Source organism: Marmota monax, unplaced genomic scaffold, assembly GCF_021218885.2.
Source record: "Marmota monax isolate L192 unplaced genomic scaffold, Marmota_monax_Labrador192_F-V1.1 WCK01_AAM20220418_F8-fsc00065, whole genome shotgun sequence".
Classification (NCBI taxonomy): domain Eukaryota; kingdom Metazoa; phylum Chordata; class Mammalia; order Rodentia; family Sciuridae; genus Marmota; species Marmota monax.
In genome coordinates, this window is record NW_026694038.1 from 3677884 (window position 1) to 3749972 (window position 72089).

Consider the following 72089-nt stretch of genomic DNA (forward strand, 5'->3'; position numbering starts at 1 on the left):
TTAGGTAGAGAGAGGACATTTGTGGATGTATTGATACTGAACATAAGAAAGAGTATGTCATACTGCCTGTATTTTGGAGTTTAATGACTAAAATAAAAGGAAGAATATGCCAGTTAGATTTAAAAAATAAGAGGTTTGGTTGGGGGATATGTGTGGATAGAAAAAAATAATAATTCTACCTAGGATGCCAAGAAAATATGAATAGTGTTTTGGAAGTTTTTTGAAAGTTCAGAGAAGAGGTGAGTTCCAGAGATATAAAAAATTTGAGATGCACAGATAACATTGAACTTACTCAGCCAGATTGAAAAAAAAAAAAAGTAGGGAGTGAACCTGGGTATAGGCTAAGGAGGAGGAGGAGGGTCAATAGAGAAGCTAAGAAGGCACATCCAAAATGGTCAGGAAAAGCAGGAGAACCTGAAGTAAATAAAGAAAGGGTTTGGGAAATTTAAAAGGACTAGGTAAGAAGTCAAATAAGTAGGTTACAATTGAAAATTATCCATTAGATTTGGCAGAATAGAAACTCTTATTGATAGGGGAAACCTCAATTAGCATTACTTTTCTTAGAATCATAAGTGGTATTGTTAATTGACTGTTAGGGGAAAAGTGAAAAGAAAATGTATTCAAATGATTTCTGATTCAGAAGTCAAATCAAGTTACTTAAATATAAATAAGGTTATAGAAAGTCAATGATTGTTAATTATCATAACTTCCTATAACAGATATATTTGAAACTCTGAGCAAGATGTGTTAGAGGACAACTTTGAAAAAAAGTCATTTCCTATAACAAACCTTAACAATTTTATTCATAATTTTTAGAAATATCGAAATAACCCTTTTAGTATTACCTAAAATTTCCTTGTCTTTTTCAGGAAATACACTAGGACACAGACTTAATACTGTGAAGTTAAAGTACAGAAACTATAAATTCGACTTAATTTTATAGAAATAAATGTATGCCATGATTGGAGAACTTTTTTCCTTATCCATTTAAACCAGGTAGAATGGCTAAATAATGGCATTTTCTTCTCTAAGCATGTGTTAAGATCCTTCAAATTCTATTCCAGGCTCCTTGATAAAATGTTAACTGAAGTTTTTTGCTTTAGCTTCCAAGTATGAGTTAATATCACAGAACTTGTATTCTTTCTACCATAATATGAGTTAATATCACAGAACTCGTATTTTTTCTACCAGAGAAGTTTGCATAGATCTGTGATTGGAAAGCAATCAAAAGAAATAGGGGAAAAGAAGATAGAGTCATTGATTAGATACATGTTTTGAAGAGTTTTGCTTTCAAGAGGAGAAAGAGGAATGTGGGATCAAGGAGTTTTTGATTTTATAATTTTGCATTTTAAGATGGAAACATGACAGCATGTTAATGGAAATGATCATGCAGATGGGGAAAATTGATAAAGGAGACAATGTTAAGTAGAACAAAGTCCTTGAGTAGTGAGATAGCAAAGGTTCTAGTGGGAATGGAGTGGGTTTAACTAGCATAGAAGTTAATCTTCAACTAAACAAGACTTTGCAGAAAGGATAAAGAATTTGAATTTCATGAGCCAGAGATCAGGATGAATGTTAAAAATAGCCCAGAAAATGTGATGTCAGTTTTGGAAAATGAAGTTATGGTTGGCTTTCGGTAATCACAAGCTCAGAGGTTACCAACCACAAGAATGGTTGTCAGAGTAGAAAGAAATGCCATTTGAAAACAGGAAATAGAGACAGAAGATACAGAATGGCATAAAATCTTTGCAATTACTCCTCTGACAGAAGATCAATATCCAGAATATATAAAGAACTCAAAAAACTTACCCCCTCAAAAAACAATTAAGTGGCCCAATCAATAAATGGGCAAATGAAGTATACAGACACTTTTATCCCCCAAGTGGTCAACAAATAGATGAAAAAATGTTCAACATCTTTAGCATTCAAGAAATTCATATCAAAGCTACACTGAGATTTCATTCCAGTTAGAATTCCAGTTACAAATTATTTTTTTAAGAATACAAATAATGAATGCTGGTGAGAATATGGGAAAAAAAGAATACTTATATACTGTTGTAAAATAGTACAGCTGCTATGGAAATCAGAATGGAAATTTCTCAAAAGACTTGGAACCATATGAGTCATTCACATCACTCCTCAGTACTTATCCAAAAGAAGTTACTGTGCTATAGTGATATATACATACCCAAGTATAGCAGCACAATTCACAATAGTCAAGTTATGGAACAAGCCTAGGTGTTTGTCCACAAATAAATGGATAAAAGACTCTCTCTCTCTCTCTCTCTCATACATGCACACACACACACACACACACACAGAGAGAGAGTTTTATTTAGCTATAAATTAAAATGAAGTTATGGCATTTTTGGAAAAAAAATGATTGAACTTGGGAGTATTATATTAAGCCAAACAGGCCAGACTCAGAAAGTCAAGGACCATATGTTTTCTTTCATATTTGGAAGCTAAAGAAAAAAGAAGGAAAAATTATGAGCGTAATCTTATGAAATTAGAAGGGAGACCAGTACAGAAGAAGAAGGGGATCCAAGGAGGGAAAGGAGTAGGAAATTAAATTTACCAAATCATTATGTGTATGTACAAATATGTCATAACAAATCTTACTATTATGTATAATCATAATGCACCAATTAAAAAATAAATAACAAAGTTACATTGCAGACAATAAAAAAGCAAACAAGAAATGGGAAAATAAGGAGAATGAAAGGTCAGGTGTTGAATGGCCAGCCACACAAAGGCTGATATTGCCAGGAATGATAGTCCCAGGAAGAAACAGCATGTTTATAATACAAAAGTCTAATAAAAATAAATAATGAAATAAGTAATGATTATTGGTAGCTGACATAAATAGGAAGGTTGGGAGGTTAGGAAGATGAGATGACATTTCAACTTCCATCTGACAGGAATGTGCTAAGATGGAGGATATGTGAGGTTACCAAGGATTCCTCCTTGTTCTGAGATCAAGGGTTGAATTTAGAAAAACAAAATCCAGAGCGCAATAGAGTCAAACAGTTGTGGTCTTGGTGGGTGGATTGAAGAACCTCTATTCCCTGGTCAGAGATTTGGAGCAGCAGGGGAAGGTGCTCACAAATGGAGTGGCATTCAGGGTACCCTCTGATGTCTGATATTGGATTTTCACAGTTAATAAGCATGACAAGGGAATTCCTTGGGATGAAAGGAAAACTTTAATTATTAAATGAATGAGATGGGGATGTCTTTCTACCCCAATGTTTTTATAAATTGCCAAAGCTCTAAGGTATAGATATGTATACACACACACACACACATTACTTAAAACATCACAAGGATCAATAATCCTGGATGATTCTATGTCTTGGACAAAACAGAAGCACTGCAATACTATGCAAAGAAAAATGGTCAAATATCTCATTTCATGATGTGACATGCCATTTGTTATTTTCATTTTTATCAATTTTTCTTAAACACAGAATAATCCCAATAGGTACTTTTGATAGTCCAACGAAATTCTTATTTCAATTTAGGCCATTTGTTACTGAGAATATTTGTCAATTGTATTTTGTCATGCCTGTTCTGTTTGTACATCTTGGGAAAAATACATTACATGTCCACTCTGAACTCCTGTTCTCATTTCCAGAAAAGAAATATTTTTTGTTCCATTTTGACATACATTTCCTTCATCTTTCATTTTAGGGTATTTTATTATTTTTTAGTAAGTTATTATTCAGAAACAACACATAGTAGTTCTGAATTGAACATAGTTTCATTATTCACCAAATGATATAATTAAGTTTAAAATGTGACTTTTTCTTTCACTTGAGGAATAATACTATTACTCTTGTTGATTTTTAATGTGAGATTTTTATAACAAATTTCTTATCAAGTGTGGGTAACTTTTAAGTATGTGTAATTTTCAGCTTGTAAAGAGAACTTTACTTCAGCGTCATCTACACTGTTTTGCTTAGGATCATCTCATTGGTGACAGGAAGACAATGGAGTCAACTGAGAGTAAAAAGTTTTGAGGCCCATTGGGATATTTTCTTTCCTTTAGAAAACAGAGTTTGCCTCTGCAAACATATGGAGTTTAGTTTTCATATTTTCTCCTAGTTGTGAAATTGTTAAGCATATTATTGATTAAACGCATCTGCTTTATTTTTCTAGACATCCAGGATTATTTGTATTTTTCAACAAATCACCTATTACTCACTTGTAGAAAATGTAATAGATCCTTATTTTTCCCCAAAACATGTTTTATTTATTTATTTTTTAACAAGAAACCATCTGGCCTGAAGCATCTAAAGTGTTCAGAACCCTAGAGAGGGTGGATCAGGATACAGGAATTCAGGAAAACCAGTGTGTGGACATCTATTTCTCTGTAAGCTTATTTTCTGACATGTTGTCTTTAACATTGTATAACATTGTAGAATGGCAGATCTGAGGCTCTGGCTCAGGTCTCAGAACCCAGATGGGGCTTTTGCTCTTCTCCTGTCAGACGTGATTTGTCTCCTAGTTTCCTGTTGCTCTATTTCCTTGCATCATGTTTGGTATTAACCAGTCTTGCTCCCTGGTTCACCCATTTGGATGTAGTCTGTTGCCTTGACGTTTTGGACCCCCAGACTTTCCTGGTTCCCTTATAGCCTGCCTTCTTTGGCAATGACTCAATTGGAACAATGTCAGTTTCACTCTTGGCCCCTTCGCTTGGCAAACTTGAGTTTCTTGCTTTTCATAGATGGTTTTGCTGAAATATGACCCTGGCTGGAATTGCTGACATTGTGTTTGTAATTATCTGAAGAGTTTGCCCTCAGTAGTAAGGTATGCTACTGGCAAACCACAGCAGTCTCACTGCCTTCTGGAGTTGAGAGCATTTCTTTCCAGCCAGACACATCAGGATGTGGTCTATGCCTGCCATTGAGAGGGTGTGAAGGACAACTCAATGTCATTGTGGATGACAATTAATTACCAGTTCATCATTTATATGGTAGATGATGGATAAAACACAATTCTTTTTAAAAAAATCTTTAAAATATGAGAACCATACCAGTTTATAGTTTCTGTATCTCCCTCGGTTTCTTTTCTTCATCTTCACCCTTCAACATGGCTGTCCACACCACTTCAATGGAACTTTTTCCACAAGGCTATTCAGAATGACATTTCAGGAACGATAACAATAGTTTATAATATCAGTTGACTTTTGGGAATATTTGCTAACACTAGCCATTCTCTCCATTTTTAAAAATGTTTTCTTCCCTTGAGCCCTCACAATTTTGGATTTTATTCTTATTTCTCTGGTATACACTTAAAATAATTTTTTCTTCTTCCTATTTCTCTTTGGATTCTGTGTGTGTGTGTGTGTGTGTGTGTGTGTGTGTGTGTGTGGAGGGGGTGTGGGTGCATATTTTACCCCTGGGGTAAAGCCAGGGGCACTCTATCACTAGCTATATATACCACAGCTCTTTTTTTTATTTTTTATTGTTGGTTGTTCAAAACATTACATATTTCTTGATATATCATATTTCACAATTTGATTCAAGTGGGTTATGAACTCCCATTTTTACCCCATATACAGATTGCAGAATCACATCAGTTACACGTCCATTGATTTACATATTGCCATACTAGTGTCTGTTGTGTTCTGCTGCCTTTCCTATCCTCTACTATCCCCCCTGCCCTCCCCTCCCCTCCCCTCCCCTCTTCTCTCTCTACCCCCTCTACTGTCATTCATTTCTCCCCCTTGTATTATTTTTCCCTTTCCCCTCACTTCCTCTTGTATGTACTTTTGTATAACCCTGAGGGTCTCCTTCCATTTCCATGCAATTTCCCTTCTCTCTCCCTTTCCCTCCCACCTCTCATCCCTGTTTAATGTTAATCTTCTTCTCCTGCTCTTCGTCCCTACTCTGTTCTTAGTTACTCTCCTTATATCAAAGAAGACATTTGGCATTTGTTTTTTAGGGATTGGCTAGCTTCACTTAGCATAATCTGCTCTAATGCCATCCATTTCCCTGCAAATTCTATGATTTTGTCATTTTTTAATGCAGAGTAATACTCCATTGTGTATAAATGCCACATTTTTTTTTATCCATTTGTCTATTGAAGGGCATCTAGGTTGGTTCCACAGTCTTGCTATTGTGAATTGTGCTGCTATGAACATCGATGTAGCAGTGTCCCTGTAGCATGCTCTTTTTAGGTCTTTAGGGATTAGACCGAGAAGGGGAATAGCTGGGTCAAATGGTGGCTCTATTCCCAGCTTTCCAAGAAATCTCCATACTGCTTTCCAAATTGGCTGCACCAATTTGCAGTCCCACCAGCAATGTACAAGTGTACCCTTTTCCCCACATCCTCGCCAGCACTTGTTGTTGTTTGACTTCCTAATGGCTGCCAATCTTACTGGAGTGAGATGGTATCTTAGGGTGGTTTTGATTTGCATTTCTCTGACTGCTAGAGATGGTGAACATTTTTTTCATGTACTGTATGTCCTCCTCTGAGAAGTGTCTGTTCAGGTCCTTGGCCCATTTGTTGATTGGGTTGTTTGTTATCTTATTGTCTAATTTTTTGAGTTCTTTGTATACTCTGGATATTAGGGCTCTATCTGAAGTGTGAGGAGTAAAGATTTGTTCCCAGGATGTAGGCTCCCTATTTACCTCTCTTATTGTTTCTCTTGCTGAGAAAAAACTTTTTAGTTTGAGTAAGTCCCATTTGTTGATTCTAGTTATTAACTTTTGTGCTATGGGTGTCCTATTGAGGAATTTGGAGCCCGACCCCACCGTATGTAAATCGTAGCCAACTTTTTCTTCTATCATACGGCATGTCTCTGATTTGATATCAAGCTCCTTGATCCATTTTGAATTAACTTTTGTGCATGGCAAGAGAAAGGGATTCAGTAGCTCTTTTTAATTTCTATTTTGAGTCAGGGTCTCATTAAATTTCTGAGACTGGTCTTGAATTTGCAATTCTCCTGCCTCAGCCTCCTGAGTCATAGGTGTTAAAAACCTGTGACACCACACCTGGCAATCATTTGGATTCTTAGGAGTTCTGGGGAAGGTTCTCTTATATTCAGATTTCACATATGTTCTCTGAACAATCTCAGCCCATCTCTTGTCTTAAATTACCATTCCTTTCTAAATGTGTATATTCTCCCAGATATTTCTCCATATGCCCAGCATAATTCTAAACATCACCACTTACTGTGTAAAAGGCTCTTAGAATGAACTTGACTTCTCTTCTCTAAACTGATTTTCCCTGGTATTTCTTATCTCTGGAATGGCATCATAAACTACTTTCCCAAACCAGGCACCAAGCGGTCCATCATACTTCTTTTCCTACTGCCCCATCCCATAATAAATCATCAGTATTTTGTTTTATTTCCTCAGTGACTGAATTCTCTCTCTCTCTTCCCTTCTGTAACTTTTATTCCCTGGCAAAACCATGCCTTCATCATATTTTGCCTGAGCTGGGTGATGGTTTTCTCTTCTAACCCATCCTGTAGTTACATTGATCTTTCTAAATAAAAATTGAAAGAATTATTATTAAATTGACTAGTAATTGTATCAGTTTTCATTTGCCTAACACTTTTAAAGTGTATTAGAGATTAAAACCATCACCCTTTCCTTGGCAAAGCATTCCTTTATTTAATTATTCATCATTCCTTTCTACTAACAAAGTACTCAAAATGCCTCCTTTCCTAGAATATACTTAAATAATAATGGGTTCTTTTAAATGGTCAATCTTTCCACCAACCAGTGAGGGAAGGTGCTATGTCTCATTATTTCACTCTTATGTTTCTGATTTCTAGCACAATTGCAGACACTTTGAATATATAACAAAACTTCTACTGTTGCTTTTAAATGGAAGAATTAGTGCGTGTTCCTAAATAACCAGGATTTCTTTGGAAGCTCACAAAGGAGAGAGCCCAAGTCTATACTTCTTACTAATAAAGAAAGACCAACATACCTAAATTCCTTTATCCTGCCAAGCCCTATATGTCCTGGCCTCTGGTTTATGAATTTTGATTTTTTTTCTATTAATCTTTCCACTCATTCCCCCATATAGTCTCCTTGATTTTCTTAAATACTCCACACACTGCCTTTATGACAGCCTTTTGTGTTTTGGATTCCACAGGTGTACCCATGACATTTTCCTCAACAATTTTAAAATTTCTAGATAAATCCAAGCTTCTCAATGAGGTGCTCCCTGACCCAGTACTTAAAACAGCAGTTCATCCCCACCAAAATCTCCTGAAAATACATTCAATGTCTCTTATTTATTATCTTCCTGAGCAATTATAACCCTCTGATTTATTATATTTTGATTGTTTGTCTTCTCTATTTTGTCCATTCCCATCCCTTTTAAAATGTAAACACAGTAAGGGTAGTAGCTATGGTCTCCTCCACTTTCTCCACTTTTTTTTTTTTTTTTTTTGGCACTGGGGATTAGACCCAGGGATGCTTTACTGCTGAGCTATATTGTCAACCCCTTTTATTTTTGTGATAAGGTCTTGCTAAATTCTTTAGGGTCTCACTAAATTGCTGAGGCCTCTAATTTGTAATCCTCCCGCCTCAGCCTCCAGAGTCACTCGGATTACAGGCATGTGCCACCATGCGGAATATTTTCTTTTTATTTTTTTGAGACCAGCATCTGAATTGGTAGACTGACTAAAACAAATTTCCTCACCCCCGCCACCACCAAGTGGGTGGACCTCACAAATCAGGGGAATGCAGGAATAGAACAAAAAGGCTGGCACTTTGGTCAGAGGGAAAGAACTTGTTTACCTTATGGCTGAGCTGGGAAGTTAGTCTTTTCTTGTCTCTAAGTTTGAACTGAAATATTGGCACTTATTGAGCCTCAAGCATGCCAGCTCAGACAGAACTACTAGCAGCTCTCCTGGGTCTCCAGTTTGCCAAGTGTAGATCTTGAGACTGCTTAGTCTCTAAAAGCACATGAGCCCATCCCTTACTCTATGTATACACACACATGTATGTATATAGTTGATTTTATTTTCCTAGAGAACCCTGACTGATACAAGAAGTATAAATAATATGTAACAAGTTGGTAAAACTTTGATTAAATCATTACATGGCAGTTTGAGTCCATATATAGATGTATACTTTGAGACTTTTAATAATATGTCAGAAATTATTATTTGCAGCTGTGTGCTGGTTTCTGCTATTTATTTTCAATTTCCACTGGATAATATTTTGTGTATATTTTGTATTTTCCATAGATCTCATTGGGGTTCAAGATATCATGTTATTCATTGTGGGTTTTACAAAAATCATGTTAGAATACATTTTTAGTGAGTATCAGTATCCGAAACTGACATATGGTATTGCTGCCCTTCTCTTGAAAATCTGACTTGTTGATAGATAATTTCCTCTGATTACATAACATTTTATGTACATAGTTAACATAAATCACATTTTGCAGATATTGTATTTATATTTTCCAGTAATAGAATGTTATCAAATTACTTCTAGTAAAATGGATTACTCATAAATTTGGCTATTTTTACACAAATTAACATTATTATAATGTTGTCAGCAGAGGCTGATCATCTCTTCTCTTCTTTGTAGTATACATATGGAATTCATATTTTCACTAGAGACCTGCTGTATATCCACAAATTGTCATGATGGCACCCTAGAAGGTCATCGTATTTCATTAGCACAAATCCTCTTCTTTAGTCTGCTCCAGAAAAGACAATCAACAGAGCAGTGAGTTTCTAGATCTTACAGAAGCCTGACTTATTTGAATAATAGCTTGTCTGAATTAGTGTTTACCCCAAATGACATAAAGAATTGGCAGCAAAGGACATCCTATCCTCACTAACATATATTGTCCCTGAGGAATGATAAATAATAAGTTTCAAAGACTGAATGCTCCAAGGCATTTCAGCTGGGCTCCTGTGTTACTTAATATTCATTTGCACTTTGTGGCTCTACATTCCTTTGACTGCTGCAGCCACTGCCATTGTCGTGCCACATCTGCTTAGCTGATATTGCCATCAACATTCCACAGGAGTCAGGGCAGCCTCATGATGGACTTGTCTCAGGCCCCACACAGCAGGTGTGTTCCACTTGACTGCTACCATAACATTCATCAAGGGATGAATGATTAACGATTGTACTCCCAATGGCTGTAAATATGTCTTTTAAATAAATCTGTCTCTTAGCTATGGCCCTGACACCTTATGGGCTTATAGCAGTTTAATTAATATTCATTATAAGAACCTTGAATCTCCAAAGGCTTATATGAACTGTACTGCTTGAGTATGATATATTACCATATCCTCACTTAAAACTGAAACATGTACCATGTGCAAATCCTCTCACTAGTCAAAATCAAATACTTAGAACCATGCCCACATATGTTAACATTTGTAATGCAGAAGGTAACTTTGTAGGATTTCTGGTTACTTGGCAGAAACTACAGAGAGATTTGATTATTTCTGCTCTCTTTTGGTTCTTTACATTAGAGAAAAATTATGAAATTCAAATCTCAGCTCTGTACTCTCTTTCTCTAGGTGTGGTCCATGATCCAGCTGCATTAAAACCACACAAGGTATGCCATAAAATTTAGATTTCTGTAACTTACTTAATATCTATTGAATTCCAATGGCTGGGTTATAAGAATCATTTGCACTTTTGCTAGGTTATTTTAAAGATTACTGCTGTTTAAGAAACCCTAATTTAGAATGCTTGCTAGAGACCAATTTTTTCCACCAAATAAATAAGTGCACAATTGTTAACTTTTAATTTTTGCAATAATATAGGTTCAAGAAAAAGCTCTCCAAATGAATAGCTCTGTATTTCATTAAGAATCATACAAACACCATCTTGAAGATTGAAGAGAGCCTTGCACCAATGAAAGAAAACTATCTCAAGGTCTGTACAATGTGGCAAATATTATTCTTGATGGTTTTGCATGGTCTTCCATAAAGGTTCATTGGCTACAACTGGTCTTTTCCCCTTGTTTATTGTTTCAGAAGTTAAAAGTTTCTCCTGCTCAAATTCAGATGTGCACACCCTTTGAAAATAAAGAGTCCATAATTCATATTTACATATGCTTATATGTTTATACATGTACATACATAAGAAAATAGAGAAGTATACTTATATGGATTGATACCTTTATATTTATGTGTTCACTTCCATGAAAACATAGCCTTACTCACATAGGCATAGGCATACATGTGCAAACAGAAACAGGAACATAAATGAAAACATGTACAAAGCAGAAACACTTGTACATGCCCTTGTATAAATACACAGTTATATACATATATACTTGTGACATCCTTACTTTGCACTGAAAACTCTTAAAATTATTAACAAATAATATTTGGTTAGTCATATTTTTCTTTCAAGAGGAATTTGTGATCTTTCTCTCAAGTCTAGAAGGCATTATAACACACACAAAAAAATGTCTGTTTATAGCTTCCTAATTCTGTTTGACTAAGACATCTAATGACTTTTTAGACTACATATTCTTTAGACAAAATGATAACTGACATTCTAACAAATGTATAGATACTAAGAGACAGAAAAGAAGTAGCTAAATAGAATGATAGTCAGTGAATTGAAGGAATGAACCAAAAGGTAAATCAGGATAATGAATATAAAAATGTACAGGCCAAAAACCAAGAGCAACACATTTACAATGGGTAAAGGCTCACAGAGAATTCTTTTAAGTGGAAACTTGGATGATGTGGAATTGAACAATTGCACATAACCTTGATTTTTCTTGGAATTAGTTTTCTTTACTTTGGATAATGATTTCTGAAACCTGTCATTTTTACAAATAAATACTCCAAAAGAAAGTATGTTGAAATCTCTTCCTTCGAACATGTTTATTTATACATTAAAACAAGAAGTCTTTACAAGTATATTATATTGTGTGTATTTATTTTTCTTTCCCTGACTTTTTCCAACCTAGGGTAGAGGTAAAAAAAGAAATGGCTTCCTTTTTCATCTACTCTTCCTTTAGTTTCACGAGTTCCAGAAAGTATTTGAGAATATTCCTGTGAAAATGTTTGAATTCCTAAGTACTGAATTTTGAAATTAAAAATTTAGATCTATTATTCTTCTTTGATATCACAACATGAATTTGGCCAAGAGAGGAAAGGGCGATCATATGTTTTTAAATTTCTGTCATTATATTGGAAAATGATGTTCATTTTTGAAAATTAAAAGAAAACTCTTTCCTTATATACAGGTAACTTATTACTATATCAGTCAGTGAATTAAAAGAAATTCTATGGTCATGGATATTTATTAGAAATTTTAAAAGACTTAATAAAAATATATGAAGCTAATGACATCAAAGATACTTTCAAATTTACCTTTTTGAGGTAATTTTGACATTTTGATAGCCTGAATTAGCAAAATTAAGGTAGCCTGAAAGAAACTGATTCTTGCCAGCTCTGGTGATGCATTTAAAGTGAGGAGAGCACTCCCGTAGGTGCAAATTACTATATGATATCATCCTTTCTACTTATTCATCTTTGATATGTAGATATGCTAAGACCCATTACATAGATAATTTAAGAATTAAAATTTCATAGTCTACTTGTCAAGCTTGGTAGATACTTTGTTCCCCACATCAGATACCAAATGTGTGTGTGTGTGTATGTGTGTGTGTGTATCTACCTGTATATATATCTATATTGTTTGCTATGTGACTTGAAAATATGGCTATTATTTTGAAGTAAAATCTCTTTCCCAAATTAACAAAAACTCATCACTCATTTATTTTTTTTGCCAATTAGTTGTTTTGTCTTTTCTTAGCACCTTAAAGGGGGCATATATTAATCTAAAAAATTTTCAATTTTCAATTCTTCTATTTGTTCCCAACTTTATTTTACCCTACAGTTTCAAAATTAGTTTATTTTAAAAATCTGTCTTTCAGCATTTCACTTATTTATTATATTCAGAATTGCTATGCATTTAAGTTTGAGTAATGATTGTATGTTCTTGGTTCTAGAGCAATGTGGCCCAGTATGCTTTCTGATATTTTTGTAGTTTGTATTTATATAAAACAATTTACATAAATACAGAAAACAAATTTGCACAATTCAGGTATCATATTATTTCAGGAGCTAAAATAGGTATCTCTTTGTTTTTGCAAAATGTGTCTTATATCTTTCCTTGTTTTGTCATCTTAAAGGTCTGGTTTAAGTGATACTTTCTAAAGAACTTAATCATTTACAGAATCGTGCATGAGATTTCCAGAATTGTGGGTGCTGACAATCAATGACAGTTGTTGTGAATAACTCAACTTACAGATATGCAAGAAATATTACAGTGACATCATTGTATGGTGAAATATCTAATTGAAAATCACAAGACAGTATTGACATAATGTTCAATAAAAATAAATTGCATATGACCTACATAACAAATGAAGTCAGAGTAAAGGAAATTTGCTATGATTTTCCATAAAAGCTAATCCAAAAATCAATGTTATCACTGCTACTTAGGCAGATAGAAATATATTCTTTGCAATGAGGCATTAAAAACGCCTGCAAAATAGAATGAAATGATAATTTTGTCTAAGGTTGTTTATAGTACCTACCCTGTCAAATCAGAGGTGAAATATTTCTAATTCTACTGGTCTGAATAATGTTCTTGAGCTTCAGGTAAGTTTATTTTGTTTTTGTTGTAATGACTGAGTTGTAACTAATTTTGACTTGTAACTAATATAAGGTAAAGACAAACATCACTTAAAATTATAGCACAACTCTAATTATAATGTTATTACTTTTATGGGCATTATAATGCTGGGAAAATGACCTTTGCATGGTAAGGTGCTTTTGAATTATTTAATTTGATTATTTAAAAATGCCTTTTCCTAACTGGACATGGTGGTGCACCTGTGTAATTCCAGTGACTTGGAAGCTTAGATAGGAGGATCACAAGTTCTAGCAAAAAAGAAAAAAAGAAAGAAATAAGGACTTTTCCTTAGCACTCTGCCTAAAATAGGCATTTAGAGTAAAAATTTCAAGATTCCTAATCTTTTTCCAAAATTTGTTTTTTTTTTTTTGTTTGGTTCTTTTTTCTTTGTTTGTTTGTTTGTTTGGTCAAATCTCTTTATTTCAAAAAGAAGGAAAGTACAACCACAGTGGAGTGGAATTTGACTAGCCCCAACCACAATGCTAATGCAAGGTGAGTCATGCCCACCTGGTCAGGGTTCTGTGCATTGAAGGGAGTGGAGGGGAGCAGTGGGGCAGGGTAACCATGATCCTGTGCTCTCTGCTGCAGCCAGACAGTTTGGGTTTGACTCCTGTCACTTGAGTTGCTAGTGGGCTTCAAGTGAGTTTTTTTTTTTATTGTTAGTTGTTCAAAACATTACAGAGCTCTTGACATATCATATTTCATACATTTGATTCAAATGGATTATGAACTTCCATTTTTACCCCATATACAGATTGCAAAATCACATCGGTTACACATCCACATTTTTACATACTGTCATACTAGTATCTGTTGTATTCTGCTGCCCTTCCTATCCCCTTCCTATCCCCCCTCCCCTCCCCTTCCCTCACTCTACCCCATCTACTGTAACTCATTTCTCTCTCTTGTTTATATTCCCTTTACCCTCACTTCCTCTTACATGTAATTTTGTATACCAATGAGGGTCTCCTTCCATTTCCCTGCAATTTCCCTTCGCTCTCCCTTTCCCTCTTATCTCTTGTCCCTGTTTAATGGTAATCTTCTTCTCATGCTCTTCCTCCCTGCTCTGTTCTTTTTTTATTATTATTGGTTGTTCAAAACATTACAAAGCTCTTGACATATCATATTTCATACATTAGATTCAAGTTGGTTATGAACTCCCATTTTTACCCCAAATACAGATTGCAGAATCACATCGGTTACACATCCACATTTTTACATAATGCCCTATTAGTAACTGTTGTATTCTGCTACCTTTCCTATTCTCTACTATCCCCCCTCCCCTCCCCTCCCATCTTCTCTCTCTACCCCATCTACTGTAATTCATTTCTCTCCTTGATTATTTTCCCATTCCCCTCACAACCTCTTATATGTAATTTTGTATAACAATGAGGGTCTCCCTCCATTACCATGCAATTTCCCTTTTCTCTCCCTTTCCCTCCCACCTCATGTCTCTGTTTAATGTTAATCTTTTCCTCCTGCTCTTCCTCCCTGCTCTGTTCTTAGTTGCTCTCGTTATATCAAAGAAGACATTTGGCATTTGTTTTTTAGGGATTGGCTAGCTTCACTTAGCATAATCTGTTCTAGTGCCATCCATTTCCCTGCAAATTCCATGATTTTGTCATTTTTTAGTGCTGCGTAATACTCCATGGTGTATGAATGCCACATTTTTTTTATCCATTCATCTATTGAAGGGCATCTGGGTTGGTTCCACAGTCTAGCAATTGTGAATTGTGCTGCTATGAACATCGATGTGGCAGTATCTCTGCAGTACCCTCTTTTTAGATCTTTAGGGAATAGTCCGAGAAGGGCAATAGCTGGGTCAAATGGTGGTTCCATTCCCAACTTTCCCAGGAATCTCCATACTGCTTTCCAAATTGGCCTCACCAATTTGCAGTCCCACCAGCAATGTACAAGAGTACCCTTTTCCCCACATCCTCGCCAGCACTTGTTGTTGTTTGACTTCATAATGGCTGCCAATCTTACTGGAGTGAGATGGTATCTTAGGGTGGTTTTGATTTGCATTTCTCTGACTGCTAGAGATGGTGAGCATTTTTTCATGTACTTGTTGATTGATTGTATGTCCTCCTCTGAGAAGTGTCTGTTCAGGTCCTTGGCCCATTTGTTGATTGGGTTATTTGTTAACTTATTGTCTAATTTTTTGAGTTCTTTGTATACTCTGGATATTAGGGCTGTATCTGAAGTGTGAGGAGTAAAAATTTGTTCCCATGATGTAGGCTCCCTGTTTACCTCTCTTATTGTTTCTCTTGCTGAGAAAAAACTTTTTAGTTTAAGTAAGTCCCATTTGTTGATTCTTGTTATTAACTCTTGTGCTATGGGCATCCTATTAAGGAATTTGGAGCCCAACCCCACAATATGTAGATCGGAGCCAACTTTTTCTTCTATCAGACGGCGCGTCTCTGATTTGATATCAAGCTCCTTGATCCATTTTGAGTTAACTTTTGTGCATGGCGAGAGAAAGGGATTCAGTTTCATTTTGTTGCATATGGATTTCAAGTTTTCCCAACACCATTTGTTGAAGATGCTATCCTTCCTCCATTGCATGCTTTTAGCCCCTTTACCAAATATAAGATAGTTGTAACTTTGTGGATCAGTCTCTGTGTCCTCTATTCTGTACCATTGGTCCACCTACCTGTTTTGGTAACAGTACCATGCTGTTTTTGTTACTATTGCTCTGTAATATAGTTTGAAATCCGGTATCGCTATACCGCCTGATTCACACTTCCTGCTTAGAATTGCTTTTGCTATTATGGGTCATTTATTTTTCCATATGAATTTCATGATTGCTTTATCTATTTCTATAAGAAATGCCGTTGGGACTTTGATTGGCATTGCATTAAACCTATAGAGAACTTTTGGTAATATCGCCATTTTGATGATGTTAGTTCTGCCTATCCATGAACAGGGTATATTTTTCCATCTTCTAAGATCTTCTTCTACTTCTCTCTTTAGGGTTCTGTAGTTTTCATTGTATAAATCTTTCACCTTTTTTGTTAGGTTGATTCCCAAGTATTTTATTTTTTTTGAGGATATTGTGAATGGAGTGTTTTTCCTCATTTCCATTTCAGAAGTTTTGTCGCTGATATACAGAAATGCCTTTGATTTATGCGTGTTGATTTTATATCCTGCCACTTTGCTGAATTCATTTATTAGTTATAGTAGTTTTTTTATAGACCCTTTTTGGTCTTCTAGGTATAGAATCATGTCTTCTGCAAATAGTGATAATTTAAGTCCTTCTTTTCCTATTTTTATGCCTTTAATTACTTTCGCCTGTCTAATTGCTCTGGCCAGTGTTTTGAGAACTATATTGAATAGAAGGGGTGATATAGGGCATCCCTGTCTTGTTCCAGATTTTAGAGGGAATGCCTTCAATTTTTCTCCATTCAGAATGATGCTAGCCTGAGGCTTAGCATAGATAGCTTTTACAGTGTTGAGGTAAGTTCCTGTTATCCCTAGTTTTTCTAATGTTTTGAACATAAAGGGATGCTGTACTTTGTCGAATGCTTTTTCTATGTCTATCGAGATGATCATATGGTCCTTATCTTTAAGTCGATTGATGTGGTGAATAACATTTATTGAATTCCGTATATTGAACCATCCTTGCATCCCAGGGATGAATCCTATTTGATCATGGTGCACAATTTTTTTGATGTATTTTTGTATCCGATTCGCCAGAATTTTATTGAGGATTTTTGCATCTAGGTTCATTAGAGATATTGGTCTATAGTTTTCTTTCTTTGAGGTGTCTTTGTCTGGTTTCAGAATCAGGGTGATGTTGGCCTCATAGAATGAATTTGGAAGAGCTCCCTCTTTTTCTATTTCCTGAAATAACTTGAAAAGTATTGGTATTAATTCGTCTTTAAAGGTTTTGTAAAACTCCTGTGTATACCCAACCGGTTCTGGGCTTTTCTTGGTTAGTAGTCTTTTGATTGCTTCTTCTATTTCATCCATTGATATTGGTCTGTTCAAATTGTGTGTATCCTCCGGACTCAGTCTGGGCAAATCATATGACTTAAGAAATTTATCCATGTCTTCACTATCTTCTATTTTATTGGAATATAGGTTTTCAAAATAATTTCTAATTGTCTTCTGTATTTCTGTAGCATCTGTTTTGATATTGCCTTTTTCATTCCGTATGTTAGTAATTTGAGTTCTCTCTCTTCTTCTCTTCGTTAGCATGGCTAAGGGTCTGTCGATCTTATTTATTTTTTCAAAGAACCAACTTTTAGTTTTGTTAATTTTTTAAATAGTTTCTTTTGTTTCATTTCATTGATTTCCGCTCTGATTTTAATTATTTCTTGCCTTCTGCTACATTTCCTGTTGTTTTGCTCTTCCTTTTCTAGGGCTTTGAGATGAAGTGTGAGCTCATTTATTTGTTGTTGTTTTTTTTTTTCTTTTTTTGAGGAATGACCTCCAGGAGATGAATTTCCCTCTTAAAACTGCTTTCATTGTGTCCCATAGATTCCAATATGTTGTGTCTGTATTTTCATTTATCTCTAAGAATTTTTTGATTTCCTCCTTTATGTCTTCTGTAACCTATTTATCATTCAGTAACATATTGTTCATTTTCCATGTGATTTAGGATTTTTCCTTCCTTCTTTTATCATTGATTTCCAGTTTCATTCCATTATGATCAGATAAAATGCATGGTATTATCTCCACCCCTCTATATTTACTGAGGGTTGCCCTATGGCATAATATATGGTCTATTTTTGAGAAGGATCCATGTCCTGTGAGAAAAAAGTATATCCACTTGATGATGGTTGATATATTCTATATATGTCAGATGAGTCTAGGTTATTGATTGTGATATTGAGTTCTATAATTTCTTTATTCAACTTTTGTTTGGAGGATCTGTCCAATGGTGAGAGAGGTGTGTTGAAGTCACCCATAATTATTGTGTCATGGTCTATTTGATTCTTGAACTTGAGGAGAATTTGTTTTATGAATGTCGGAGCACCATTATGTGGTGCATAAATATTGATAATTGTTATGTCTTGTTGGTGAATGGTTCCTTTTAAGAGTATATAATGTCCTTCCTTATCCCTTTTGATTAACTTAGTCTTGAAGTCGATTTTATTCGATATGAGGATGGCCACCCCTGCTTGCTTACGAGGACCGTGTGCATGATATATTTTTTCCCAACCTTTCACCTTCAGCCTGTGTATGTCTTTTCCAATCAGATGTGTCTCCTGGAGGCACCATATTGTTGGATTTGTTTTTTTAATCCATGTTACCAGCCTATGTCGCTTTATTGGAGAGTTTAAGCCATTAACGTTTAGAGTTACTATTGATATATGGTTTGTACTTCCAGCCATGTTTGATTATTTATCTTCTTTTTTTTTTTAATTTAGTTTGTTTCTCCATGATTAGCTTTCCCCCCCACCCTCTGTCTTTACTGAGGTACTTCCCACTGATGGTTTTGGTTATTGTTTTTCATTTCTTCCTTATGTAGTGTTTTGCTCAAGATGCTTTGCAATGCTGGTTTTCTGGCTGCAAATTCTTTTAACTTTTGTTTATCATGAAAGATTTTTATTTCGTTGTTGTACCTGAAGCTTAATTTTGCTGGGTACAGAATTCTTGGCTGGCATCCATTGTCTTTCAGTGTTTGAAATACATTGTTCCAGGATCTTCTCACTTTCAGCGTATGTGATGAAAAATCCATTGTTAACCTTATTGGTGTACCCCTGAATGTAATCTGCCTCCTTTCTCTTGTAGCTTTTAATATTTTCTCTTTGTTCTGTATATTGGATATCTTCATAACAATGTGTCTTGGAGTTGGTCTACTGTGATTTTGTATGCTCAGTGTCCTGTATGCATCTACAATTTGTATATCCATTTCCTTTTTTATTTCTGGAAAGTTTTCTGTAATTATTTCATTCAGCAGGTTACTCATTCCCTTGGTTTCAATCTCTATACCTTCCTCTATTCCAATGACCCTTAAGTTTGGTTTTTTTATGTTATCCCATATCTCTTGGATGTTTTTCTCGTGATTTTTTACCAGCCTTTCTGAGTTGGCTAGACTCTTTTCAAGATGATATATTTTGTCTTCATTATCTGACGTTCTGGCTTCTACTTGCTCCACTCTGTTAGTGATACTCTCATTTGAGTTTTTAATTTGGTTTATAGTTTCCTTCATTTCTAGAATTATTGTTTGATTTTTTTTATAATCTCTATCTCCTGATAAAGATGCTTAACTTATTCTTTCATCTGTTTATGTAATTCAATTTCAATGTGTTCTTTCACTGTTTGAATTTGCTGTCTCATATCCTCTTTAAGGTTCCATTCCATCTGTCTAAGGTATTCCTTGAGTTCTTTATATGACCATTTTTCTGATGACTGTAGGTCCTCCTGAATATTTAGGCTGTCCTGCATTGTTTGTACTCCTTTTCTTCCTTGCTTTTTCATGCTGCTCATGTTACTTCTTGTTCTGTTTGACTGCTGAGTTACTGTTTACTCCTATAAATTTATTTGATGCTTGGGAGGAAAGGTATTAGAAGGGAAGGGAAGAAGTCACTAAAGAGAGTGAGAGTAAGCAGGAAGAATTCAAGGAAGGGGGAATAAGAAAATTGAAAAGAAATGAAAAGACAAAAGAATAAAAATAGAAAAAAACTTTAAAAAAATAATAAAAAAAATAAAAATTTAAATTTAAAAAAAATTAAAAAAAAGAAATTTTAAAAACAACAACAAAAAAATGAAAATGAAAAAAATACCCAAATTTAAAATAATAATAATAATAAATGCAGTCTTAGAGTTTGATTAACTTCTCTTCCAGGAGGTGGAGCTGTGCCCACCAGGCCAAGCTTCTCCTCTCGATACGCGGGAACCAATCACTGTGCAGCAGCTCCTCCTCCCAGACTGGGCAGGTCTCCAGTCCTGAGTGCCTAGTGCCTTCTCTTGTGTCTAGTCACTTCCCCACTTTTCCTCAAGCCAGGCCCTGCTCACCGGTGACGCTCACCACAATGCTGGCTACAAGCCAGGTCTGTTGCTCCCGGGAGCTCTGTTTTCATGAACGACTGGGCACACTCTCCCTGTTTGCCATTCCCTTAGACCCTAAGTTTGTAGAGCTTGGGGCTGAGAACTCTCAGCGAAATTTGCTTGCCCTCCGGTAGCCACGCCCCCGGTAGCTGGTGCAAGAGACCTCAGTTGTCAGCACTGGTGGGTGCGGTAGCCGGGAGTTCCATGCTGCGGGTCCCGCACCACTCCTGATTCCCTCGATCTGGCTATCTCGCTCACGGGAGAGCTGGGAGGGGCCCTTAAGGTTTCCCCGCTGTGTGGAGAGGGAAGGCTAGGGGGTTACACACCTGTCGCCGCTGGTTTCAATGAAGTTATCTCCTCCGCCGCATTCTGGTGACGTCAGTTCTCTGCCATGGTGGTATCCCATGCAAATGGCGACAGTTCGTTTCCCTTTGCCGGGTGACCCATGCAACGGGTGGGTCCTGACTGGCTCTTCCAAACCCCATTTCAATCCTGTGGCCACTGCCTATGAAGGCTCGGTTGGCATTTACCTCCATAGGTGCAGAAGGGCCTACCAGTTGTTTCAGCGGGATCGTTTAGTGCTGAGTCACAGCACTTTGTCTGCGAGAAGCAGGCGAACGGGAGCTTGAATTCAGCTGATCCAGGCTAGGTGTGTGTTCTGAGAGGCCCAGACTGTTCGCCCCAGATCCACGTCAGCTCAGCATTGCCTAGTGATCCTGAGCAAACAGCATTTAGATGGTTTACGACTCCCTATGCCCACGCAGCTGAAGAGGTCAGAGACTTGATCGCTCCGCGCCCGCCGCCATGTTGGATCTCCTTGTTTTGTTTTTTGTTTGTTTGTTTGAATTCCTGTGTCTTTATTTTTGAATGGGTTTTGATATTATCTTTTCAAGTTTACTGATTTTTTAAATTCAAAGTCAAATCTGATATTAATACTAGACACTGAACTTTTCATTTTGGATATTTTATTCTTCATTTCAATAAATTACATTTGGATATTTTATATATACTTCCATTTATCCTCTTATTATGTTCATGTTTTCCTTAAAGTATCTGAGCCTGTTTATAAGGGTTTTATAGTCCTTTATAGATTTTATTTTGTAGACAAATACTTCCATTCCTGTCACTGTTGAGAATGTTTGTATTTGTGGAAATCTCTTCAGGTTATAAGGCTCATTTCCCTTATTCTTTATATTCTACACATTCTTCATATGTTTAATTCTTTTATTTGATGCTTATAAATAGTATATTTTTAAGTTTTGATATATACGTAAAATTTTGGTATGTAAGTTATTTTTCAATTACTTTATTTCAAAGCCTTTTTTAACCTTTAAAATTTTAAGAAAGATATAAATCAATATAGGATAGACCTTCTATTAAGGGGAATCTTTCTGAAATCTCTACACAATTTTCCACATGTTGATGAGTCTCCACTCTGTATGACTAACTCTTAAATAGTTCCCAGATTTATTTGTGATTCTTGAAAATTAATTGACTGACAATTTCTTGTTAATTGTTCTCTCCTTAAAAATGTTCTTTGCCTGTCATTAGAGGTTTTATTCTTTATTTTTATAGAATAGAATTCCAACAAAACATAGGAACCTCCAAGATAAATGCAGTGATTACTATGTAGCTCACTCACCTCATGTCTCTACCCTATAAATTCCATTCATCTCAGCCTCCTAAAAATCTAATCCTCATGCAGCAGCACAATATAACCACTGATTTCTGTTTGAGTTCTCCCTCCTTGAGTTGCATTCCAGAAATTGTTTCTAAGCATAAAGCTATTGTGATTGTTTTCCTAATTCCAGGAATAATAGTCCTGTGCTTCCTATTGTTTGACATCTGAAAAATCTTATTTCAGATAATTTGTTGAGTTTTCTAGTTTTTCATGGCAAAAAGATAAGTGTAGGCTCTGCCATTCTTGTATGTTCTTATCATTGGAAAGTTAGCAGAGGAAGAGTGATGTAAGTGATGGCCCTAATACTCCCCCTCCAGAGTGGCCTCTAAACACTTTCACCAAATAACTCCAGCACTGCCTACACTGATGACATCCAGCTGCCTCCCTGTGAACTTTCTTTCCCTGCTTTTCTGATTTCAACCATCTTCTAATATTTGATTTCTTCCTGCTAAAGAAGACCTGACAGCCACTTGCTCTATATTTTTCATACCTGCTGTGGCAAATATGTAAAATATGAAATAAGAAATATATATGCAATTGAGTTTTTATAGAATGCCATTACACTGACAATATCCAAGTTTATGTCTGTGTACTGAGAATAAGCACAGAAGACTAAACTGAAGACAAACAAACAAACAAACAAAAAAAAAAACAATTAACATCATGTCATGGAAATGTACCTGGCATGCAAATGCTCAGTATTTACTTTTAGAATGGAGGACGGAGTTAAAGCAGGTGTTGCAGGTGTTGAGCTACTGCCTCTCTGTTACAAACCATAATAATTTTCTTGGACTTTGAAATGATCTGATATTTTTTATGTTAGAATTTCCTTCTCAAGTCTAGTTACAGAATGAGTTAGGACTATAAATTTTTGTATATTAAGATAGAAGTATTTATCATTAAAGCCTTCCATATTTGTATAGCACAGTGTAGCTCTTAGACTAGACAGACTCTAAAGCTTGATTGCTGGGAAACAGAAGGGAAAGTAGGAAAATGATGAAAAGAAGTGAGGAGAGAGAGGTACATTACAAGTTCAGGTTAGGCACGTAAAACAAGTTGCATTGCCTCACCTTCCTCTCTTTAAAACTTTTTCATTTTCCAAGTTTTGTTGAACACAGAGATTTTTAAACTTTAATGCCTTGGAAAGCAATAATCTCCGTAGTCTCAAAACCAACCTTTTAACCTCTGATTGACACATGAATGAATAGTGCACTCACACTCTCGACTCATAAGGGTTAAAGTCAATCTATGCCCTTCATCTCGGGACTTTCCCAGTTATAAGTTCTTGATTCTTAAAATGATAAGCATGCTCAGCAAAGCATGATTAATTTCTGTTTTTAGATATTTCTATATTTCATCTTCCTAGATTTATTTAACACATACCAATTTCTTGTCCAAAAATATTATTTTGCCTGTACTTAATCAGACATCAAAAAGTAGTAACTTTTACAGACAGGTTAAATGGAATATGAGGTTACTCTGTATTGATTTGCCAGTGGATAGACAATGTTCATATATTATTACATGCTCATCAATTATGATTATGAAACAGATCACTGTATAAACATTTATTAAGAGGACCTTGGATTCAAACCTATGCAGCTACATTCCTTAATGCATTCCTTAATCACTTAACAGGATGATTAATTGTCTTTGCTATAATAACATTATTGTTCAGACATGAAATAGACACGTGGGTGTATTCATATGTACATGTGTGTGTGTGTCTTTGTGTATACACATACACAACAGTAACATAAGTCTAATTGTTACACTAAAAAAGAATTTTCAGTTAAAGAGCCTTCTGTTTTTGGTGCTATAAATTTTCTAGACTGCATGCTTACATTACTTAGCTGTCTTGAAGCACATTTATATTTATATATACTATATATATATATATATATATATATTATAATTACCTTGAATACATCATATAATATATATGTATATGTATAAGGCATATGTTAGTCAGCTTTTCATTGCTGTGACTAAAATACTCAATAAGAACAATTTAAAGGAGGACAAGTTTATTTTGGTCTTATGGTTTTAGAGGTTCAGTCTGCAGTGGCTGCTCCATTGTTCTGGGACCAAGATGAGACAGATCATCATGTTTGAAAGGGCATGATAGAGGAAAGTTGCTCCATTTATGGCAGGCAGGAAACAGAGAGAGGGGAGTGAGTGATCATTGGGAAGATGAATCCTTCCAGGGCAGCCCCGAGTGACTGATCTCTTCCAGCTATGCCCCATCTGCCTAGTTACCATTCAGTCCATTCAAACTAAGATGGACTAATTAGGTTACAACTCTCATAATCTAATCAGTTTACCACTGTATATTCCCACATTAACACAGCAGTTTTTAGAGGACACCTCATATCTAAACTATGACAAAGTATATGTCTAAGAAACACACACACACACAAGTTAATTTATAGTTGTACCTAGTAGTAGAAAATTAAACTTTATCAAATAAAGACTCTTTGAACTTTTTATACTAAAATTAGAGTTATTTTCTGTTACTACTCCCACTTCTACTTTGGCATAATTTCTAAATTTCAGGGACTATAACCACTCTAATGTGAAAAAAGTAGTAAGTATGCAGTTGTATATCTATCCATAGCTCTCCTCTGCTGAGATGAGCATAAAAGCATCCAACATGTTTGGTGCACTTACATAGCTTTATACTAAATACTTCTTCTATCTGAACTCATCCAGCCTTCATAACAGCCTTGAGGAGTAAGTACTATTAATTCTATCCATGTTTAGTAGATAGGAAAACTGATGAACACAGTGATTAAAAATGGAATATATTAATTCAGCAATTAAGAGAGAGAGTTGTTAAATTAACTTAATAATGGACCATCCAAACTTGAGCTGTGAATCTCTGTTCTGCAGACTCTCACTCCTGTTTACTACTTTGGTGCAGTCAGTTGTTACAGTCTGAATATAAAATGTTCCTCAAAAAAAGCTCATCTTTCAATATAGGAATATTAAGAGTTGAAATGATTAGACTGTGAGAATCATCACCTAATCCATGGATTAACCCACTTATAGATTAATAAAAAATTTGGATTATGGGTGGTGACTAGTCAAGTTGGAACATGGATGGAAGACGTAGGTCACTCTGGGTGTATACCCTTGGGAGTTAGATATATTATCCCTGGGTTTCTCTTGCTGTCTATCTCCCCACCCCCTTTCTTCCTCTCACTGTCCCTCTACCTCTCCCTCTTCCTCTCTCTCTCAACTTCCTAAGCTATCATGAAGTGAGCAGTTTTCCTCTACCATGAACTTCTATTATATTCTATCTCACTTTGGGCCCAGGGCAATGGCATCAGCCCACCATGGACTGAACCTTTGAAACCATGAACCCAAAATAAATTTGTCATCCTCCAAGTTGTCCTTAGAGAGGTATTTTGGTCAAAGCAATGAAAAGCTTGATAACACATCAGCCCTCCACCCCAGCTCAAGTGAGATCTCATGTTATATCTGGAAGGTAATGTGACACTTTCCACAATGACTTTCTTATTCTTGCCCCTTCAGACTGCTGTCTTTCCAGGTCACAGCTGTGCCACCAGGACAATTCAAGTAAAATAAAATGATATGTCTGCTCTCATGTCTAGGATCTATGGGGTTTACTCCTGTAAACCAGCTCAACAACCATTTAAACTTTACTTCTGCATTTGCAGAGCCACAATTTAAGTTACTTCCTAAGAATTTATGGGATTGGTAACATGAGGCTGAAAGCTTTGTCACCCCACCCAGGAATGTAGGTGGAATCACTTCTAATCCTATCATTTATAATACAATAGGACACAACCCCATGGCTTTCTCTTTTTGCCATCTTAGGTCAGTAACTCTCTTTCCATGTTCTTTATTAAGATATCTCAAGTAAGAAAAAACTCATTCTAACAAATTTGTGTTTCTCAGTGTCAGTTATTTAGGTAAAGATTTAAAAGCTTGAAAGTTCCCTTATTATGCAACTTTAAAAGCCTTTTCTCTTAAAACTTTGTGTCTCTCTTTAATTCAAAGTTATATTTCGATTTATAGTGTGCAAATATTTTTATTTCCTATATGTATTTCGTCTTTACACTCTTTATTGTTTCCTTTGCTATGCAGAAGATATAATCCATTTGTCTGCTTTTGCTTTTGTTGCCTATGCTTTCAGGTTCTTTTCTCAAAATTTCATGAAGCACTGGTGTAAGAAAGGAACCTAACAGTATGGGTTCTTTTCTCATCCACAAGTAGGAAAAAGAGCCCAAAACTATGTTCCCTTCTGAAAAAAAGCATTCAACAAGTGGTTAATATCTGGAGTATTTATATACCCAAACTACACAATATAAAAAAAATTCATAAAAGATAATTGAAAGATCTGAATAAACACTTCTCAAAAGAAGACATACAAATGATCAAACAGGTATATTAAAAAACTTCTCAACATTGTTAATCATCAGGGAAATGAAAATCAAGCTACAATGAGATACCTCACCCTAATTAGAAGGATTATTATAAAAAAGACAAAAGATAACAATTTCCATCATGGATATGAAGAAGCAGGAACACTTGCAGTCTGATGATATGAATATAAATTAATAGATCCATTATGGAAAGCAGTATGAAAATTTTTCAAAATTAAAACTAGAGTTATCATATGATCCATCCGTCCCACTGTTGTGATATTCCTAAAGTAAAATTAAATCAATGTGTTGAACAGTCCCTTCATTATCATGTTCATTTTAGCACTAGTTACATAGCCAACATATGGAATCAACCCAAGTGTTGATTAAAGAAATTGTGGTACATATTCACAATGGAATATGTTCAACCATAAACCAAAAAAAGTCCTGATATTTGTAACAATATGGGTGAACGTGGAGGACATTATATTAAGTAGAACAAATCAGGCACAGGAAGACAAATAACACATCTTCTCACTCATATGTGGATCTAGAGAAACTGAGCTCATGGAAGTAAACAATAGAAGACTAGTTACCAGAAGCTGGAAAGATTGAAGAGGAGGGAACAGGAGGGAGATATTGGTCAATGGGTACAACATCATAATTAGGTAAGAGGAATAAATCTAGTGTCCTGTTGCACAGTAGGGAGACTAGGGTTAACAATGTTGTGGTGAATATTTCAAAGTAACTAGAAAAAAAAAGAAATTGAATATTCTTTCTTTATCAATAAAATGATAAATATATGAGGTGATAGATTTGATAAATACCCCAATTTGATTATTACAGAATGCATGCATATATTTAAACATCAAAATATACCCCATCAAAAATGTACAATTCTTATGTGCATGTTGAAAACAAAACCTTAGGGGCTAGGAACAGACCTGGTCTAGCATGTGTAAAGACCTGGGTTTTGTCCCCAGTACCACATACAGTAAACAAACAAATAAACACATAAAAATTTGGAAAGGAATATATTTTAAAATACAGAATGTGAGTCTTGATTTCTTTCTTTCTTTTTTCTTCCTAATCTGTATCTTCCTTTTTTTGAAAAAAGCAGGGAACCCAAAATATTCTCCATAAAATGGTAAAAAAGGATTCTATTGGCAAAAAAAAAAAAAAAAATTAAAATGTTGTTTCATAGTTTGAAATATTTCATGTGGCTTCAGAGCTCTAATGTTAAAAACTTGAGAATTCTATCTATTGGTATTACCAGATACATTACTAAGCCACTTAGTAGTTTCTTCCTTTCAAAAGTGTTTGGGATATTAAGATAAATTCTAAGGAACTTAAAAAAGTCATAATCTACCATCTGCCTTTTAGGAAGTGGGAGGAAAAGCAAACATATTTGAGAGAAGCCAGAAGCCTGTGGTTCTAGTCCCAATTCTGCCAATGGTTAAGTAAGCTACGAGTGACTAGGCACTCACTTCTTCACCTGTGTATTACCCAACTAACATACATAGATACATATTATTTGTTTAATGATCACAATGTTAGTGCAGTCAGGAAGTTTAGATAGCTTGCCTAAGATCTGATAGGAAATACATGAAAAACTGTAGCTGAAGAAGGATATATATTATTATAATATAATGTTTCCTTATATCTAAAAATACTATGTAGACTGAAACACTGTATAATTCTAAGTGGGAGTCAGAAGAGGCTTAAAGAGTTTGCTAGAAGGCATTAAATGTCATATTTTTTTTACTATGATCTGTTGCAAAATATTATGTTTGCAAAATAAAACTGAATGCCTGCTAGCCAATATCCTTTGCTAGAGGTTTTCCTTCTTTACATCTTTTATTTTGTATGCAGTACCTGTTCTTACTCTGTCTCCTTTAAATTATCTCACACACAAAGTTACTAACTTCTCCAGAATTTATTAATCACATCCATTTTCCTAGAGGTGATTGTCATGGCCCCCAAAGTACAGAATTATCTTTAGCTTTCCCCTCTCAGACTAGAATTCTCATTAGGTAATGTGTAATGTTTTCTCACCATGCATGCTGTCAGGTTGATTTCCACATTGAAATATGTGAATTAATACCTACACAAGCTAACATAATTTTAGCATTATAAAAATGTCACTTATAAAGGACAGTACTCAATGATAAACAGTACTTTGGGCTGGGTTTGAAATTAAATAATAGCAACTATTCCAGTTTTCTTGAAGAATGTATTAAGTGAACTGTATTCTATTTGCCTTTGCAATGAAATACTGTTCTGATTTTCAAATGTGAGTGAATTCTCTTCAAGAACATTTGAATGATGACTTCTTGGCTAATTGATAGCTAGAGAGGTATTGCACATAATTTAAATTGTCCTTAAACTTGGAACTTAGAGCTTTGGTAGTTTGCATCTGGAAACAGATTCTTCTTTATATAATTTATTGAGGTAAAAAGTTTAGCTGTGACTTGTATCAGAGGGGTATTTAAAGATCTGTGTATCTTTCAGTTTGCGATTAAATTTTTCAGATCCATTTTTATTTATTTATTTAACCAAGATTTTTCTCATTTATCTGTTTTACCATAATCTGTAAAGCAATATGGGGAAAAAATCATGGGTCTGGAGAAATACCAGACATTCACAGTAAAAACCTCTGTACTCCTTATACATAAGTTTTAGAGAAACAATAAGCATAATATAATATCTTAATTTGTAATGAATTTATGTGCATATAGGAAAGAGACTTTCCTATATGATAACTCACCTAATTTCACAAAAGCTGGATTTCCATTGTTCTCATACATAAATCTTTCTTTAGTGCATCTTTTTCAAACTTGATGTACACTGGAATCACCTAAGGAGTGTTTTAAACCAGGAATGTTTTTAACCAGAAATTCTTATATGACAAGGCATAGCCTGGTTCCTGGATCACTAAAAGCTTTCCCCAGCTGACACTAATGTGGCCAAAGCTAATAACCACTTTGTGAATCTTCATGACATGCTTGCTTGCTCATCTTGGATGGGCTGCTGGCCCTACCACATCTGCAGACACTGCCTCACTAGCTTTTTGCTTTAGGCAACAAACTAGACAGTATAGAGAGATAGTGGTTCTGTATTCTGAATCAACTGCTCCTGTATTTGCTGTTTAAGATATGGCCTGTACCCTGCAAGTGTTAATGTCTGCAGTGTTGCTCTGCCCTGGATTTTCCAATAATGGATTCTTCTATTATATATTCCTGATTCTCTACTCAAGCTCTGGTTATTGGTGACTTCCAATATTCTTTGTATGCCTCTTTTTAAAATTGTAGCATAATAATTTGCCTTTTAAATTATATTTTATTTCAAAATTTATCTAAGTGAGAAGAAAGCCAGTACTAGAACTCTTGGTAGGGCAGTAGGAAAGATTTGCTAAATATTATTTTTATCCTCATTTATTATACTGAACACAAATCTGGAGAAGCGATCTCCTAGTCCACTCAAGGAAAGAAACTGATGTCTCATCCTACTTTAGGATCAGATACAGCCAGAAAGGAAGATGTAGTAAGGATGATTTTTTCTCCTTTCCTACTCCTGGAAGATGATCACAAACAAAGGGGGAAAAAAAGAGACTTAGAGGAAAATTGGTTTGCTTTCTCTGGATCTTTGAAACTCTTTACTCGGCAGATTTGTTAACCAAGTGAGGATAATATCTGTTGCAAACTAAAGTGACTGACCTATTTCTGGACTTGGGGGGGAAATTACCTTTTTATTAACTGGGTACATAGCTACTTTGCAAGCTTGACCAGACCAAGAAATAAGATAAATAAATAGGATGTCAACATGTAATGTTGCCCAAATCACTCACAATTCCTGGGAGATATGGACTTGAGTTGAAATTGAACTGCCTTGTGGCCTCCAAAGGAGAGTGTAATGACCTCACAGCAGAGTGTGGAGATGGGCAGTTGTCAAGAACTGAAAGGAAACCACATCAGTGAGAGAGAAATGATACAAAATGAGTAAAATGTGAGGTCATTACCATGGACTTCTGCATTTGAGGCCAACCATTGTTGGAGGAATGGGCCAAGGAACAACACACAGCTTGGACCTGAGGAACCTCAGGAGACAGCCTTTTTCCTGAACTCTACTAGAGAGTAAGTCCTCGCATGCCTCAGGAATTCATTTAGACATCATCTATGACCAAAAGTGTGCCAATTATGATCAGAACTTAGTAATATTATGTATGATAAATTGAAGGAATTGCTGGAATTGCATGAATCTGACTAAAAGGAATAGGTATTTAGTGTATTTAGTTTATTTTTCCAATAATAGCTATGCGTGAACTCTGTAAGATCAGCTTAATAGTTAAAACCAAACAAAAACATGCTTTCTCTGTGCAATCATATTGTAGAAAGAGCCATATTGAAAAGACAGTGTGTCAAATAAGAATAGTCTCCCAAACCTGTCTCAAATGTCCTGGGTTCCATCATATCCTCTTCCTTCTCATCGCAATGGGGAATATATCCTGTGTCATATTCCCTGGATTCTTATCCTGGATGCTGTCCTCACTTCCTGGATCTTACTCTGTACCTTCCATCACCTATATCATCCTATCTTGTGCTAATTTTTTTTTTTTTTGATAGTGCTGGGTATTGAATCCAGGGACTTGTGCATGCTAGATAAGCACTATACCAGCTAAGCTATATCCCCAGCTCCCACCCTATCTTTTTCTACTGGCTCTTTTACAATAGATTTTTAACATGTACAAAACCATTAAACAGAATATATAAGAAAATAAATCATGTTTCTTAACATTCTCAATTTCTAAATTTCCATTTACTACAAAAATCTTTAGTCCATACTCATTTTCTATACTAGATTCTTCTATAGCTGCCTTGAATTGCCTTTTCTTCCGATTTTTCTCTTTCCTTCCTTTTTCACTATTAAACACTGTCAACATTTTTAACCTTAAAAAAAAAAAAAAACAGTGTTCCAGATGATCTGTGTTATTTTGAAGTTTTCAAACTCAAATGTAAAATACTTTTGAGAAGTAGTAAACTTTCTCCTGTAATATCCTTATATGCTTTTAACATTTTCAATCTTAATTTCTTTGAAAAAGGTAGAAAGATTAGACTGGGAAATAAAAGGAGACTATTTTAGTTTAGTCAGGATTCTTAATAGAATTTTAAAATTTTAATACAAATACTCATGGTGAAGCAGATGCTAGTATGGGGCCAAATATGTGAAAAAAAAATAATAATAAGGTCAATACTTCCCCAAGGTCAATTGTTTGAGAATTTGTGCTAAGATTCTTTCAAGTTTTTCTTTCCTCTTTATATTTTACATATTCATTCAGCCTCTCTTTCTTTTTCCTTCCTTCCTTCCTTCCTTCCTTCCTTCCTTCCTTCCTTCCTTCCTCCCTCCCTCCCCCCTCTCTTTCTTTCTTTTTCTGTAGTAGGAATTGAATCTAGGGCCTTGAACATGCTAACTGCGTGATTTCTAAGAATACTCCCAGCCCCTCAATAAGCACTTTTGAATACTAATATATAAAATAAAATGTTCCAGATTCTAATGATGCAAAGATAAGTAAGATATGCAACTTGCTCCAAGGTTAACTATGATAATTTTATTATACCATTTAATATTAGCAAATTTTACTGCAAATAGCATATCCGAGGACCATATTTAAGAGAAGTAAAGACTGAGGTAAGGCTTAAAATTAGGACATTTCATTTATCATCCAACCATAGCAGCTTTGCTATCTCATTGTTCCACATTACCTGGAGTGAGCAAGGACTTATGGTCATCTCATTTAAAGGGGAAGAGGATTGTGAGGAAGTTGGCAGAGGATGGTACTATGATGAATTTATTCCACTCAAAGGAGTGCTACATCCGTCCTCTAATGACTGCCAAAGAATAGGGAGACTGATTTTTATGGATTTATTCATAAATATTGCTGGGAGCCATTAGCCAAGTGGGTATGACAATTTCCTTGCCAGCGTACCTCATGTTGCAGTGACATTGAATGTAGGTGACCTTGCTCAAGGACCAAGGCGGATTAGGGTGTTCCCGGTTTAAGATAATCTGGTTTAGGGCGTTCCCGGTTTAGGTTCCAGGTTTAAGGTTTAAGATTATTCATGCTGGGAATAGGGCGTATCCTGCTGCCTGAGTTCCCTTTGAGTTCTCACGGGATTCAGACAGTATTTTTTGGGAGACAGAAGCCCAGTGGGAGTGGATTTGGGCAGAGAACGTGGATTTCCCCAGAACGTGATTGTAGACGGCTGGTGTGAGTTCGGGAATAAAGAGTTGCTGTTTGAATCTATAAGCTGTGTGGTGGCTCGTGATTGTGTGCCCAGCCAGACTGCGGCATTTGTGCCCAGCCAGACTGCGGCAAAATATGACAGAAGAACTCCTCCAATAGAATCAGTCCCTTTTGGGGGAACTCATGAAATCATGGATCTGATAAGTGCATCTGAGACCTCTACATGCATTCAGTGCATGCTGTTTGTCACCCTGCTACTGTGCTCTGCTTCCAAGATATGGGACTAAGAGCTCTGTTACTCTGCATGTAGACAACATCTCATAATCAGACTTTCTCTCAGGGATAACATCATATATCCAGAAAATCACATTCTGAAGACTGTATGTTGTTTTCCGACCCTCAACCTACACCTTATACACAGGTATAACTCAGCTCCGCTGTGGAAAAATAAGAAGACAAATGATTTCATTTAGAGAATTTTGAGGATACAAAACTTGATGCTTTTGATGAAATAGTAAAACTGAATTATTATGGGGTCATCAAGGAGTTTTATATTCAAAGTTGACTTGTCAAACATTTTGTCCTATCTCAGACTACCGCATACTTTAACAAAGCACACAGAGGATATTAGCTGAAAGTAGTGCACATTATTCCCATTAATATTCCAATGACTACTGTTCAACCATATGATTACTGTGAGCCCTGCTGCTAACCATCAGGGAACTGCTGCAGTCTGGCTGGGCACAATCAGGAGCCACTTGTCAAAAGAAACTAACTTTATTTTTAGAACCACACACGCCAAACAAAACAGCCTCTCAGGAAAAACCCTCAGAGCCTCAACTGCCACCACCGGCTTTCCACAAGCCTCTCTCTCCCACACAAGCTTCTCTCCACCTCCCACAATCCTCCTGCTCTTGAGGCCGATTGGCTGGGTCACGTGGGCGGAGCCAAAAAAGTCCCCCAATGAGCAGCTCCGTGGTCTGAAAGGGCAGGGAAACAGCCCAATGAGCATCACCGCAGAGGAGCCAATCAGCTAGATGTTGCTGGGGCCGAGGAGCCAATCAGCTAGATGTTGCTGGGGCCGCTGTGAGCCAATCATCAGCCGGCAGCTGGAAGTTTGCTGGCAGCTGGAAGTTTGCTGGGGCCCCTTCGGCTGTGGCTCTCAACAGGGAACTTGGGAAATAAGTTTGGCTATGTGACAAATAACAGAAGAAAATACTAGAGGAAGCTATTTGAATGATTTCAAATTAAGAGTAAAAACAAGAGTCTTGAACCAAGATGAATGAGAAAAAAACAGTACAAACAAATAAATAGAAATTATTTAAAAAGGAGAAAGTTACTTGGTAGAACTTAGCAATTGACTCAATAAGATATGCAGAAGGAAAGGAGTCTATGGAGATATGGAAGTGGCAAACTAGCTAACTATTAAATTTATAATCCTGTTAATAACATGGATTCCAAGCAAAATTTTAATAATATTTGGTGGTGGGGAACTAAATATCTATCTAACATGTATTTGTATATGTAAATGAAATAAATGTGTATTTTGTTTTACATGGAAAATTGTTATAGGAAATAATCTGAGGTCAAGGTTATTGAAAAAACACAGATGCATTAAGTAATGCACATCTGAGAAAGTTTACAATGTTTCTAACATTATTTCTTTTAAAACCTTTAACTGGAAGCATAGGTTATACTGTAACCTCTTGCAGTAGAGTTAGGTAAATAGCAAGTAAATAATAATTGAATCTTGAAAGCTTGAATTGTAAAGTTTATATACCTAAGTAACCATATCTTTTATGAGAACACACCTTAGCTTTAATTCCAAAAATATTTTGGCAAAGCTACTTTTAACAATATTATCTCTGGCAAACTACACTTAATTTTATCCTTACAGACTTTGCTTTTGGCAACATACACCTCAGCTAACCACCTAACTATGAGAAATTTAACCTCTGATGCTGTTCACTCTATCTAAATTTCATAACTTTGTCCTCAGAGAATTGATTTTGAAACACCATGGAAATTCTTCATTGAACCAATAAATAGTGATAGAAGTGGAAAGAAACCTGCCCAGTTATTCAGCTTCACCTCCTCACACACACATACGTACACTTATATTTGTCTGTATATCTAAAGAAAGTAATAATAACAATATAAGATTTGAGGGGAAATAAATTCAGTTTCCAATAAAAATATAGATTGATAAATTAATTATGAGTTTGTTGTTTTCCTATGTGAGACTAAATATTTTATGTTAGCTTTCTGACTACTATAAAGTGAAACTGAAAGAATACATAAATATAAAGAATCTGCTTATATTAGTTGCGAAAAGCAAGCCAGAAAGATTGTCCTAAAAATTCATTTTTCAGCTCTGGTTGTGCAGCTCTCTCCACAAGGTTGATTGTCACCACATGGCTATTTAGCCTGCGTATCTTGGATGAGGGATTTCTTGAGAGAACTCCAAAGTCATTTTCAAATCTTGGACTATGTTCCAAAACACAACAGAAACCATTACTAATCACTCAAAAATGAATGCAAATTTCTAGAGAAGCTGTATCTTGGTTCTTTCCTCTTTCTAGTCCCCCACACTATTGTTTTTAATCATTAATTAATTTATTTATTTTTGTATTGGGGATTGAACCTAAGGGTACTGTGCCACAGTTATATCCAGCCTATTTATTTATTTATTTATTTATGTGTTTATTTTTGAGACAGGGTATCATTAAATTGCTGAGGCTGACCTCAATTTTTTCATCCTCCTGCCTCAGCCTCCCCAATCACTAGGATTACAGGTATGCACCACAGAACCCAACCTATTTCTTTTAGAATGAAAATTTTAATTAAAAAAAAAGTTCACTTGCAGGTTACAAAAGATATGAGAAATTAATACTTGTAATTTTGCTAAATTTTGAAACAACCTAATAGAACTTAAAAAAAATCTTAATGCTATTGAGGGTAGTATCAAGGTAAATTACTGGAATACACAGTACTGCTCACAATTTCTACTATAAGAAGCTATTTAGGAAATATCCCATCGCCTATTTCCAATTTCAACAGAAAAAAAAATTTATTTTATTTTACTGAGATGATGTAAGTTATAAAATAAAAAGTATTCCATGTCACAATCTATAAACTTGTTGACATCTGTCAAAGTATTTTGCTTTTATTCTGGTAAAAACAGATAAATTCTCTTTGCTTCTATCTAAAACTGAACCTGACCCTGGCTCACATCTTTTTCATCTAATTTATTTGCATCTTAAATTTTTCTTCTCTGGTCTATATTTACCATCAGCCTATAATCATCCAGAAATCTCTACTATCTTAATATAATCAAGTCCCCCAGGTCTCATGTCTTTCTTCCATTGGGCCTTTGTCAAAACTGCATTACATCACAAGACTTAGGAGGACTTGTCTGTACTCCTTATCTCCAGCTTCTCTTCTCCAATTTCCTCTCAGTCTAATCTTGAAGTTTTATTTTAAATAATTTACTAAAACTGGGCTTGACAAGATTATCAATGACTGTCTTCTTGCTGCATTGGATTGCTGGTTCTCACTTACTAATCTGCACCACCATATGATGCTGGATCAAGTAAGTACTGTCCTCTCTAGTGGAATGATTTCCTTTTGTTGATATCTATGATTCCATACAATGCATACTAGATTTCATCCAAGATCAATGTATACTTTTTTCTGTTTCCTTTTCAACCCTCTTTCCCACATTGAAATACTCAATCAATAACCTAACAACACTGCTAAATGTAGTTTCTAAATCAAGCAGGTCCAGACATGAATGTCCAGCTTCATATTCAGGTAGGTTGAAAGGATTGAAGAACTGGAAGAAGGAAGAGTGAGAGAGGAGAGACAAAATTACAAAATAGCTTCATGTAATTAGAAAAAAAAAATAATAAAAATTTCTGACTGCTTTTGAACAGCCTGTTCAATTTTCATTATGGAGGTGTTTATATTGGAGGGATGTGACACCTTCATCCTCCCCTTCACCAAATCATGTGTGAGGCTATGCACAATCAGACAATAAGTGAGAGAGGCTATCTTTGTGAACATTAAGAAAATGATCCTAGTCCCACATCTGGGTCCACATGAGGCCAAAGAGAGACTACACATGAGGAAAAGCAAAATGATCTATAACTTAAGTTAATTAAGCAGAAGCAGGAAAATAGAGCCAGAAGGAACCATAATGGTGTCCAGTTCTCTTGGGATTTTTCAGAAATGTGAGAAAGAAATGTGTATAATGTGATCTAAACCTTTGGGGATACTGATGATAACTAATTTCCAAATTACACGTGTGCATTTGCATTTCAAGGCTATTGTCAATAAGACAGAAGCATGACATGAAAACCTGATGTGAAATAATATATTTAAATATTTACTTTAATTCATTTCTATCCAATACCTGTGCAAATAAATGGATTCTAAAGCTAAAACTCAACAGGGAGAAAGAGACATAATTGCAATTTTTCTCATTTATCCTTTACCTGGTACATAATGAATTATCACAGGAATAAGTGCCAAAAATAGTCCTCTAAATCAAAAAACTTGGCCTCAATAACACTTTGAACCCAGATGGATTTACATAAATTAAGGTACTTTAGCTGAGAATATGAAAGGTATAAGAGAAATTTTTCATGTGAAAAGATTTTAAAAGTAAGGGAAACTAGGAATTAATCAATTTAATCTACCTTAATTTTTTTACCTGAATAATTTCATGAATTTTTCATAAAGCAAATGAATGACAAGTTAATAAAGTAGCCTGCATTTTTCTTTCCTGAAATTATTTATAAAATCACATTAATATTCGATGTATCAAAGAAGCAGAGGCATAAAATAAGAAAACTAAATTCCCTGTATTGTTGTTTCTGCCATGCAAAAGAGAGTGATCAGATTTTGTTTCCAAGTTGATAGACTACTTGGAGTTGGTTGTGATGTTTACCAACAACTTGAATTTATAAAGCCAGTGCTCCAGAGACTATTTACAGATGTATTCATTTAGATTTTGGATTACAGTCAATAAATGCGCAGAGGTACCTCGGTTTTAATGTTGAAATTTAAACCTTTCTATCTCATTTGGGTTTCTCCTGTACAAATTGAATTTCATGTTATAAAATAGCAAAGCAAAACATGTAGTAGAACATTTGTTATGATTTAAACCTGGAATGTCTCTAAAATTGTCAGTATTGAAGACTTGGTCTCCAGTGCAGCAATATCCAAAGATGAGGCTTTTGGGAAGCGATTGAATCATGACAGTCTAACCTTACCAGTGGGTTAATAAATTGAATGTACTCTTTGGAGGAAGTAAAACTGTAAGCAAGTATGGCATGGTTTAAGGAAGTATGTCACTTGAAGTGTGCCTTTGGAGACTATATATTGTCCATGGGCCTTCTCCCAAGCCCCTTCCTGGCTACTGTGAGCTGAGCGGCTTTCTTCCTCCACATCCTTCTGCCATGATGTTCTGCCTCACTTCAGGCCCACAGCAACTGAGTCAGCAGGTCATGGACTAAAACTTCTGAAACTGAGTCAAAATAAACCTTTCCTCCTCTAAGTAGTCCTTATCAGATATTTTGGTTACAGTAATGAAAACCTAACACAATATCTAATTATTATTTAATATAAGCTAAACAATTTAGAGCAAATCATAAAGAAATTTATACTCACTAAAGTTATATTCTGTTCTTACTTCTTTTCAGCTATTCCTAATCTCTATAACTTACTTTTGAGATGCTCTCAGACATGCATAACTGCCTCTCTCTAAACCACTCTTGAAGCCAAGAGAAACTTCTTATATTTCAGCTCAAATTAGCATCCAGTTTCTGGACTTCTTTTCCCATATACTTCAAGTTCTGTTGCTGTTGAATCGCCTGCCTGTGTATTCTTTACTGCAATAGTGTTAATCTCTACAACAGATTCCAGTTGCCTTATTCTTTGAATTGCTGGTTAAAATTTCTGGAAATTCAAGGATCTACAATTCACACAAGTAGAAGATATTCTCCCTAGCATTCTTTATGTTCTATAATAGCCTCCTCATAAATGTCATTTAGAAGTTGTATTATGTTATTATCAAAATTATCATTAGCAAATTGATCATAGAATTGAACAAAATAGAAATGTATAGAGGCAAAAAAAAAATGTTTGAACAACTCATAAAAAATAATCTCATTGGATTCCTGAGGCTAACAGAGCAAATAACCACAAACTTGTTGGCTTAAAGCAGTAGAAATTTGTATCTTTCAGAGCTCTGGAGTCTAGAAATAAGAAATTCAGCAAGGCCATGATCCTTCCAGAGGCTTTAATGGTAAAGAACAAATTCTAACCTTTGTGCTATTTCTTCCAAACTAACCTTTCTACTATTATTGCTATACATTTTATTCTTTCATATGATAAAAACCTATGGGACAATTTATTATTTTTACTTAGTCTATTTTATTTAAATATATCTAAATATTAAGAAAAAGGTCAATTGTATTTATCTTGGTAATACCCAGCATTCTTCTTCATATGTATGAATCCAGAGTTTCATCTGATATTTTTCTTCTGCCTAGAAAAGTTCCTTTAATATTACTTTTGACTTAAGTCTTCTGTGGTTAATTATTTTACCTTTTGATACTTATTTTCTCATACTTTTGGCCTCATTTTTGAAATGGGTTCAGAATTCTAAATTGGTAATATTTCTCTCTCAGCACATTGAATTTATTGTTCCACTGTTTCCTGTCTTTTATTGTTTTCATCATTTATCTGATGTAATCTTTATTTATATTCCTTGGGATATAATATATTTGTTTTCCTCCTGCAGCTTTTAATATTTTTTTCTTTATCACTGATGGTAAGCAGCTTCATTATAGTGTGATTTGGTATAGATTTCCTCATGTTTATTGTAGTTTCAATTCATTGAGGATATGGGATGTATAAGTTTAAGGTGCTTCTTTTTAAAAGAGAGAGAGAAAGAATTTTTTAATATTTATTTTTCAGTTTTCGGTGGACACAACATCTTTGTTTGTATGTGGTGCTGAGGATCCATCCGGGGCCACACACATGCCAGGAGAGCGCACTACCACTTGAGCCACATCCCCAGCCCCTTATAGTGCTTTTTAAGATTGGAAAAGTTTCTATAATTATTTCTGCATTTTTCTTTGCCCTGCCCTCTTTCTTTTTTTCTTTGGTGATGTTAATTATATATACATTAGGGTCATGAAGTTATTCTCAGTTCACCAGTGTACTATTTTTTGTTTGTTTACTTGTTCATTTTATTTTAAATTCACTTTTTTCTTTGTGTTTCAGTTTGGATAGTTTCTACTTTTATGCTTTCAAATTAACTTGTCTTTCCCTATGTCTGCCTCATATATTCCACTATTCCATTAATCAGGACCAGAGGAGTGATTTTTTTTTTTTTAATTTCAGACATTGTAATTTTACATCTGGAAATTTGATTTAGGTCTTTCTTAGCTCTTTCAAGGATGTAATTTAACAGTTTTAATATTTCCTCTAGACTCTCAAATGTGTGGAATACAATTACACTGTCATTATCCTTGTATTTTTGTTCTATCATCTATTTCATTTAGTGGGTCAGTTTCAAACAACTGATTTTTCTCCTCATTATGGATTGTATTTCCATGTTTCATTGAATGCCTGATAATTTATTGGATGCTAAGCATTTAAAATGTTTTTTTTTTCCTGATTGGGTGTTAATTCTTTGTATCCTTACATGTACTGTTGAGTGTTATTCTATACTATAGTTATATTACTGTTGAGTGTTATTCTATACTATAGTTATATTACATGGGGTTTTGTTTTTAATTTCTCTTTTCATCAGGAATGCAACAGTAATGTAACAAACAGCTTGTTCCTGTTCCTGAACAAAACTTTTCTAGATATTTACCCTGTACTCCATGAATTATAAGGTTTTGTATTCTGACTGGTTGGAACATGAATATTCCCAACTCTGTGACATCCTTAGTGATGACTTCCTCTAATTTATTCAAGTAGTTCTTTATTTAGCTTCATTACACATATACACTGATCACTATAATTTTTAAATAATATTTTTTCTAGCATTTAGTTGTTTCAATCTAATGGTAATTTTTGGCACGTGTTACTACATCTTGACCAGAAGAATAAGTCTTTAAATTAAAATTTTATAAGCAATTAAGATCCAAGTGTGATTATTTTGATGCAAAGCCTAACACATAACTTTAGCACAAAGAATGATATATTTAAAGGTCATAAAGTACAAATTGGAGAACTGGATCATTCCCACTGTAACATGACACTACTCTGTCAAGGAGGAAAACCTTGAAAATAACACTGAGTAACTGAACTGGAATATGTCACAAATATAGCAACTTCCATGTATGCCTTTAAGAAGATTCTTTAGAATTGATGCACTCTCAAAATATATGAGGAGAATTATAATTCTTTCAGTGACTAAAAAAATTCATACTTTTAAAATTTTATAAAAGAAAATGAAGATCCCAATAAAGTGGGTTTATTTCTCTTAACTACAGTGTCAAATCCAGTGCTTTTCTCAAAATCACATTAAGCCACCAGTTCAAAATCCAACCAAAACATCTGATCTTCTGCATTGAAGTTCTTCTCATTAACTTAAGCTGTCAGCATCAGTCTGATTTCTGATAGAAGGGCTTGTCTATAGATATGTGCTTTCAGGGTGGCATTATTTACGTTACCAAAAGCGGAAGTTCTAAAATCCAGTTTGTATTTGGTAGAAATGCAAAATTCGGTGTTGTCCCTATCAGTTGTCCAAACAAGATTTATTGGAGTTTAAATTTTCTCATTAAATTTCTTTTAGGCAAAACTTGCAAATTAAAGTCCATCATTCATATGAGATTGCAGGTACAAGTCTGCAGCTTTGTGATACAGGGTGAAATTATTCTCTTATCATTTGGATTTGCCTTGGTCAGGATTCACCTGATAGCCATCAAATCAAAGCTCAAAGACCATCAGTGCCTGCCATAAATAGTTGGTCTAGAAACATCTCTCTCAGTATTACTGCCAAGATTGGCAAACTAGGAAGACTTCAATGTTCTGTTTCGTACAGATGTCATTTTAAGATCACATGCAAACCTTCAGCCAATTATTTTTCCAAAGTAATTTCTGATCACGTGTCCAGATAATTTACTTATGTCCTCCTGATCAGTTCTTCATGGGCATAAATTACAATTGTGTTATTTTTATCATTACCATCAATTATTTCCATCCATTGAGCCCTGGAATATGTAACAGGGGAGATAGGACAATATCCATTTTATAATGCAGCCCTCTGCTTTTATAGTCACTAAACATCAGACAGAGCTCAATAGCAAACAAGAAGCTAATTTTCAAATGGCAAGTTGTTCTCTGGGACAGAAGACCTGTTCTCCCTCTAGAACACTAGAGGTCCATACTGATATTTCCTATACTGTTTTGCCAGAGACCCTTTATAGATTTCTTGCCTACCTATTCTTATTAATCAAGGACACCTTTGGTTTTGTTAGACCTTCTTAGTGGGAGGTATGTGTACACTGCTGAACCACTGCAAATCCCTGTCTTACTCAGAATGTCATTCAAAATAGGTAGCCCTCAGAGTCATGAAATAATTAGTCCAGAGAATCATTCTTAATTACGGAATATACTTCTCAAAAATGTAAAAAAATATACAAAAAGGCACTGATCCTCTTTATTAGTACTAGCAGATTCAAAATTTACCTTGGCATATTCAAATCATTTGATCCTTAAAAAATTAATTGATGTGGCAGGCCCCTGGATCATTGTAGGGTTCATCTCCCACACTCAGTTATTACCCTATTAAATTCTCTGAGTACTTGGAATTTCTTATCTAATGAGTTAAATTACCTACTTCTATCCATATAGTTGATAAACCCGATATTCTGCAAAACATAAAAAATAAAGTTCTCCAGATAATATGGTGACAGAAAGGACAATTGACACAGCTTGCAGACAAAAGGTGTACTGTTGCTCTTTCTCCTATAAAATCAAAGTAATTCTGATCATTTATAGTGATTTATTAGCTCAAACATCATGTACAAAGTGCAAGGTGATGTGTTGATATATGACTCAAGAGAAATTACATTGGACATATCAACTGCAATTGCAGCTAACTTTATTAAGCTTAATTTGTTGTCATGCTTCATATCCATCTCACTTTTGGTGGAGTAAAACAGGTAAATCTGTGATCAATGTGATGAGAATAACCACACCTGCAATTGTACCAAGGACATTTACTTCTCTGTAATATATTCAGGGTGACACCAACCTCTAATTCCTTATGGGGAATAGTTTTCTTCTGATTTACTGTCTTGATTGGGTGTGGGGAGGATGGATATTTTAAGGTCTTTCAGTTGAATATTTTTCCATCCTAATTATGCTTATTCCATAGGTTAGAGATGCAACATGAAGATTTTTCTTGTTGCTCAATATAACCCTCTCAACTAAATGTTTCTTGGTTGGAAAAGAATTACTACAAGATAGATGTATCATTCCATTTAAACCACTATGAAATGAACTTGGGACAAACTCCATTTATCATCTGGATGATATAATACCCCACTGTAACTGGGGTGGCATGGTGATATGTCAGGTCTACAGGTAGTGCCAGTTCAAGCAATCAAAAGATTGGAGTTTCTGTGTTTCCAAGATACATTTACTCTGGTTCCTTTAGGGAAAGCTTTAGGATAATGTGGTATATGTGTGCAGTAAGATCTTTGGAGTCTTTCTTTAAATAAACTCTTGCTCCTTTTAGAATAATAGATAGTGAGTTTGTCACTTGGCTCAAATCTAGACATCTGGCAATAGATTATGATTTTCTATTGTGTCAGTAGAATCTTTTTATATTTTTTTTGGTTACATAAGTCTAAATTTTCTTTTTTTGCTTACAAAGACAAACAATACCCTAGTTGGCAGTCTGTATCTTTCACTATTGACAATAACATGATGTATTGGCCATTGGTACAGATCCTTACAAATTGAGGCCAAGACTGCCATTGTTTTCTTTTCATTATGGTAATTAGATTTATTTTGTCTCTGAGGGCTATATGTCACCAACTGGTTTGGGGTTTTCTTTTTTTATTATTATTATGGGAATGTTTAGGCTCTATTGATAATACAATACTTAATTTCAAGATGGCTCCTCTTACTGTCAGTTCTGCTCTTTGTGTAACAGCTAACACTGATTTCTTCAAAGATGCTGATGCTCCCTCACTAGTGTACTTCTAATTGCGGTGTCTGGGTCACCTAAAGAACATAGTCAATTCCAGGTCTCACACAGTAAATCCATTCTAACATGCCCAAATTTTGAATCCTCTAACAAAGACTGTGCCAAAGGCAGTCCCAGCATCATTTACACCAGTCCTTCATTATTATTCAAATTTCAATGGAGACTTGTGGTTCTCAAGCCTTAGCACACACCAGAATCCCCTAGTAGGCATCTTAAGTAACAGGTTCCTGAAGCCCATGTACCAAATTTCTGTTCCATAAGTCCAGGAAAAGGCACCAATAATCTTGCTTCTAACTTGCTCCTAGATGGTGCTAAAGCTGTGGGTACAGAGACCACACTTTGAAAGTCATGGTTGTCATGCTGTTTCTTCCACCTGTCTCTCATTCCAGCCCAATACATCTGAGAGTCTTAGGAAATATGAAGCTCAAGCATACCAAGGATTGTCACCACCACATTTACCAAGCAAATTTTTCTTACTGACATCTGGCTGGTGAGTGATTCAATTCCAGAATCTCAAGCAGAAGGGCTGCTTTCTAGGTTCTGTTTAGCAAACTGACCTGGTTTGGGTTCTCTCCAAAAGATACAATTGAGACAAGAACTTGGGAATATATAATTTACAAAGCAATCTCAGAAGATAGAGGTGAGGCCATGAGGAAAGTAAGATAGGAAAGGGTTAACTGAGGATAAAGACTGTTACCAAGTTGGTTACTACTGTAAGCACTGAGAGACTCTGTCCCTCTGGTGCTCCTCTGAGGTGTCATGTGGAACATATTTCAGAGAGGATAGAAATTGGGCACCTAGGTTCCATGCTCATTCCCTGTTTTTTGAATGTTCCTTAAGGGACCTTAAATCTTGCACTTCAGGACTGTGCAAGCCTATGGCTGAGTGATTATTTTGCAGAAACAGAGTAGCTAGATATGGAACACTGTCATATATGTATGTAACTGTCCATTATGTAGGCCAACAATATATTATACAGTGCCTCACAAGTGCCTGCTACAGCATATGATTTAGATACATGGAAGTGAAGAGCAGAGAAAATAGCTAAAAGACTTGAAAATACTTTGATTTGAATAATAGATAAAAATACTTGTATTTGAAGAATAGTACTTAGGGAGTTTGGCATTGGCATGAAAGTGTGAGCATTATTGGACAGTATTGTTGTATTTTAAACTCTCAAGAACAATTTGACTTTCAGAATTATGCATATGCATTGTTTTAATTAAAAGTTAAATTCCTTGCTGTTGACAAATGCATGAACTATGGATGAAAATATTAGTTTTGGCACTACTTAACTAAAAACTTAAGTTATTGAATCTACTTGTTAATTTACCCTTTAATATACTTTGATTTTGTCCTATTTTTCTCCTATTGTTCATCTATGACATAATAATCTAGAAAAGACAGATTCTCTTTTCATTGCTTTTTAACAGATGGCTCTGGGTTGATTTGCCAATGGTCCACCCAGGAATTCTGAGTCACTGGAGAAGGGTGGAGATTTTCTGAGCTAAGGGAAATCTTTCCTCCGAGGTCATTTTCTCTTTCACATCTTCTGAGGCAGCTCCTGCAGCTAAAATCAAGTCTAAAATCAGATAATAAGAATCCCAAATCTGACTTCATCCTGAGCCATAATTCAGGGTCTAAGACCTTCAGCCTCAGCCAGTTTCACTGAGTTACTAACAGAGTAGGAGTTAAACAATGTTTTTCTGTTTTGCCCTTAAAGATTTTATGAGAGCTGTTGAAATCTCTTAATGAAGTTTCTATTTTTTTCTTCTCAAAAGAAAAATAAATATTTGTTCTTTCAGATTCCTAATTGATGGCAAAAACTCAAGTACTGAATGCGCAAATAACTAAGCATATTATTATATTGCTCTAATTTTCCATACATCCTTTCCTGTATGCATCTGAGACTATTTATATATTTCATGTAAGAAGATACTTCATCCCTCTCAACTCTGTGATGCATTTTTAGTGGAGGTTATAGCATCTGATATTTTCATCTGAATGATAATGTTCATTAATGGTCACAGTTTAATAACAGGAACCCCAAGTTCTTATACTCATTTGTTATAGAATTCCAAATCTGCATTTTTTAAAGTTCATTTTTGGTAAGAGGTGGGTGCTCCACATGTGTTTACCATCATGGCCTTTATTGTGTAAATTTCAAGCCAAGAGTGAGCTTGGAGAAATTTTTTTTTTTTTTTTTTTTTTTTTGAGTTGGGAATCCTTGTACTCATGATCTCATGCTGCAGCCTCCCAAGTAGCTAGAATTACAGGTGCACGCCCCCATGCCCAGCTAAAATGTCAATTCTTGCTGTTGGAAAATGAAGCCAACATGCTGGCAATTTAATAATGGATAGTATCTAAAGGAAAAAGGGGCATTATTTTATTTAGGGAATAGAAATTAAATAAGTGACTGCTTTCATGAGAATAAAGATAGCAATTTTCATAACATATTCAAAAGACTTGAAATTTTAAAAATGATGGTTTTAAGAAAGCATGTCAAATGTATAACTATGATAAAGACTGGGTCCAATCAACAATTCACAAGAGCACTAGCATATTTGTGCAACCATAAACAGTTTACAGTGGACATTCAAGAACATTATTTTGGCTAATCTTTAAAAGACTTGTAGTATACTGGTGATAATTTCTGTGATTTGTCAGGTAAATAACCAGATTCAGAGGTATAAGGTAGTTAATAAAGTCAAGCAATTGCTAAATTGAAGGGAAAAATAATGCTAAGTTTGCTGACTACATTTTTTTGTTTATGTGTTTGTTAATTATTATCTCTTATCAAACTGATTCCCAACAATTTAATATTATGCTGCTGTGTTTTGTGATTTGAAAAAAAATACGTAGAAAAGACAATCAAAATATTGTAATTACTAAAAATGTCTAAGTTTTTCAATAATGCTTAGCATTAAAAAAACCTAGTTATTATGACATCTGCAAAATAAAATCAACTTCTTTAAAATAATGCAACATAAAAAGATATTTAGAAATGCTAGACAAACATCATACTGGCTCTGTTCATTATTTTTAGTGTCAATATCACATTTCCTTCTTAAAGTTTATGGTGCTATTTGTAAATATTTTAATGATTTTAAAGTTTAAATTTATCTTACTTGATTTTGCCAAAGTACTAAGATTATTCGGTAAATGAGATATAATCTATGTGACTTGTATGTATTGGGGGGTACATGTGTTTTTACTTTTGGAAGATCATTGTGGCTGTCAATGGTAAACTAGTCAAAAGGCTCTTAGTGATTTAAAGCAATCATAAAGTAGATAGGAAGGGAAGTATGTGGGAGGTAATTACTAGAAAGGTAAGAATTTGTTTTATATGTACCATTAAGACAACAGCATAGATAGATGCAAATGGGAAGCAAGGTATGGATCAGGCAAGGCTCTTATTGTAACAAATAGAACTGATAACATCAACTTAAGAGAAAAAGAATAGCACCGGATAATTATAAAGTAGTCTACAAAACTGATGGAAACTTTGACAATCAATTTTATCAAACAGGCCAGCAAAGAGAGAGGCAAGATAAGAGGGAATACAGCAAAGACCTGACCCACTAAGAGACACTATCAGTAGCAATAGAAGTGACATTTCAGTGAAGAGTACTGCCTGACATGGCTGGGTACAAAAGGCCAGTATCATGCTGACCTATCTGTGCTCAAGGTTTTTTGGATATTTCTGAATTTTGGTATGAAATGCTTAGGATCCAAAGTCTCCAGAAAGATCTGATTGTCCCAACAAGGCACATATCTTAGATTCTTGCCTTGGATGGAAAGAGATTGCATCCATCTTTTTAGCTTCCTTCTTTGAATAAAGAATATTATTCTTACCAAGACATACACTGGTGACATTCTCTCCAGAAGAAAACAAACATTCAGATGACTAATATAAACAAGACAAATGCTTTGGAAGAGTAACCATATTAAGAGTTATGTCATAGCTGAAACTTCATCAATCTCTATCAAAATAAGAAGTGATTTTCCCTATTCCTGTTTGAAGATTTGTACTTTTTTTTTTATTTGTACCACTGACAAACTATCTTTATTTATCCAAATGCTAATTAAGAAAATATAAAACTTTCCAAAATTCAGTTTTTAATTAAAAAAGTAAATTGTTTACTAAGCCCTATAGAAAAAATAAAATTATAGCTTACATTTATATTGCATGAAAAAATTAAAAACAATATTATCAGTATTTTTACGTATTTAAATATTATAGTTGTATATGGAAGAAAAGAAACAATGATGATAATTATTTAATCCTATATATATATATATATATATATATAATGACTTTTATATTTCAACATTTTTAATACATATATAGTATATTTAATTTTCAAGGTGAGTTTATCCTCATTATATTTTTACCCTTGAAAGGAACTAGAAAGAAAACTGAGGTTCAAGGACATCCACAGAATGTTAACATCAGAGCTGATTTCACAGCATTATTTAAGCATACTTTGCTGGATACCCTGGGGGAAGAACCTCTGCTTTACCCAAGCTATACCTTCATCTCCTAAGGCTACAGAGTGTCCTTGCCACAGTCATCTCAGAGAAGTTTGAAATGGATCACCAGAAGCAGCACCACCATGGCCCTATTCCAATTGCTCCTGGAACTTAGATCCCTCATTCTACATTAGCCATTGCCCCAGCTTCAGAGGAAATAAAGTTCTATCCTGCCTGGGAAGTGACTCCATCCTTCAGTCTCTTCTTATCTCCTTCTGTTTGCCTGGAAGTATATAGGTTTATTAAAAACAATGTAGCAACCATGGTGGTTTTTAAGAAAACAAATTTCCTAATTTGAATGATCAAAGGATGTCATTAAAAGTAAATATCATAAAGTTAGGGGGCCTTGAAAACCTCTTATAGGTTATCACGAGTTTAGAGAAGACTCACTGTCTAGGAATTGCTTTCCTCACTGTCCTAATGTCATTCATTAGGGGTTGGCACTGTGGGTTGGCTGACCCCATCTTCCCAGCCCAGCTCCACCCTGCCTCTTAATTCTGGTGCAGCCAGGAAGAGCCACGTGATAAGTTCACCAATTGACAGAGTGGAATAGGGAGCTGTGTAAAAATGGTTATTTTTCTAGGGGAGAAAACCGTTGATATATAAGGAACACAGACTTCAGATCTTCCTTTGAAGTTTGAAACAAACTAACCTATCAGACTAATTCTTATTTAGGTGAACCTGATAGCATAATCTTTGCCATCAGCAAACAATCTTTAGAGGTGAGGAGTGACTTGTCAATTTGAATGGAGACAGAGTACATGCCAACATCCTAGTAAATCACATAAACACCCTGTACAGATGTATTTAACCCGTCAGGAACCTAGGGCTGCTGTAAAGATCAAGAGAGCTGTTGAATTCGAAAGTTCTCTGCGCACTGTAACCCTCCACATGGAAGGCTTAACGTTGTTAGTTGTTATCATCTTTTCTTTCACTGACCTCTAACCTTTCACACTTCAGCACTTGAATCAGCTTTCACTACTACGTTTCTCTGAGTAAATATTGACAACTGTTGATTTCTCACTTGTCCTAAGAGTACTCAGTAACTATCTGCCAACCTGTATCTAGACCAGATCTTGACAAAATTAAGTGGGCAGGGGTTTGCCAGGGGGAGTTGCTATTCACCGGGAGGCCTGTCTTATTACCTGGTAAATCATTAACTGAAAAATTAAAAACAGTTGTCTTATGTGAGTTTAAGCTGTAAACCTTGTAGAGGGATTGCTTAGGACACAATGTGGTGTTTGAGTGGTAAGCAGTAGCTCCTTAAAACTCCACACCTAAGCAAGCCTCTCCTGTCAGTTCCCACAGCCAGGCCTGCCTGTGGGCAATATTGCTAAGGCTTGCTTTTGATCCCAGTCATTGAAAATTTCCATTCAAGGACAAGGTTTCCCACTGTTTACATTTCCCCTAAGGAGGAAGCAGTCTTTAGGCTTCTGAGATTTAAATTTACCATTAAAATGAGGTTTTGATTTTTTCCCACCCTCGCTGCCAATTACTTCATAGTGGTAGGTTTGGCACATTTGCCAGCCCCACCAGGCATACAAATAGGTTCTCCATGGAGATGAAATTCTTCATTATTGCCATTCCAAAAATGTATGCTTTGAAAAGAATGTGCTGTGTTCTGTAAATACCTCTCCTACTGATACAAGTTTATATCTTTGCTACTGGAGTTTGAACACTTTTCTTTTTTTGTCAATGCAGACACACATAATGTGACCTCCCGCAGTATAAGTGTCTACATCTGACACGCCTGCTTGCAGACACAGCTGAAATGACCTTTTTTTCTCCCTCTTTTAATGACACATCAACAGCTGGTCTCCTAAAGGGATGGGCGAGCCCAGTCATATTTTAAGCCAAATAACTTTTTAAAAAATTTGTCAAGCATTTTGCCAAATCTTCAAACTTCTATTTTTTTAAACCCTTGCATATTTGGAGAAAAAATTTAATCCACATGTTTCTGAATAACTTGCCTTTAACTCAACAAAATACTTTATGAGAATAAGCTAGTATCCAAAACAGCATATATATTTTGTTCACATTAGTTTATTTGTAAAAAAAAAATCATATTTATCTTATGAAAATTGGTAGGAGTCTCAAATTGCACTTAATTTAAGGAAGTTCTAAGGTGAAAATAATACATTATTCTGAATGAAATAGGCTTTTTGTTCTCAGAGGAAGGACGTGATAACTATGATACATAGATATAGAATCTAAACATTCTTGTCCTTATTTTGTGAAAGTGGCATTTCTATTATTTAATGTGCAGTACTGCTGTAGTAGTGACAAAGTTTCAGAGATTCATGATTCCGTTCACATTCTAGTTCACAGAACTTGCAGCTGGTATTATATACTGCCCAACCTGAGTCCCCAACTCTACACCCAGGAGAAACAACTCCTGTTTCAGGTTAATGCAAAATAGTATTGAATTTTATCTTAGATAAAATTATCTATAACAAATAGGAATACAATTAAACAAATCAAAACATTGATAATGGAGTACTAAAAATATTGTTAAACATTTGAGAATATTTCAATAGAAAAGGGGATAAAAAACCCCTCAGTGTCAAAGACAGCATAGTAACTTTTTTGATTCTTCACTCCTTTGGGAAGAATGTAGAGGAAAAGAATAACAGAAAGATTACTGATCTCCTGTAGAAACTCTTCTGTTTCAGAAAAATAAGGATTTTTTTTTTTTTTTTTTTTTTTTTTTTTTTTTTTTTTTACCTTATTGTTCCAATGTGTGGTGAGAGAGAGAGAAGTCAAGAGATTCACAGAAAATCCTGTTAGGGATAGATTGACCTTTGGCCAGGGAACTGCCTTCCATTGTTCTCTAGGAAAGGGAGAAGTAGAATTTTGAGAGTCTCCTCTAGTTGCATCATAGAGCTTTCTTTTTCTTGGTGTTTGTTTTCTTTGGCTGGTAGTGCACAGCTTCTTGTGGAAAATAAATCTCTGGGTAGTGTTTGTCTTTCTTGTATGTGTGTGAGACTACTCTTTGGCTCAAAAGCAAGTTCAAACCAAATCAAGAGTTCCACTGTGTCATGAACCCAGCAGCCTTTACCTTGCACACAAAGAACACGGTCCATCCATTCAACTGGCCCTTCCAGCATTACCCAGTGATGCATGAAGAAAGCCATCAAAGAGGAATGCATCACTTCATTTGACATGGATCCTTGCCCAGAAACCTAGTAAACTTGGTCCAAAAATTCATTCAGGAGTGTTTGATAAAAGACACGGATATTAGTGAACATGAAGGGAAGGTAGGAAAGTTGCACTTGCCCGGAACTGCCTTAATCGACTTTCTCTCAGCTTATGCCTTCCCTGTAAATCACATTATGTTGCTTAAGGGATTAAAAGAAAAATTAGCAAACACTAAAACTAACACATGACATATAGGCTAACAATAAACGCAGGAAATATATGAGATTTTCTTCTAGATTCACAAAACATCCTCACATAGAAAAGAAGGCCTCAAGATGGCAAAGAAACAATGAAAATATTTTGCATTAAAAAATGCATTTGAAATATAAATTCAAAATACAAATGCCTTTTAAATTAAGAATATAAAGAAGAGAACTTTTTGAATACCACACATCCACATATGGAATTCTGTGTGTGATTATATACATGGGTATGAAAATGGGAAATGAGAAAAAAGCCAAACTATTTTAAATGATTTAGCCAAAGATGTTTAAAAACTAAGATAAAGTTAATAATGTAATAAAAGTTTCATGGAATAGTTTTATTTCATTTGGTAAATATTATTTTTATATTGAAATTTCATTTCTGTCTATTTATTTATTTGGGAATACTAGAGATTGAACCCCAGGCACTCTACCACTGAGTTATCCACAGCCTTTTTTATTTTTTATTTTGAGACAGGGTTTTGCTAAATTGCTGAGACTGGCTTTGAACTTGCAATCCTCCTGCCATAGATAGCTTCCAGAATTGCTGGGATTACAGAAATGTACCACTTTGCCCAGCTTGGAAATTAATTTAATAATATTTGTAAGGATGGGATAGGAAGCACCTTTTTGTTCTTCATAATTATACCAAATGCAGGAGAAGTCCAGTAAGCAAAATAATCTAGGCAAAATATAAATGTCTATAAATGGATCATAGAGATTTGTATTTCTTATAAGAATATATATGATATACAGAGTTAATAAGTTTTGTTCTCTGGTTTTCTACTTTGACATTATTCACATGGGAAAATTTCTTCCCAATTCATAGAAAACAAGATTGTGATATGTAAAATAGCTTCTTTTTTGAATTGGTAGTGTAAAATGGTTAAGAAATATCCCACAGTCAGATGTGAGAAAAGAGGAATTTGACAAGATTTTAAAGAAAGTGCTCTTGATCCTCTCAAGAGGGTCTCAAGGATCTGCTTCCCATGTGTGTAATGTTTATGTGATGTTTGCTGCTCCACTTGGTTTGAGCATGGTGCTATTGTAATGGAATTGGGAAGAAGTAGAATACCTAAATTATGACTGGTCTTTTAATAATCTTCATCTTTCTCAAATAAATGTTAGCAATGACCTCTTTAAGAGTAAACATTCCCATCTCAAATAATTGTCACTTGCTGAGTTTTTAATTTATGTCAAGGGGATTAGAGCCACAGCTCAGGTGTTAAAATGAGTACCCTTTAAAAATCTCATTTTATGTTTAAATACCATTATGATGGCTTTGTGTTGTGGAGCCTCAATGAAACAGATCACACACTGGCTGAGTTCTAACTGAAGTTTAGATAAAGCTCTACATGCAAGCACATTAAATGTAGTAGCTTAATCTCGTGTCAAAGGAAAAAAAATGCAATTTAAAGATCTTAATTGTCTTTATTTTCAATTCAAAAATTAGGCAACACTTTATTCCATAAATTAGAATAAGTGTTCCAATGAGCTAAATACAGGAGATCAGTTTCAAAGACAGAAAAGGACCAAAGAAAGTAGGGGAAAAAAAAAATCAAGAAGGGGATTGATCACTTCAAATTTACATTCCTTATAAGGTACATACAGACAGAACAATGGAAAAATAACTGGTTAACATCAGTTTCTTTAGTTTATCTTTCTTGTGTAAGGATTAAGGCAGAGGGAACTTCACTATCATGCTTATTGAGTCTGGCCTGTTCAGACAATTCAGCAGCTATCTTTCTACTCCTGATTTCTCAGAAGGTTAAATATGCAGCTTAGTTGCAAATCGGTGACGTGGAACTTTAGCATGAGTGACTCCATTTTATCTTTTGGCTTAACCTGTTAGGGCCAAGTGCAGTAGCTTAGTCCAAAATAATGACTTTCTTTAATTTTCTTTAATTTTTATTTACCACTTGTCTATTTTGAAAGTTCTGACATCATGGAGAGAGATGGTTCTGGAGATGTTTAGAGGACCTCACTTTCAATTAGGTGCTCTCTCAGCACCCAGTCTGTGTGGCAGCAGAGACATACATGGAAACAGGGAGACTTAGATAGCTGGGATGGAAGTCCTTTATTGATGTTCCTCTTGTGCCACAAATAAGCAGTGTCTCCACCATTTGGAAGGAACACAGCAGTGACTAATGCTGCTCATGAGCAAATGAATGAATGACAAAAACAGCTTTAGCACACTAAGCTTCATTTCTGAATAATTTGTTTCTCTTTGCATCTGTTTATTTACATTTCTTTCTGTATAATTTGTCTCCATCTATTTCTTCATTTTCCTTGCCTCTTAATCACTGTTTGCTCTCTATGATACGAAAGTGGAAAATATTTTAAAACTATTTATCATACAGTTTAATGATTTTTTCCACTCTAAAAAAATCAATTGAGTTTCATACATTTGAACTGAGTTATGTGAGAAAGTGAAAGTAATTTTTGGGGGACAGAGCCTGAGAGAAAAGCATCCCCAAACCCACACCATAAGGTTAAAATAAAGTCCTGTTGATAATTAATACCTCTTTGTCTTTGATAATGAATACCTCTTTTTATTTTTAAGTGAGGGCTCTAGGGATGTAGATCAGTAACTGAGTGCTTGCCTAGCATGTGTGAGGCCCTAGGTTCAATCCCCAGGACTGGAAAATATATATACATATATATTTAAGTGAAAATGTATATTTATTTTAAGGAAGAGGTTTTCCATTTTTCATAGTGTGATTCAGAATGAAAAATGCACACTCTTTTATTATTTTCTACCACATCTGTGTTCCAAGATCATTTTCAAAATGAAATATTTTAATTAAAATGGAGAACCAAAGGTTTTACAGGCAAAAGGGACCTCATAGGAACATCTGTGTTAGTTCTCACCCTTCAAGAAGGTAAACTTTAAGCTTTTTTACCCATAATACCACCAATTATAAATGTTGCTCAATCTGTTTTCTATCACTATCACGTCTTCAAAAGCACATGTCCAGGTGACGATAGGCCTATCTCAGTAAAACTGATGAACAGATTTCTCTCTCCTTAGTTATTTATCCTTTCAGTAATCATTGACATGATTCACTCCTTTGTCTGGTCCTGAAACCATATTTTCTTCTAATTTCCTTGACACCAAGCTTTCTTGGTCTCCCCTTGGCTTTTTGGTGATTTATCTCTTTCTCATGCTGTGATTGGGTGCACTGCACAATTCAGCCTGTGTCTTTCAGTCCTGGGCCATCTGAAAACAAAACCAAGAAAAACCCTCTTTAGGTGATGTCATTCATACTCAGGTCTTCAAAAGTGTAATATCCAACACAGGTTGTGCTCTTAGCTCAGATGCACTGTATGAGCTGGATTCAATCTACCCTCTTGTCTGCTGAATCCCTTTGCAGGTCTCACAGGTCCTCTTTATCCACCCAGGATTCTCCCCAACTCCATTTTCCACACTTCTGTACCTGGCATTACTGTTAAAACTGAACAATTCTTAAAATGAAATACCTCACCACAAAAAATTGCAAGTATGTGAGATGTAACTATCCTGTGTACCTTGATTCACCCATTCTACAATGTATGCATTTATTCAAACATCACATGTGCACCACAAATGCATAAAATTTTTACTTGTTAATTTAAAAAATAAAATTTAATACCTAAAATCATCACAAATTCAGTACTTCTCCTTACCTTTTGCATCCCATCTAGCCTAACATATTGTTTATAATTATTTAAAAATGTGTTTCAAATATGTGTAGTCAGTTAGTCTTTATTATCACTTCCCAAACTCAGGACCCAGTTATCTCTTCTCCACAGCCCAGTTGTGCCAGAGCAGTGGGGTGGGTTGCAGATAGGCCAAAAGAAAAATGCCCAGAGACAGCATGGGAAACAAAAGCTTATATGAGATCCAAGAAGATCCAAGAAGAGCTTAGAGGCAACAAGTTGCATCCCTCCCAGTGCTTTGCCAAGCAGTGCTTCCTCCCCCTCACAGTGTTTTGTGCAGTGGTGGCCAACTGAATGAGTGACACATATACTCTCCACTATAGCCTCAGTTCCTCACACATCCCCACTGGAGGTGGGGGTTCCCATGTTAAGCTGAAAAAGTAGTGACATTTGTTGGCTTCTCCTCCCCTAATCCCCAAACACAACTAATATGTGCAAGATAGTAGCTTTCTGAAGATAACACTAACTTGCTCTAGTTGCCATTATGTGTGAGAGAAAGCCAGTGTCCTTCAAGATAGCATGTATCTGGACTTTCTGCCTGAGGATTGCTTTCATTTTTTCCCTTAAGTCTGCTAGATTTGGGGGAAAGGAAGAATCAGAGACATGGTGTTTTAATGCCCGCTCCCTTTTTCTTTAGAGATTCTACACCACATCAAGAGCAAAGCCTCTGATGGAACTTTCCTCTTTTAATCTTTCCTCTTCCAATTGATTGTCATGTCATTTCTCTGACAAAATCTTTTTAATAACTTGTTATACTCCAAATAATATCAAAACTCTTCCCCATTGCTATAGACTCTTAACTATGTGAAATTGCCTATTTCTTTAACTTTTCTCCATTTTTCTTTATTATACTCTCACCTCTTTGTATCTCCACAAGTTTTGTTGGAATACACCAAGATGTTCTTTCATCTTTATTTTTATCTGGCTCTTTTCACAAGGCAATTTTTTTAAAAAAAATTTTTAGTTGCATATGGACACAATAGCTTTATTTTGTGTATTTTTTTTTTAATGTGGTGCTGGGGATCAAACCCAGAATCTCATGCATGCTAGGCAAGTGCTCTACCACTGAGCCAAAACCCTATTAATTAAAGATGCTCATACTGTTTACATTTTAACATCTCTGAAATAGAGATGCATATTACAAACAATATTGTTCCACAATCATTCTTGTCCAGGAAGCAATTGTGACAAGGCTGTGATTACCTTCTCATCTGCTCTTGCATGAAGGTGGAATTTTTCATGTACAGGTTTGAACAACTAAACTCCCTCATAATTCAGTCAATCAACCACTAAGGAAGAAACATGATTCTTGCTGTTTGTCTGAAAACCTTTTGTTGACACTGTCTGCTAAGATAAAGACATCACTACCATCAAATCTTGGTGAATGAATCCCAGAGATAAAGAATTCTTATAAGAAACATAGACGGGAGATCAGTAGAGCAGAGCAAGCAGATTGGGAAGAGTAGGGAAGGGGAAAGAGAAGGCACTGACTCAATTATGTTATGTACATGTGTGAATATGGCATGATGAATCCCACTATTATGTATAATCAAAATGCACTAATAAAAACTTTTTTAAAAATTAAAGCCTGACCAATAAATAAATAAATAAATAAATAAATATAAAGTAAAAAAGGAAATGTGCCATCATTGTTTCTGCTGGTTCAGAAAGTGATATGGAAAACAGATTGGGACAACTATGGGTCTAAAAATTATTTAGAACAGTTGTTCTCTAAACAAGATATTTCAGAATGTCATAATTAAATATTTTATTTATATTTTCCTGGTTATATATGTATAAGGTAGAAGTCTAAAACTTGTCCAAGATATATATATTTGATAGTTTTTCTTTGTGGGCATGGTGATGCATGCTATAATTCCAGCATCTCAGAAGTGTGAGGCATGGAGATTGCAAATTTGAGGCCAGCCTGTGTAACTCTGCAAGATTCTGTCTCAAAATAAATTTAAAAAAATTAAAAATCAATAGGGTTGGAGATGTGGCTCAGTGGAAGAAGGCCCCTTGGTTCAAGCTATAGTATTGTAAGGAAAAAAAAGGAAATAAAATAATAGTATTTTTTCTTTCAGATATACATAAAATACTAGTATACCTTAAAATATGAAATATTCTAGATTCAATAAAACATGGTAAGTCACACTTAAAACACTTTATATTTTTAAACTAAGATTTACTTTAGAAATAATGACATTTCCACCTTCATGGGTTGGAATACACAGGTCACATTTAAAATATCAACTATTAGGAATGTCAGAAAGAGGCCATGGCTGAAGTGGGTAGCCAGTCCTGTAACTGCAGTCTTATATCAGCCAAGCTGAAAAGCCAGGAGGGAAAACCGAAGAAGAGCCACAGTTCCCAGATATGGGCTGGGAACAGGCTTGTTGGGCTCTTCATGAAGATGGAGAACTGGAGCTATTGCTGGACTCCAACATCTGCCTTGGTATGGTCTTGCTCATCATTGTCATTAACTTTTTTGTGAACATAATGTCATCATATACCCACTCTGTTGCTGAGTGATGCTCATTGACAATTAAATTCTAATCTAAAGTAGAGTCTCCAGGGAAAATGGAAAAGACACAGATAGTCCATCTTGACATGGTAATATCACTTCAAGAAACTACACATTCGATGTTTCCAAGATATTGACAGGAAGTAGAAACATCTTCTCCTTGGTCTGATCCCTCTATGCTCACAGTTGTGAAGAAACAAAAAGTAACAAATATGCTCCCTGTGATTCTAATCAGTGGATTTAGCACAAGACATTCCCAGGCTTTGTCTGTACAAAGGCTCTATTTTCACTCACCCTCTGTCTTAAGACTGCCACAGCAAAGAATTACAGAAGTCACTTTAGGTAGACCTTGAGTGAGTTCTGCATCCTAGTTCTCCCTCAGTGAATTTGGACCTTGGAGCATTTCCTCTTTGATTCTGGCATAAGGTAATGCTGCTGACTGATATCAAATGACAGACAAGCAGATGACTGGAGCAACTCTGGCCAATTCCATAGCTACCGATAAAGTTTACAGATGATGAGTCATCAGAGGATCCTGGATGAAATCAAAGGGGTACTCATGGCCAAAAACCTCCACTGTGAAAGAATGTTCAAAAAGGAATGAAAGACCTCACTATCATGATCAAGCAGGGATCATCTTTCAGGAAGTTCAAGTATTACTTAGCCTCATGACTTTTATTTAAGCTGGTTTCTCTCAGAATAAAGGGGAAGATGCATAATATGCAAGGATCTTTCCTTTCTAAACCAGATTCTTCTCTCTGGGGGAAATGAAGAATGTGTGGTTGGTGACTTAAAAGTGTTATACTTAAATACTTTAAATATTCCTTCTGGTAAAGCTAGTAATACAACCAGAAAGAAAGAAGAGACTCAAAGTGACAATAAAATAGAACATAATGAAAATTCAATCTTTGAAAGAAGTATTGCCAACTACAACTATTAATTATGTATAGTCGGCTTGACTTCTAACCACAGTAAACTCCTGTCTTCTTGGAATTCAAACACCCTGAATGTTTAACTTTAATTATTAGTAGTATTTTTGTAATGTTCTTTATGAAAACAAAATAAATTATGGATGAGCAAACATTCTCCCTGAATTGTTCATTTTGAGTCTTCAGAATGGCACACAGAGCAAATGTGTCAAGTAAATCCTTTTCAGAGGAACTATCAGGGACAGGGCAAATTTAGTAACACTTCTCTGTCTCTGCCCACTGTATAGTCTTAGTGACTCTAAAATATGGCTGGATTCCAAAATGCCTTCAGGATCATAAAAAGACAGGTTTAATCATATGGAATATTAAGAAGTTGAGAATATATTAATCCAGTGGGGGGGGGGATCAATGATTCTGCATTGTCTTTGGCTGCTCAGCTGACCTAGAGACCTAATTTCCTCATAATACTGGATAAGAGGGTATTTGCAGATCATTGTAAAAGGAAGAAAGACCAATGCTGGCAGACACATAAATAAGGACTGCCTAGGATTCTGTGTGGATTAAATGTCCCAAAGAAGTGGCATGCTGCCATTTCTGTACCAAGAAGTGAATGTAATTTACATATTGAGCATGTAATCAAAAACAAAAGGCTCTTGACTCTACCAATTAAACCATCCAGTTTCCTTAAAAAAAGAAAGACTTGGAAACAACAATACATGCAGCAAAGCAGAATAAAAGTAATAAAGCTCAGATTAAGAAACACCAATGCCACACCATATAACTTATAGGCAGAATCACAGATTCTGGAGAAGCACGTTCACGTTTTCTAAGCACTTCATGAAAATAGGTAAAACACTTAAAAATCCATGTTCAGTCTATTTAAAACCAAATAAAAATCATCAGTTGGTAATAGTAGCTGAAAATTTTCCATTTATCTTCATGTAGTATTAATAAAAGAGAAGCAAATTTAATTAACTTGTAAATTTTGTAAGGTACTTAGAATGAAGTTCTAAATATTTCTAGACTTTTGTTATCTTATATGTATATTATAAATATTATAAATGGTATTCTTCAAATATCATTTTTAAGATATTAATAATTTCACAAGCTATTTTTATACTTACTCATAGCTTTTAAAGAACTTCTATCCAAGGACCAGAGAAGAAAAACTTTGGAACCCTAGTCGTATTAGCTCTACAGAATGACAAGCCAGGACAGATAGTTTGATAGTCTGGCTATTAACAGCCCACTGTGGACTCTACAGTCTGAGAGGAGACCGTATTTGGAGACCAGATCATGTAGCCAATGTGCTTTGTTCTGCCCATTGCAGATGGTCCAAATGGCTGAAATTCAGTGACTAATGTAATAGACTAAAATACTTATTTAGAGAAAGCCACATTGCTATAAAACCAAGCTCTTAGGACATGATCATTGATTTAAGAAGCCTGCCTTCAGGGAGAAGAAAACAACTCTAGCCAGATGGTGCTTAAGACAAAAAAAAAAAAAAAAAGCCAAACTGAGCCTCTTTCACATAAATCAGCCAATTAATATGCTAAGTCACAAAAGGTAAATCATGAAATTTCTCTTTCCCAGTTCCAAAGCTGTCCTTTTCTGATGTTTCCTTTCTTTTGAAGCCAGTCTTTCATTTTTCCCCCATGGTTTTAATTTTTAGACACATAAATAAATGATTAAATATAAAAAGAAATGTATCTTTATCTATCCCAGATGTTGGCATCATGTTCTGGTGACAAGAACACAGTTAGGAGTCTGGCTTTTCACCTGTTCATGCTGTTTGAAATTGAATGATTTGTATAATCTAAGTATCAGTTTCCTTATTTATCTGGTAGGGAGGACACTATCTTCCTCCAGTTGTTTTATGGATTAAAGCAGTAATTGGTTTATAGTAAAAGGAGTCACAATTTGAACTTAGATTATGCCTATGTGAGTACAACATGCCTAGACAAGTCTTCAGAGGATTGGTGAAGAAAGTCTATAAGCTGTTTATTTACCTAAAAGAGCAAGTGGCTTTGTGGGAAGAAACTCATTCTAAAAGGGAATAAAAAGACACACACAAAAATCTGTCTTCTGGAAAAAAAAATAATGATAAATTACTCAAATTTGTAACTTTTGCTGTGAACTCATGAACAAGTCCTAGGAAGATAATGGAAAAGGAAAACAAAACCCCAAACCAGAAAATGCATTGTTCCATTATTATTCTGAAGATGCTGCACAACAAAAGTGGTAATTGTTGTTTCTAAGTGCTGGAAATCAAATTCAGGGCCTCATACGTGATAGCTAAGTGCTCTACCAATGAGCTATATCCCCAGCCCATAAAAAAAGTAATTTAAAATAAAATTGTCTTATGTAACAAAATCTAACACAAAATTGAGAGATTTAAACGGTTTCTGCTTCTTAAAGGAACTTAGCAAAGCTGTGCACATTTAGAGCATATAAGAACACAGCTCAGCTCTGTCATATCAATGGTTTCAGGAGACCACACTTAATCTTTGCAAACAACAACCAGTGATATCTGGCTGGCATCTGGCAGCAGTGGTTGTAAAGGTGGAAGTCCAAAGGCTCCTAGGCTCCTATTTTAGTGACTTCAAGAGCTATGGGTGACATCAATATCTGAATTAGGAAAATGTAAGCCAAGTATCAGCTAAAGGAGTGGTGTCTATGAAGAGGCAATGCATCAATAATAAACACAAGGTATGACATAAGAGAATGGCTACTGAAAATTCTAGGTCAAGAGTCAGCAGACTTCTCTAAAGGGTCAGACAACACTTGTCATAGATTTTGTGGAATAGGTGAATTATATTGCAGCTATTCAACTACCAATGTAGTGAGAAGCATCTATAGAGAATTGGCCCATGAATAATAGGTGGGGGGCAAGATATGGGTAATAGGCCATACCACCCTGCATTAGGCTGACAGAACTCTCATGCTAAAATAGAACAACCTTTGAAAATGCTTAGAAACAAATCACAGAATATTTCAATAGAGGCTTTAGTTACCATATTAGCAGTAGGTATCAAAGAAATACTGTTTAATACTTTGATATGATTACTTTATTACTACAAAAGAATCTTTTTGCTTATATATATCAAGTGTTTCTGCCAGAAGAAGGCAAATAAATTATTTTCTCTATGTATGTTTATTGCTGCAAAGAAGACTCTGTCTGAATCCTTATTTTAATTCCTTACAGTAGTCTTATACCAAATCCTACTTTTTTTTTTCCTGGTAATATAAATGAATACATTGGCCAATGCCAAGCTAATATTTCACTAAGTATTTGTGAAGAACCTGAAGTATAATTTAAACAAAAGACCTTTAAAATTTTACTTAACAACAATATGGAACTGGACATTTTGTAAGATGTAATAATTCCAAAGAGTGTGGGCTTGATGATTTCTTTTCCTAATTCTGGCCAATAAAGTTGTAAAAGGAGATCTGCTGAAGACCATCTGTGAAAGCTTTCCTCATTCTCTGGAAAATGTTTCCATGATCTTTCTTCTCTATAATTGTCAGCATGTTAACTTAGTCTCTTCATTAGATTTTCTTCTCATCCTTAAAACAATGTCTAGCTATTATCAAAGGCAATAAAGTTGAAATGTGTTTGTTAAAGTAAAAAAGCATTCTCAGAAGGCCTATGGCACTACATTTCAGAACTTAGAATATCATGAAGAGGTGGTACATACAACAACTGCAGCATTATTGGAGGTGGGAAGGGGACAGATATTGGTTGTATGGGTATAGTTTACTTGAAATAAAACATGAACTCTAAGCAAATGCAAAAGTATGTGTAGCACTATACACTAGAGCAATGCACAAAAATTATGAAAGATATAAAATGAAAAATTCTAATAGTTATTGTAAATGAAATATCAAAAAAATGTTTAAAAGAAGACAGGAAAAGAAAAACAAGAAAATGCTACAGATTTTACAAACAGAAAATTGGTAACAAAATACACATATCCAAATTAGGTCCTTGAATTCTGTGCAGAGTTTACCAATTATACCTCAGCAAAACTGGAAAAAAACAAATGGTGAAGCTATCTTTAAGCATATCGAGATTACATTGAACCTAAGTAGTCTAAACATACTTTATTAAAAGAACATTTCATACGAGTTTTTAAAAATATATATGCTGCTACAAAAATAAAAACTTGACATAAAGTAAAACAGGTTAAAGGAAAGTACAGGAAAAGCTGAATCATAAAAATGCTAGTAAAAAGACGCTGGAGTGGCCATACTAATGTTTGACAAGTAGACTTCAGGGAAAAAAAAAAGAAAACTAGCAGAAATCAAGATGGATATTACATGATAAAAGAGTTCATTTGTCAGAGTATTTAGTAACATTAAATGTGCCTCCATCTAAGAATGTGAAGCAATGACTGATTGTATAAACAGAGAAAGAAGCAGACAGAAAGTCATTAAGGATGTAGAAGATATGAAGAGCACACCAATCAATTTAACTGTCATTTGGAGAATACTCCACCCAATATCAATAGAATACTTCCTAGTGCACAAGGAACAATCACCAAGAAAGACCATTTTCTGAATCAGAAAACAAACTTAATTAACATTAATATTAAATTATTTAAATTACATTTCTTACAATTTGAAATGAAAAAACAAAATTATGGGAATCAGAACTGTATTTTTTATAAACCTAAACATTTTGATACTAAACAAAATTTGTCTAAATAATTTCTAGAACAAAGACTAAGTCTCAAGGAAAATTTTAAATATTTGAACTGAATAAAAATTAAAATGCAGCATATCAAAAATTTAGGAATATTAATAAAGCAATGTATAAAAGAAAACTTATTGCATAAATGCAGGTGTTGAAAAGAAAGAAATCTAATCAATCATCCAAGTTTTCATGTTAAGAAAAACTAGAGATAATAGAAGTCATGTAGAAAAAAGAAAATAATAAAAATATGTATATAAAAGAAATTGAAAACAGAAAAGGATAGAGAAACTTATGTGGAGCCAAAATTGCTTGATTGAAAATATTAATAAAAAGGGTAGATTTGATTGGAGAGTCAAAATGAGGATGAAAAAGAGAGACACACAGAGACAGAGACATAGAGACAGAGAGATATGACCCAAAACATCATCCTCTGGAACTAAAGGCAGAATATCACTATAGACATCATGAAAATTAAGTGGATATGGAGGGAATACTATGAACCACTCTGTGGACTTGAGCTAAAATATTGCAGTTCACATGTTTTGTTTTTCAAGTGGCCAAAGGATGTCACTGTCACCATAAATTGATCTGCTGGATAGGAACTTAATCAGGCTTAAAACACTTCCTGAGAATGATTTATTCTGATGGGAGTTTGGGATTTTCTGTTTCTTCTCTGTTATGCATGAGTGTGCTTGTTTATTGTTTTGCTCAGAGACCACCCTGTGTTTTTAAGTATTCTTTTTATTAATATACACCAAGCTGATCAATAATTAAATAAACAAATAAATACAGAATGCATTCAACAAATTAGGGAACTGGATTAATTACTGGCAAGACACAAATTATTAAAAAAAAACTATTTCAAGAATTCACTGATATGGGGCTGGGGTTGTGGCTCAGTGGTAGAGTGCTCCTCTAGCATTCATGAGGCACTGGGTTTGATCCTCAGCACCACATGAAGTAAAATAAAGATATTGTGTCCACCAAAAAACTAAAAAAAGAAATATAAAAAAAATAAAAGAATTCACTGATCCCCGGAGATTGATCAAACAAATTGATTTAATGTTTAACCATCTAAAAATTAAAATTCCAGGCTCAGATGATTTTATTAGTAAACTCTACCAATAATTTAAAAATTAATGAAAATCCCTAATGGGCTGGAGATACAGCCCACGAGTAGAGCACTTGCCTGTCTTTGTTGAGGGCCCTCAGCACTAAAAAAAATGAAATAAATAGGTAAATATGAAAAACACTAAATCTGAAAAATGTCTTCCAGAAAAGAGAAACAATGAAGACATTTCTGGATCTTTTTTCTGAGGTAAACATTATCATGAGAGTAAAATTAGACAAAGGCAGTAAAATATCACAACAAAAAAAGGAGCAGGCAAGGGAGAAGGAAAATAAAATAGCAGAGTCCAGTGTCATTTATGAATATAAAAATCTTCAACAAATTATTAGCCAAATGAACCCATAAAGATACAAAAAGAATGATGTGTTGTGATCATGTGATATTTGTCCCAGGACACAAGATAATTTGAACCTTCAAAAATAAGTCAATGTATTCAAATCATACTAAAAATAGGCTAAATAAGATCAAGTTATCGTAATAGAAATTAACAAAATTTAACATTTATTATTTTAAAAACTGTCCCCCAAAATTAGATATAGGAGAAAACTTTCTCAATCTAAAAAAGAATATCTACAAAAAAAAAAAAAAAACTTTTCATCATACTTACTGGTGAAAAGTCAGATGTTTTTCAACTACAATCAGGAGTAGGGCAAGAGAGTGCCTTCTTTATAGTCCTACTCATCATCACACAAGTGGCTCCAGAAAATGGGAGAAGGCAATAGCAAAAAACATTGTACAATGTGAAAAGAGGACATTAATTTTTTTCTGTTCATTTGTCCCTGATTGTTCACATGAAAAGTACAAAAAATATTAAAACAAATCCCTGAGATCAATAAATTTAGCAAGGTCATAGAATATAAAACTAATATTTTTAAAAAATCATATTTAACTATACTAGCAAGAAAACTGAAATGTAAAGAATGTGTCCTTTACAACAACTCCAAAAATACAACATTAACCATGTATGCAAGATCTCTATGCTCAAAATGATAAAACACAAATCAAAGAAATCAAAGCAAACCTAAATAAATGGAGAAGGAAAACTGTGCTCATGGATTGGAAGACTTTCTAATTCTTCATAAATTGATCTATAGAATTTATAAAATCCTAATCAAAATCTTAGCAGATATTTCATAGATAAAATCAAGCTGATTCTAAAGTAAAGTAAAAGTAAAGCTGATTCTAAAGTAAAGTAAAACACTCATATTACCTTTAAGACTGATGGCTATCTATAGTCATCAATAGATTGATATGTGAAATATAGATATAAACAAAGTCTAGAGAAATTTTTAATCTAAGGTGCTGTTGGCATAGAGTTGATAGACACCAGGGATGCTATGAAATATCCTACAACACCCAGGAGAACTTCCCAGACAATTATCCATCATGAAGGGTCAATAATATTGAGGTTGAGAAAGCCTGCCCTAGAAAAATGGCAAGATTGACTCACAAAGAAACTTGCAAAAAAAAAAAAAAAAAAAAACACAGCAGTGTTATAATTGGCCCAAAGAGAAAGCAACCTGTTTTAGTCAGCTTTTTCACCACTGTGACTAAAAGACCCATCCAAAACGATTATAGGGGAGAAAAATGTTATTTGGGGGCTCACAGTTTCAGAAGTCTCAGTCCATACAGAGTTGGCTCCATTCCTGAGGGCTTGAGGTGAGGCTGAAGAGTGTGATGGAAGGATGCAGCTTACATGATGGTCAGACAGGAGAGAGAGAGAGAGAGAGAGAGAGAGAGAGAGAGAGAGAGAGAGAGAGAGAGAGAGAGAGAGAGATCTTCACCTGTCAGACTGAAATACATACCCAAAGCTAGGCTTTAATTCTCCACCTCTTTCAGCCACACACCACCTGCATTCAATTACCAGTCAATTAATCCTATCAAGTGATTAATTCACTGATTGAGTTCAGGCTCTCACAGCTAAATCATTTCTCCTCCAAACCTTCTTGCATTGTCTCACACATAAGCTTCTGGGGAACATCTCAAATCCAACCATAACACAATCCATAAATTGGTGTACATCCATACCATGAAGCAATATTAGCAACAAAAATTAATCAACTATTGTTACATGAAACAAAAAGAATTAATCTCAAATTTAATATGCTAGTAAAAGATGCCAATCTCAAAATATTACATAATGTATGGTGTCATTTACAGGACATCTTCTCAAAGAACAAACTGTTGAGGAAAAGAAAGGTCAGTAGTAGCTACAGATTAGAAATGCCACAGTGAGTAACTACTTAGGGGTAACACAAGGGAATTGGGGGGCAATAGCAGTGTCTTAAGGCCTATTTTTTGGATGGCTATCCAAACGTATAAATATGTTAAAATTCATAGAATTATACATCAAAGAATGTAGTTTACTATATGTAAATTGTAAAAATCATTTTAAAAGCACAGAAATATTTTTAAAACTAAAGAAGTAAAAATTATAATGATATTATTATTTTTAATGACTACTTTCATTAATAGGATTACTATTCTTTAAAAGTGTCAAATATGGAACAATGATAACTGGGCTCAGAACCCAGCTTTAGTGCTGATTAGCATTGTGACCTTTAATGGAAAATTAGTCTGTCTGAACATCATTGTCTGTATTTATACAATGGGAATGATAATAGATTCTATCTCATAGTTTTGTTGTAAAGCCTGAGTTTTTGTACTATAATATATTTATAATAGTGCCTAATGAATTATAAATGCAATGTGAAAAATTATTTATTTTTATTGTAAATAACACACAATGCTTGTATAATAACTAATTTTAATTATTTGAAGAATTTGAAAGTCATATGATAAATTAAAAGAGTTATTAAAACAATGATCACTTGTATTTTAATTAAGAAAATGCTATCTTGGACATAATTATATACAACACACCTTGTATCATTTTGCATCTTATTTTTATGTTGTAGACTTCTCATGAAATCTATCAATGTAATAACATGTAATTTGCCCTTAAAATATCCTGAATGCTTTTAGATATCAGTAAGTTTATATTTAAAACATACTTTAAAATATCCTGATTTTAAAAAAAATTAAATGTTTTTGATTAATTTAAACAATAACCCCCACTACAGAACAATAGGTCATTTCTTGGTTTCAAAAACCATTTCAACTTTATTCTTTAGAATTAGTTATATCAGTAAGTTGAAACTTTGCCTTATTTCTCTTCCAAAATATTATGATTTTTTTTCAAAAACCAAGCCCTATCCATGTGCAGTTGTTGGATAGTAAATGTCCTTATAAAGAATTCTCCAAATAAAGGTGCCTTAAAATATTATAAGAAAATATTGTTGATTGTGGTGCACTATCTTTTTGATATGTTTTTGCATTTCATTTGCCAGAATTTTATTCAGAATTTTTGCATCTATGTTCATTAGACATATTGGTCTAAAGTTTTCTTTTTTTGATGTGACTTTGCCTCATTTTGGAATCAGGGTGATATTGGACTCATAGAATGAGTATGGAGGTGCTGCCTCTTTTTCTATTTCATGAAATAAATTGAAGAGTATTGGTATTAGTTCTTCTTTAAAGGTCCTGTAGAATTCTGCTCTGTATCCATCCAGTCCTGGGCTTTTCTTGGTTGGTAGACTTCTGATGGTGTCTGCTATTTCATTGCTTGAAATTGATCTATTTAAATTGTGTATATCGTACTGATTCAATTTGGGCAAATCATATGACTCTAGAAATTTGTCAATGCCTTTGATATTTTCTGTTTTATTGAAGTACAAGTTTTCAAAATAATTTCTAATTATCTTCTGTATTCCTTTAGTGTTTGTCATGATATTTCCTTTTTCATCCTATATGTTACTAATTTGAGTTTTCTCTCTCCTTTTCATTAACATGGCTAAGGGTTTATCAAAAGGTACACTCATACACTTCTGGTGGGACTGCAAATTGGTACAGCCAATATGGAAAGCAGTATGGAGAATCTTGTAAAATTGGGAACGGAACCACCATTTAACCCAGCTATCCCTCTCCTTGGTCTATAACCAAAGGACTTAAAACACCATTCTATAGAGACACAGCCACATCAACGTTTACAGTAGCAGAATTCACAATAGCTAGACTGTGGGACCAACCTAAATGCCCTACAGTAGATGAATGGATTTAAAAAAAAGTGTGGCATATATACACAATGGACTATTACTCAGCAATAAAAGTGAATAAAATCATGGCATTTGCAGATAAATGGATGGCATTGGAGAGGATAATGCTAAGTGAAGTTAGCCAATCCCCCAAAACCAAATGCTGAATATTTTCTCTGATATAAGGAGGCTGATTCATAGTAGGGTAGGGATGGGGAGCATGGGAAGAATAGAGGAACTCTAGACACAGCAGAAGGGTGGGAGGGTAAGGTAGGGGGCGTGGGGTGAGAAATGATGGTGGAATGTGATGGACATACATCATTATCCAAAATACATGTATGAAGACATGAATTGGTGTGAATATACTTTGTGTACAACCAGAGATATAAAAAATTTGTGCTCTATATGTGTAATATGAGTTGTAATGCATTCTGCTGTTATGTATAAATAAAAAATTAATAAAAAACTTACATAAACCAATATTCATAAACAGTCTATTGAGAGATACTGTAATATAGAAAAAATGTTTAGAGTTTATTCCTACATATATTTACATTAATGTTTATTATTTCTGTCTCAAAAATTATTAAAAATAAAAAACATGACCTAAAAGAAATAGTCCCAGAAGTAAACCATCTTGTTTCAGAAAATAACATAGTATCATGCATGTTATATGAAATATTTATATACTAAAGAACTATAGTAAATTATAAAAATCTGCTCTAATGAAGATATTTACTATTGTGACACACAGAAAAACGAAATAGAGTTGATAAGTAATTTTGAAAATACAAATTTGCTTTCAAGAATTATAATTATATCTGTCTTCCTACATATTCTAAATGAAAGAAGTAATGCATCCAGTTCTAATCTCTGAAGAATGAGTTTGTAACTTTACCTTAAGAAAGCAAACTAAAGCGGTGTGCTCCACTCATTCACCTTTGATTGCCAGGTCCCAGCCTAGACAGCCATAGAAGATGAGCCACCTGTTCTGAAAGTGGACTCTTCTCTCCAGTAGATAACATCATTTTCATTATTTGCAGTGGCACAGGTCAGTCTCTACCATGAATCCTTAAGAAGAACAAATGTCAAAACAATTTGGGACGTATCTTTTTGGTTAAAATTATGTGTTTTCAAGGTCTCTGAGTTGTGTACTTTCAAATTGTGTTAGCTATGAAATGATACAAAGAAGTTTCTGGTACACTACATATTTTCTCTACTAAACTAAGTGCTCTTCAAAACCAGGAGCCTCATTTTACTCATTTCATATAACTAAAACCTGTATATTTAGAACAGAGATATATGTACATGTGGTAAATTCTTAGATTTCTTACTTAAAAGAAGATGGAATTAAACTCTTTAAAACTTAGAACTTCCTTTTATTTCATGGAAACATGATCATATAAACACATAATGAAAGATTTATTCAAATACTCCATAGACTCATTCATTTCTCTCACTTGTGGTTGAAATACAATGTCACTGTTGCTTTATGTTACATAACATGGAATATGTATCAGAACTTCCAAAAACAAGCACTAAAAAGCAAGGAAAATATATTACTTTAGGCAGTTGGGTTACTCATCACCCACATTAAGTGAAATGTCTACTTTCTCAGGTACAAATTTTAAATTTGTACTTCAGGGATCATTTAAAGTACTGCCTGATGTTAATTATTTCTCCTAAAGTTTGTGCTCCCAGCTGCTAATTTTAGTTAAACACCTACAAAGAAAATTAGAAAGAAATCAGATGGGTCATTATAATTCTTCTGTTGGATAAACATTATTTTTTATGGAGTTCATGTAGCTTTCAAAAATTCTCAGTGGGGAATAATGATCATTTTAGGTTAATCTGGCAATCAAAAAATATCTTCAAGTCTTGTTTTGATTTTCCAAATGATCATATGTAGGGACAATCATGAAAACTGAGCAGGGACTTGTTGGGAAGCATAATACCATAAATTTACAGCTGGGCTTAAGTTGGTCAAGAGATTGATGACCCACTTGTTAGTGTGGGAGAAATACACAGGGTATATTGAGTTACTTCAGTGTGGGTAGTTCGATCTGCTATATTATGCTGGAACTACCCTACTTGACCTTTGTTCAGTGATGCATTAAACGTGAAGTATTGTACTTCCTTAGAAAGCCGACTCAATGCATTTCAACCCCATGCTGGTTGTTACCCAAAGCAAGCATGGTTAAATTATACACATCTCTTGATTTTAAAAGAAGGGAAAAATGGGGGGAGGAGACACATTTCTCATGGATTAGCATCATCTGATCTATTTTTTGCAACTAATACAAATGTTGAATAGATATAAAAAAACATCCAAGGGAATCTAATGGTCTCTTATAAATATAGATGCATTCTATCAGACAAATACATATTGTTTAGTTAAAAAGTAATTTTTAGATTTTTCCTGGGTGTTTTTCAACCTTTTCCCCACCTTCCTATGTGTTTGCACACACATACAATTATATGCAGGCTCAGAGATATGTATTTGTCTCTAGACAAAGTTTCTAATGTCTCAAAACCATTTAAATTCATTCTGGTTAAAGATCCTTCTCTCTGTCATGCAGATTATTTCTTATTTTGTATTGAAACAGTAGATTATTAATGAATGCAGACAACAGAGTGACTGTAAAAATACAGAAACTCTACAAGTTACTTTATTTCTGCCATTATTATGTAACCACATTGGAGTTTTTAACTGTATTTTAAAACATTTAACATGGAATAATGTGAACAGGAAGGGATAATGCACGGGGGCCAGGGGTGTGGAGGTAAAGTACATACTTCAAATAATAAAATGAAAAAAAATTGTATATGAGTAGGTTAATTCAATAAATGTATTGGATTTGAAAAATAT